This window comes from Camelus dromedarius, chromosome 14, assembly GCF_036321535.1.
Source record: "Camelus dromedarius isolate mCamDro1 chromosome 14, mCamDro1.pat, whole genome shotgun sequence".
NCBI classification, from domain to species: Eukaryota; Metazoa; Chordata; class Mammalia; order Artiodactyla; family Camelidae; genus Camelus; species Camelus dromedarius.
The window spans coordinates 62,894,380-62,965,391 of NC_087449.1; the positions used below are offsets into that span (position 1 = coordinate 62,894,380).

At 50.6% G+C, this 71,012-nt stretch overlaps 1 protein-coding gene and 1 non-coding gene across 2 annotated transcripts; one reads left to right on the forward strand and one right to left on the reverse strand.

Moving 5' to 3' along the window:
• Nucleotides 1–5,342: 5,342 nt before the first annotated feature.
• TNFRSF8 (TNF receptor superfamily member 8) lies at nt 5,343–55,244 on the reverse strand. The gene is made up of 14 exons (XM_031464081.2): nt 55,207–55,244; nt 47,704–47,820; nt 42,521–42,673; nt 38,939–39,032; nt 38,427–38,584; nt 36,186–36,302; nt 33,582–33,734; nt 24,030–24,123; nt 23,374–23,519; nt 21,823–21,924; nt 21,637–21,690; nt 14,434–14,459; nt 12,219–12,426; nt 5,343–8,545 (listed from the first exon to the last, which is right to left on the reverse strand). Exons 3-14 carry the CDS (start codon nt 42,606–42,608, stop codon nt 8,301–8,303), a joined length of 1,485 nt encoding a protein of 494 aa, XP_031319941.2. The 5' UTR covers nt 42,609–42,673; nt 47,704–47,820; nt 55,207–55,244; the 3' UTR covers nt 5,343–8,300.
• TRNAT-UGU (transfer RNA threonine (anticodon UGU)) lies at nt 47,356–47,428 on the forward strand. The gene has a single exon. It is a non-coding gene; the product is annotated as a tRNA-Thr (tRNA).
• Nucleotides 55,245–71,012: the final 15,768 nt, after the last annotated feature.

Sequence of the window (71,012 nt, forward strand, 5' to 3'; positions counted from 1 at the left end):
CACGCTTACCTCCATCACAGCAATGATCACGCCCTCAGCCATGGCCTGACTTCAGGCCCGCCTCCCCACTTGGGCTCTGTGTTCCTTAGCGCAGTTCCTAACACATAGTAGGTGCTTTCTACAGATTTCTTGAGTGCTTGAGTGACTAGAGGAAGGGCTGAGAGAGTGAATGCATGAACAAATTTATCTTTTCATACAGAAATATTTTTTTGTTAAGGGAGGGTATAGCTCAGTGGTAGAGTGCCTGCTTAGCACACATGACGTCCTGGGTTCAATTCCTAGGACCTCCAGCAAGAGATAAATAAATAAACCTAATTACCTCCCCCTTCAAATAAACAAACAAACAAACAAATAAAACAAAAGACTAAATGTTCTATTTTCTTTTAAAAAAATTTAAAAAAACAAAAAGAAATATTTTTTGTGAGGGATCTGGAACTAGGCCTCAACTCGCTTCATAGTCAGAGCTGTGGGAACTTGGAGGACATAGAGGTCCTGGTCCAGGGTAGTCCTGGAAGGCTTCTGGGAGGAGGAGAAAGTTGAGGATAGAGGTTTGGGAGTTGGGGCACTGAGTAGAGATTTCATGGTGGAGATGTGTCCTCATTTGGTGGCTTGAGGGGACACAGTTGGGTTTCAGAGGGGTTTTGGATACAGGGCCTGTGGCAGGTAGCAGGCCATGCCTGGGAGGGCCAGATTGGCTGACTTGAGCCTAAATGAAAGTACTGGGGAACTAGCGAAGTTTCCGTGACAGAATGGCCTGGTCAGAGTTGGACTTTGGAAAAGAGCAGTAAACAGGAACCAGGAGGCAGATTCCATTCCCTGTACATTTACTGAGCCCCGTGGATGCCTGGACAATATTCTGCAGGGCCTGGGACTGCAGCATTGGATCCACGGCACAGTGATGACCCCAGCCTGAACTACAATGGAACAGCATGGCCAAGTGGTTGAGAACTCGGACTCCAGCCAGATAGCTGGGGTTTGAACCCTGGCTGTACCACTGAGCAGCTGTGTGACCTTGGGCAAGAGACTTAACCACTCCGTGTCTTGGTTTTCTCACCTGTAACATAGGACTAATCATACCAACCACTTCCTAGGGCATTGTGAGGTTTAAATGAAATAGCACAAAAAGCCTCTATAATTGACCTCTTATTGTCTTTCTAACTGATGTGTGACTTCCTGGATGGCAGGGATGGAACTGCCTAAATCTCTTTTGTCAGAGCCCAGCTCACAGGGACACTGGGCTCTCGAGGGAACTTCTGATCAATGCACCTGGCCCAGGGGACCCATCTTGAGAGTCTCCCAGTGTTCACCGGGGGTCTTCCACCTGAAGCGAGGAGCCCTCCCTCCCTCAATGCCTGCCAAGATGTGGGTATTTCCTGACTGAAGTGTCATTTCAGTGAAAAACAATGTCCCTGTTACAGCCTCTTGTTGCATAATCTGCCCACAGTTCTCTGTGACTTCCTGACCGGGCTCTGTGAAGCCCTGGCTGGGGGGGCCCCTTCCTGCCCCGAAAGGTGCCAGACCCTGTGCCCCTTCTCAGGGGAGGCCCAATAGGACCTCTCGCAGCCTCAGTTTCCCCGTCTGGAAGTGTAGGGCGTTGGGGCTGAATATTTTCAAAAGCCTTAAATGTCTTTAAATCAGACAGATTCTGGCCTTACCTTATTCTGATTGCATGGATCCCTGAATGTATAGGTCAGCCCCATGGTCCAGAGCTCACAGTCTGGAGACAAACTTGGATTTGGTTATTTAGCTTTCTTGAGCAGCTCTGGGAACAACAGCGGGGAAATTTTAGGGAGGATGAAGGGAGGCATTATGGGAAGTGTTAAGCACATGCCTGGCATATTGTAAGATCTCAAATTCTTTGACACGCCTGTTGAGGGGTGGAGTTTGCGTCCCTCCCCTTGAATCTGGGCTCTCTGACTGCTTGACCAATAGTATGTGACAAAAGTGGTGCTGGGACCATTTCTGGGCCCAGATTTTAAGAGCCTGGCTGTTTTCATTTCCCCAGGAGTTGTTTGCTCTAGGAACCCCACCACCACGCTGTGAGGAAGCCCAAGCTGTTCCAGGAGGGCCTACAGAGAGAAACCCACAGCCAGCACCTGCTCACAGCCGTCTCCAAAGCATGTTCTCCAGTGTCAGGGGTCCTGGGTGAGCCGGGGTGCACTTTCCTGCCGAGCCCAGGCCAGACTGCAGACTTGTGAGCAAAATAAACACCCAGTGCTATTATAAGTGCTGTTTTGACATAGCAAGAGATTCATGACATAGCAAGAGAGAACCAGGATCGTTAAGGTCAGTTACCAACCATTCAGCGTTTTGGAAAAATGGCGAACAACAACCTTGCCTATAATTATGGTCTCCGTGAAGCTGGGTGGCGAGGTATGTAAAGTGCTTTGGCATTGAGTAAATCCCCACAGACCGTTTCCCTGCCGCTCATGCAGGATGAGCTACAGAACTTTTGTGACCCAGAGGAAAATGAAAACGTGGGGCCCCTTGTTCAAAAATGATTATTCATTTTTCAGGCAGCGACAGCAGAGCATTTAACCAAGCACAGGTCCTTCTAAGTATGGAACCCTCTGGGACTGTACAGGCCACGTGCAAAGCTGTTCCCCTACAATATTCTTGTCTGATGATGGGAACTCCTTTGGTTCTTGCAACCTTCCTTACAAATAAGAACTCAACTCTCTTACTGCAGTTACTTTTATTAGAACACCAATTTTTTTAAAGGAAAAAAGAAAAGGAAGAATGAAAATGCACAAGCAATCTGCTCACTTGGACTAAAGAGTGGTTCCCAGCATCCCAGTCCCCACATCTAGCCAGCGCTATCTCCACCCTAGAGCTCCAAGCTGGGACCTTGGGCAGAGGTTTACCACCATGCGGTTGAGTTTTCCCATCTGTAAAATAGGGTGGCTTGTTCTTGATCTGTCTTTCTTCCAGGGATCTTGGGATGGGGCAGAGAGTCAAGTGCAAGGAGTTACTGAGAATGTGGCAGGCAGGACAATTGCACAGCACTCTGGCAGATTCTCTGTCCTGCTGTCCTCCCAGCCCTGTGTCTCCCCAACCTCAGAATCAGAACACCTTTAAGGAAAGCAGCTTCCAGAAATAAGACTGTGACTGGGTTAATTCTGTGTCCTTTCTGCCTGGTCACAGGAGGCAGAAAGCCACTTGATCTCAGGCAGGTTTACCTAGCCTCTTGCATCTGTCCCTGCCTCCCCATAAAAAGAGGAATAAAATTGGCCTCCTTCCTAAAGGAAACTTTGTTCAGAGGACATAATACCAGGCACTAATTCTGATGTAAACAACCCCAACCACAGAGGCAGCACGGCCGGCCAGGAGGGCTCAGTGGGGGAATTCTAAATCACAGAGTTCAACTCCAGCTCTGGTTCTTCCTGGCTGTGTGACAGTGGGTTGATTGCTTTACCTCTCTGAGCCTCAATTCATAAAAGGGAGCGCTGATACTCAGCCTATTTACCTCTCAGTTATTATTATGAAGCCCAAATATGTAAGGAATATAGAAAGGCAATCTTTAAAGCTCATGAAACGCTGCATATAATGTTATCATTTACTGAATAGGAAATATGCCCGTCTCCAGGCCAACCTCTACCTGTCTTACTGCTGAGCCTTACAACCATCTTGGAAGATAATTATTATGTCCATTTTGCAGATTAGGAAACCGAAGGTGAAAGCATTTGAGGGTTTGTCTTGAGGCCGTGTAGCTGAGAACTGCTTTGGGCTGGAGGTTGAACCCTGATGGGCCCATTCCTTCCCCTCCATCAGAAGCTGCAGTAATGAAATGGGATGCAGGCAGGTGCTGGAGGGCTAAGGAGAAAAGGGCAGATCTCGATGCTAAAAGGACGCACTCCCCACACCAAAACACAAACAAACGCCTCCAGCCTCCCCAGGATCTTTTAGTTTGGTTTTTACTCTCCTGGAAGACACCCAATGAAAGGGGAACCTGGACTGACTGCCTCCTCACCCCTGCGGTGACATCAGCCGGGGGCCCAGGGCTGCGATGTTAACCAGGAATATAGTCCTAGCTTTCTGCCCTTTCTGAGAAAACACACCCAATTGCCTCCTGGCTGCCAGCAACTGCTGCCTCTTTCCCTGACTTCCCTCTGAAGTAGGTTAAAACAAACTTCGCTGCCCCTGGGTTGCCTTTCACGCCCATTACTGAAAGAATACCAGGATGTTTATTGTTCTAATAGGAAGAAAATAGAGATAAACGTAGACTGATGTTCTTACAATATTTACAATAAAATCCAAGCGCCTTACAATGGTCCAGCAGGCCCTCCATGTGTAATCTGGCCCCGCTGGCCACCTTACTCACTTCCCTCTCTTGTCCGCCCTGATCACTATGTTTCTACCAGGCAACGAGCTTCCTGAACCTCAGGGCCGGGAGCATTCCCACCTCGGGGTCTTTGCCATTTCCTTGCCTTCTTGGGATGCTCACAGGTCCCCATCTCGCCCACCTGTCAAGTCACTCAGGTGGAGCGCAAAGGACACCTCCTCTAAGAAGCCGTCCCTGACCACCTGGCTAGAGTTGGCCCGCCCTCTGGACTCTGTGCCACAGTCCCCTGACTGGGGCTTCTCATAGCACAGAGCATGATCTGACTCAGGAAGGGCCTTGTTCACGGATCCAGTTAAGCAGTCCTGGGACAGGGGGCAGGAGCCCACGGGGGGCTCGCCAGCTTCTCCTTAGGCCCCTTCAAGGAGCTGCCCTAAAGCTTGTGCTAGTCTCACCCTGGCTTCCAGCCAAGGACATTGACACATTAAAGAGTTATTTCTCGGGCCCTGCCTGTGAATCCCTCCCTCCACCCATCCTGACCCCGGCATCTCCCACCCTGCACTTCTCCAGCTGTTATGCCTTAGAGGACACGGAAAATCAAGGAAGCGGGTGGAAGGAGAGAAGGCACCCAAGAACCTGTGGCCAGAGAGCCGCTTCTCATCTCTGCACAGGTTTTCATTTCTGTTCAGCCCAACAAATCAGGTCCCAGGGACCGTGGGACAGAGACGATGCAGGAGATGCCGTACGGGGTCTTTAGGCTCTCAAGGCTGGGGACGGATGGAGACGGAGAAGGATGCTCTGGAGATTCAGGCTCTTGTTCCATCTTAGGGACTGGCCCTGGCCTTAGAGATTCTAAAAACTAGCGTAGTTTACAATCTACAAGCCTGCCTTGGGAAACAATGGATTTTCTTTGAATGCAATAGCTCCTGTAGTGATACGGGAAAAATGAATGTGGGGCAAGAGGAGGGCTGTGTCCCAGGTCTCGGTTGAGCCCCTGGGACGTGCCCCACCAAGCGTGGGTCCTTGGCTTCGTGCAAGAAAGAATTCAAGAGCGAGCCGCAGCTGAGTAAAGGTAGATTTATTTAGAGAGATACATACTGCATAGAGTGCAGGCTGTTTCAGAAGGCGAGAGAAAGGCCACAAGGTTTGGGGGCTGGGTGCTCAGGTTAAAGTAAAAATAGGTACACATTCCACAGAGTGCGGGCCGTCTCTGAAGACGAGGGAGCCAGTGAGGCCACGAGGCATGGTGTTGCCAGTTTTTATGGGCTCAGTAGCTTCACATGCTAGCAAGTGGGAGGACTATCCCAACTACCCTGGGGAAGGGGCTGGGGTTCCCAGGAATTGGGCCACTGCCCACTCTTTGACCTTTTACGGTCAGCCTTGAAGCTGTCTTGGTGCCTGTGGGAGTGTCATTCACCATGTTAATATATTACAATAAGCGTATAATGAAACTCAAGGTTTACTGGGAGTCAAATCTCCCACTGTCTTGAGCCTCAAGACCTACTAGGGGTTGAATCTTCCACCAGTCTGGTATTAATTGCTGTGTCATTCCTTGAATGGCTGTACCCTGCCCCCTTCCCTCCTGTCTCAGTAGGACACTAGTCACTTACTGTCACTCCCCAACGGCAACTGTTCAGGAAAAGCGGTGTGCACATGTGGGCAGGTTCCTTACAGCCTGGGAACTGCTACCCTGGGCAGCAGGGGCCTTGTCTGTCTGCCCACCTGGACATCAGAACGGCCAGAGGTTAAGGAGAGGTTCCTCATCACTGGTCAGGGCAGGGGAATTTGCCCTGGCTTTCAGATCAATCACATGACAAGCAGTGGCTGGTTCAACAGCCAGGCTGACTAAGAGGTCTGGGCAGGGGCTGGAGTCCTGGGGGTGGGGTGGGTGAGGTCTGACTCTGGCCCTCAGTCTCCTTCCTCCACCCTCCAGGGGAGCCACAGTCAGAGGGGGCCCCAGGCTAGCTGCCTGTGGTGAGGAGCAGGCCCCAACCTGCCTCTGAGTTGTGGCCAGGTAGGCAGGCCGGCTCCTCCCAGCTCTGGCTGGTCGCCTGAGGTTCACATTTACCCCTCAGGCCTCTCCCTGACCTCTAAGGCTGGGGCATGCACGCTGCTACTTTGTGACTCCCTTTCCCCAAGCGGTGGGGCTGCTCCACCCAGCCCAGAGGGAGGAGGCCATGCAGAGACTCGGGATTCCTCCTGCCAATACCCACAGGCAGCCTCAGCACCAAACGCTTTATCCTGAGGACCCTCAAAGGGTGGGCCTGGGACCAGGCAGCAGGAGTTACACAAAGGGAGTGTCTCCATCCGGCAGTGGGATGGGCTGTCCCAGTAGATAGAGGGCTTCTAGTCTCCAGAGGCTGGCAGCCTAGAGGTGAAGGGGGATCCCCTATCCTGGGGGCAGAGCGATTGCTTGGACCCTTCTGTTCAGTGGTTCTCAGATACTCCCAATCTCAGGGAGAATTTCCTGAGCCTTATGATTGGTGTTTAAGGGACCTGATGAATTTTTAAAGGATCAAAGTTCTGTGAAGGTCCCTTGGCCGAAAGAATACTTCATTCCATTAACCACGTGTCAATATCCTCAAGTCACAGAGGACAGCCGAGCCCCTACACTGTCCTTGCCCAGGGCATTTTGGCAAATATGGTCCATCCCACATAAACTTCAGGTGCTGATGTAAACCGGCTCCCAGAGTGTCCAGCCTCTCTCCAACTTTCCCCAAAACATCTGAGTTGTTTCAGAAACTACCCTTGTGATTCCTGACCCAGCCTCAACTTCCTCCCGAGAGCAGTGGGCTGGTGAGGAAATGGCAGCTTTCTGGGGCCTGGCTTCCAGCGGGTAATTCCAGCAGCCTCTGGGCTGCCTGCAACTCCGTGCCCGAGACGTGTCATGGCCACTTATTTCCAAAGCCACTTGTTGACATGAGTCTGAAAGCCGAAGCGCAAAAGTCCTGCAGTCCAAATTGAACTGCTAAAGGCTTTCTTTTCTGGCAGACCGTCCACGTGAAACCATCCACATCCCAGTCATGGGGGCTGAGTGGTTGGAGCCAGAGGCAGGGCCTGGTGCCACCAGGATCTGTGCACATGGCTGACCTAGGGAGATCTTCATTGCCCAAGACAGAGGGCATGGTGCCCACAGGGCAAGCCAGGACCCAAGAAGAGCCCCTGGTTCCCCTTCTCCAAGAGGGCAGGAAGCCCCTAGGCAAAGCAGAGCAGGCCCTTCTCCGGGCAACAGCTGGCCGGGCAGGTCTCCGACCAGAGAGGGGCACCACTGCTGTTGAGGGTCTGCAGATATCTGGGTCCTGAGATGCCTCCTGCGGCAGGGACAGTGACGTGGTCCTCCGCCCTGGGCCCACCATGGAGGCTACAGAGCAGAGAACTGGCAGCCCCAGGAGGGTCCCAGCAGCCCGCGCAGGGCTGGAAGCCAGACTGGGGGCTCACGTCCGCACAAAGCAGTGCTGCAGCTGCGGCCAGGACGCGGCAGACGGACGACACCCCATCTCTTGACTTTCCTTTTGACTCAGGAGAAACAACCGCAGGCGCTGGCTCAGTGCCCACAGGGGCCACATTCACAGTAACTGGGGGCAGCTGGCGGGCATCACTCCTGAGGCCACGGCGACAGGAAGAGACACAGGGGTACGTGCCTCGCAGCCTCCCCTCCGCCCTGTGTGCGTGTGTCTGACACCCACGGTTCCAGGGCATCTCCTTGGCAGCAGCAGAAGGCAGGGGGCCCAGTTCCTGCCAACTGTCTGTTGCCCCGACAACCACTGCCATTCAGACACAGCCCCCTGGGTGTCTCTACTGCGCGGGCCCGGGCTCCCCTGGGGTCTGGGTCAGGGGGCAGCCGGGTGAGGATGCAGGTACAAACCACCAGAACCTCCTGCCTTGACAGGCTGGGCCTACTGCTGGATGCTGGAACCAGTTCAGGCCAGACGGGCCTCTGCCACCAGCTTGGTGCCCCCAGCACCACCCTGGCCTCCCAGAGGCACCCAGCTGCCTTCTCTGCCCCAGCCCAGGCCAAGCCTCATTTCCCAGAGTCGGTCGTGGGCAAGGGGTCTTCCTTTCCTTCCTCCTCCACTGAGAACATGACGTCCCCGCAGCTGCCCAGAGGTGGTTCTGTCTCCTGCTCGGGGTAGTGGGGGGCATAGTCCACTTCCAGACCCTCCTCAAACTCAGACCCCGCCGGCCCCACCAGGCCCTGGCCCTCGGGCACTTCGGTCTTCACCGTCCCCACGATCACGGTGTCAGCCTTCATGATGTAGATGTTTTCTGCAAGGCAGAAGGGTGGGGGAGGTGAGGAGACCAGAGCCCCAGCTGGATGGAAGCAAGGAGGCTGAGGAGGGGCCGAGTCCCAGCACCACCACTCCTGCTGTGTGACCTCAGGCAGATGACACAACCTCTCTGATACACAGTAAGCCTTGCCAACTTCACAGGTGTCCTGAGGCTCAAAGGAGATAAAACAGCTAGGAACTGTGTGCTGAGGAGTTAAGGAGCTGCCCACTTATTGTAATGTTCATGATTCTCTCTACCCTTCTGCAGGGCCGGGGCAGGGACAGAGAGAACAGCATCGGGAGAGAACTCGGGGAATGACACCAACACCAACAGCACCGGGGAGCACTCGGAGTTCAGCCTGTGCTGGACGCCGTTCCAGACACTTCCCACACGTTAGCTCCTGAATCCTCACATCACTTCTGCCAGGTAGATAGTCTGTTCTTATCCCCACTTACCGATAAAGAACCTGAAGCCCAGAGACGTTAAATGACCTGCCCAACGTCACCAGGTAGTTAGCAGAAATCCCCAAAGAAACTCCCACCCCACCCGGCCAGCCTCTCCACTCCTGTCCACGTGCCTAAGGCAGAAACCCGGGGCACACCTTGTCCCGGTGTGCCTGGGATGGTCCCGGTTTTAGTAGTGGAAGCTCCGCATCCCAGGATCTCTTCAGTCCAGGAAAACCCAGACAGTCGGTCACACCCTACAGAAACCACAGCCCTGCCCTGTTAATAGTCACCAGCAGCCGGTGATTTGGACAGGTTGCAGGGGCCAGTATATCTCGGTGTTTACTGCCAGTCTCCTGCCTGTGCCTGCGGGGCATGCAGGAGGACCGTTTGTACGTACTGCTTGGATGAGTACCCAGCCCAGCCCATCAGAGGCCTGATCCCCTGTGGTCCTCTGACACCTGCTGCCAGGCTTGAGGGAGCTAAGTCACCTGCCCAAGAAGCTGGGAAGTGGGGAGCCTGGCCTTCACCTGGGTCAGCTGATTCCAAACACCAGCAGCCCAGCGTCTGATGACCTTGGGCTCAGGGCAGAGTCCCAGCTCCCAGCAGCTCAGCCCTGGGTCTCTCTCCGGAGTCTGAATGGGGAAGCTCAAGAAGGAACTTAAGAACTAGGGTGGGGCAAGGAACTCAGGATCCCTGTACCCTCAACCCCATTGCATAATGCCAGCTCTTCTGTTTTGGTTTTTAATACCTCCAGGAAAGAGAGAAGTGTTCAAAACAGAAGTAAGGACTAGAGAGAGGGCTACCAGCTTGAAACTGTGGGCCGGGTGCCCCCCGACACCAAAAAAGAAAACAGGGACTCAGGCCCCACCACCCCTCCATCAAGGCCTGCAGGGCCCTTGACCAGAGGGTCTGGCAGAAGATGGGAGCCAGAGGTGGTGAGGGAGAGGGGACTCCAGGAGGTGAGAGAGAGCACAGAGGAGGCCAGACAGGGCTACAGGGGATGACAGACAGACAGATGGACAGAAGTAGGGTGTGAGAGAAGCGGAGTGAGTTTGTCCAGGAAGAAGAGGCCAAAGCTGGGGGCCAGACTCTCACCCCCTCAGAGTCCTCGGGTCCTGATTCCTGGGGCTCTGTCCCCCATCACAGGGCTACCTTCTCCCCATTTGGGAGGGGGAGGGCCTTCCAGAAGTTGCTTGGACTTCCTGCCCCATCCAGGGCTCCAGAATCCAAGAAAGTTGTCTTGGTGGGGAGGGGTCATGAAGGTGAGGGGAAGGGGCCCCCCCGCCTGGTGCCCAGGGCTAGGGGGTGAAGCATAACTGGAGTTTGGTCCCCTTGGGAGCTGGACAAAGGGCCGCTCCTCTGGGGAGGTGTCCGGAGGACGAAGGGCTCAGTCTCTTCAGTGTCCCAAGAGAAGCTTCAAGGCCTTCCCTCCCCACCACCTTGCTCACCAGCGAGGCTTAAGTACAGGCCACGCTGCCCAAGCCCGCCCTGGCCCACCTGGGAGCCTGGTGCCTCCCTCCCCCCTCCCCCCCAGACACTCCCAGGGCCACACCCCAGCACTTCCAGGCACTGCACTCAGCATGGACTCAAATGTTCAAATTAGGACTTCTTAGGAAATTGGTAGCAATGCCTTTGGCAGTATTTCCCAAAATACATTCTTTGCAAATAAACTTGCTGAAAGCTACAATTCCAAAAGTCTCAGTTTGATGGGACAGACTCTGCCCTGAAGAGTTCTATCCACCGACACCTACCCCAGAAATGTGGAAGACAAACACAGATGCCTCTCTGGTACTATCTCAGTGATGGTCAGCCCTCCAGAGAAGGCAGAGATGGAGTCACCAAGGCCCTGCCCCCTGGAGCTCACAGCCAGGTGAGGGGGGCGGGGGGAGGGCTACAGACACAATCACACTGCTGGGTCCTGAGGACTCTAGGTGGGAAGACCCGGGGTCTGGGGGAGCACAGAAGCGGGGCATCTCCTAGACAGGAGATGGAGAGGGCAGGGAAGGCTTCCTAGAGGAGGAGGCAAATAAGAAGGGTCCTCAAGACATCAGGAATTAACTAGTTTCAAAGGCGTGGGCTGTTTCAGGTGAGGAAGCAACTCCCACGGAGAAGCTTAGCTGTGAGAGAAGGCTCCGTGAATTAGGAGGCTGCCAGGGAACGGGAGGAGCAGACCTGTAGGGCTGGGAAGCAGGGGAGTCTGGTGGGGAGCAGGCAGCTTGTCACAGCCTTGAATGCCAGCATAAGAAGCCTGGAATTCATCCTGAAAGTAACAGGGACCCCCTGGAAGATTTCAAGCGGGGCTGTAATAGGGACAGGTCTGCATTTTGGGAGAAACACAGACTGTAGCAGGAAGGAGAAAAGTGGGAGAGGAGGCAGGGAGGCCCATGGGTCCCAGTTGGAGAGTGACTGTGGTTCGGGGGCGCGGGCCTCCGGGCCCCACAGCGGGGTGGTGGTGTGGACGAAGCAGGGCTTTCGGAGCCCGTCGACATGGGGGTGAGTCTCTGCTCTGCTACTTGGTAGCTGTAGCTGTATGACTGGGGAAAACCACCTCTCCCCTCTGACCTCTGTTTCCCCAATTGTAAAAAGGAGGGAAGGACGCCATCCTCAGAATGTGTCAAGAGGTGACATGCGCAGCGCCCCAGTGTGTCAGCCAAGCGGCAGCTCTGCTGTCCCTGGCATCTCCCTCCTGTTCCCCTCAGAGGGGCTCTTCATGGGGGCTGGAGTGGGGTTCACTGCCCCTCTAATAACAGCAGGCACCGGGCAGAGGGAGCCCCCAGCCACCAAGACAACTTAAGGTGCGTCACTTCACCAATTCTCACAGCGGCCCTGTGACATCAGAACTATTGCTATTCTAGGCGGAGGGTGTAGCTCAGTGGTAGAGCGCATACTTAGCATGCACGAGGTCCTGGGTTCCATCCCCAGTACCTCCATTAAAAGATACATGAATAAGTAAAATTAATTACCCCCCCTTACAAAAAAAAAACTTCTAAAAAACGACTGCTCTTCTTGTTTTATAGAAACATAAAGGAGGATGAAGATGCGGAGCCATCTGCATGACACCCCTGAGAATGGTTTAACTCCTTCACTAAAAGCATCTCCTACCTGTGGGGGCCGGTGGGGGAACCCACACCTATTCCTCGCTGGGCCTCCAGTCCCCAGGCCTCAGCGTCTATCTCCCCCTGCCCCCCGAGCACCCCCAGGATGCCTCAGACAGGCTGACTCACCGATCCTGTTGTTGGTACACTCCGTGGTCCCCCGGGGCTCAGGAAGGTCGGTGGGGGATGAAGGGCTGCTGGCCGGGCTGGCCTCCAGCAGCCGCAGGCTCTCCAGGCCAGCTGCCCCCACGGTGGGGCACATCTCTGCAGCTTGGGGGCTCAGCAACCCCAGCTCCTCTGTGCCCGGCTCTGCCACCGATATGCTCCTGATCAGCTGCTGTGGGCGCAGAGGAGATGGTGCTGAAGAAAGATGCCCAGCCTCCCCCAGGATCTGAATCGGGGAGCCCCTGTTTCTTCATCTTCATAGACCCCAGTGAGTCTCCCTCTGCTTTCAAGCCATCATATGAATACCCCGGACTTCTCAGTCTTGTAGCCTGATGACCCTGCATGTGGCGACCCCGTGAAGTCGTGTTGCTTTTAACTAGTGCTGAAGGATGGTGGCCAGCATCGCCGACCACATTGACCATGTGTGTGGCCCTTGCTGTACGTTAACCCTTACAACCACCGCCAACCTTACAACCAAGGTGGCTCATATCAGTACCTTCCCCATTCTACAGATCAGGAAACTGAGGCACAGAGGAGTCAAATAATTTGCCCAGGGTTAGTAAGCAAGTGTCCGGGAGCCAAACTCCGGAACGCCGGCATCTCACTCTGGAATTCATGCTCTTTAGCAACAGTCTCTGTGTCGGTGCCAGGCCCACCCCAACTCCCTGGCCCTGACCTCCTGGGACAGCAGTCTTTGATGACAACACTAATGTATTCTTAAAATAGCTATGTCTTCAGGAAAATGTTGGTTGGTTTCGTTTTTGAATTTCATAGGTAAGTGCCAAGGAGGAGTGGCCTCATGAAATGTTCTGATGTAAATACAATTTACCTCCAGCCTTCAAAATGGAATGAGTCTGAGTAATTCATAAAGTCTAGCTGTGTAATCCTGAATATTCTTTTAAAATAATTTGAAGTCCAAAAGACGGCATTTTTAAACCAGTTGCTGTTAATGCATTGGCTCGCGTGGCCACAGATACTTGATTACCGTATAAAACATTAAATACCTTTCTCATGAAATTTCTCGGTATTGTAACAGCAACTTGTGTGACCTAAGCCTCTTTGAATGCGATCTCCCATGATTTGAAACTGAACTCATATTGTGGCTCCATCTATTATGTTTAAAAATAAAGGATGGAAATGTTTCTCATGTGTGAATGTTTGAGTTAAAAGAAAGTAAAGGAAGAATTGATACGTGAAAGTAAAATGAGTGAACCATACACACCTGAGACCGGGAGGCATGGAGTGCTTTGTCCTGCATCCCCCCACCCAGCTGCAGAGGGTGGTGCCCCGGCTACCCGCCCCCACCCCCCCACCCATCCTCACAGCCCCTGGGAGGCTGGCACACACCAGGGCACCAGGAAAAGCCCAGTGAGGACCTGGTATATGCACACCGCCCTGGGTGGTCACAGGATCAGCAAAGCCCCCCAAACCCCCCGCCACCCAGTGCAGCGCCTGCGCACAGCGAGTGCTTCATAAAAGGTCCATGAAGATGCTCTTACTAGGAGGCAGCTCAGGGTAACAGTTCAGAGCACTGGCTTTGGAGTCACACAAACCAGGGCTCAAATCCTAGTTGATCTACTTTCCAACTGTGGGACCACCTTTCCTGTCTGGGCCTCTGTTTCCACTGTAATACAACGGGAAACCAGTACTGAACTCTGTGCATTGTAAGGACTACCCGGGATAACTTCGAGAAAGCACAAAGCCGGGTGCCGAGGGCTCCATTCGTGATAGCTGAAGTTGCAAAAGTTGGTGCTACTGACCTAACATCCCAGCTTTGAGGATGAGATGCCTGGGGGAGGGGAGGAGAAAGGGAAAAATAAACGCAGCCTTTCCCAGACCACACCTGGCACCCAAGCAGCCAGAACCAAGTCCACGGTCTGGCAGGCCCTTCTGGAAGTCCCCGGCGGGCTGAGCCAGGAGCCGAGGCTGCTGTGCGTGCAGATGGGGCTCCCTTTCTCGGACAGGGCCTGGCCAAGGCCCCGCTGTGCTCAGGGCTCCCGCTGTGCTCAGGGCTCCCTCTGTGGGGCAGACTTGCCTGAACTTGAAGGGGGAGCTCGCACCTGGGGCCTGTGGGAGGGGACGGAGCTACCCGGTTGCTCTCAGAACCAGCAGATCTGCTGGGAACGGAGTCAGATTTAGGGGCACAAAGCTGGGGTGGGGGCAAGGGGGTACTACTTACTGCAGGGTTCCTCCCGGGCCTGGAATCTGCAAGAAGAAAAAGAGCCGTGACTTCACCAAGGGGGGTCTGTCAGCTGCCTGGCCTGCCCAGTGCCTCCGCCCCTGGGTGGTAACTGGCGCTTGTCAGGTCCTCAGTCTGGAGAACAGCGGATGGGTTTCAGGGCCAGCGCCCATCCCCCGGACCTAGGGCACAGGCGCTCACTTCCCAGCAGCGTTCAGAGAACTGGGGAACCACCTCTCTCCCAGCCACTAAGCCCATCAGCCCAGGGACCCCCGCCCAGCACACCCACCGCTACCCACACACAGCAGTGGTTCCGAAGGGGCGCTCACCCCAGCTGGAGCCGAAGAGGCTTCCACTGGGTCAGCAGTTGGTCCCTGGCTGCTGCCACCACCTGGTGACTGCCAGGGGCTGGAGAGGCCAGAACTCCCCAGAGCACTGTGTGAAACTCACAGCGAGGACCCCAGGGCAGGGTGATAGAGAGCCGGTGATGGGTCCTGAGGACATTTTCTAAGCCCCGCGTCGGATATGCCTGAACCCACCCCTTCTGGCTCAGACCAATGAGGGTTCAATTTTCTATCATGTGTCCCTGAAAGAGCCCAGGCGACCAGCCTGCTCACTGGTCATCCCAACCCCTGCAATCCTACCCTTTGGAGGGCTCGAGACGCAACGATCCTTAGAGCACAACCGAGATCCTCTCATCCCAAACTCCACCCTCCACTCCAACTTTCCTCTCATATCAAACAGGGCGCCAGGTCATGGCCAAGCGAATGTTGACAGTTAACCACGGCCCGATGGCCACCCAGGAAAGCTGGAGGTGGTGCGCAGGCACCTGTCTATGCCAGGGCAAGCCAGCTCCCAAGCGCTGAGCGTCCTCTGGGTAGGCACAGCCTCTACGGCTCCCCAGGAGCCCACCTGAGGAGACCCGGCTTTCGCTGCTGTTCCGTGCACAGACCTAACCAGAGAAATCCGCTACGAAGAGGCCAGGATGCCAGCTAAGTTGTCCCCGGAACGCAAGAGTGATCTCAGCTGCTCATCCCTGAGTCCTAGCTGAACCACTCACTGGAGGCCAACCAACCATGATGACACAAACAAGCCTGGCCGTCCGAACCTGTTGTGTGGGCACTAGGTCTGGCTGGGGGACACTCTCACCTGTACCTTGTAAACAACCATCAGCAGGTGAAGTGTCTAAAGGGGAAATGGACCAGAATAATGGTCAAAAGAAGCACATGTGTAAAATGACACAATTCTTGACTCTTGATTTAACAAATCTGGTCACTGCTGCTCCCAGCAAAGCAGTCACCTTGGGAGACCGTGGCTCCTCCCACGACGTGGCCACTGTCCACTGCCCAAGCTGCCACTCTGAGAAACAGTCTCTGGCTGGAGGCACATTCTTTTAAATGATGTCAGTGAAGCCAAATCTTCACCCCTTGAGAGTGAATTTTCAGTTTTGCAAACAGCCAACGGTGATTTGGCAGCAAGTCATTGACAGGGAAGGGGCGGGCGTGTATGTGACAAAGTAACAAGTCAGCATAAATAAAAATGATAAAATGCAGGCTTGGAGAGGACTTGGGTAAACAGGAATGCAGCTGTTCGTGCCCTGTGAACCGGTTCCCTCTTTCTCAAGAGCCATCTGGCAGTGGAAGCCTCACACACTTTGACCCAGTAATCCCTCTTCAGGGACACACCCTCAGGAAATAACTGGAAAGAAAGCCATCAGCCTGCCCCAGCGGTGGTTTATAATCACCAACAAAACTGGAAACAAGCCAGAAGCCAAACAATGAAGCAGCTCCCTAGTCCTGCAGCAGGGCCCCCCCCGCATTGAGACCCCCATACGACATGCCTTCACCTTTCCCAGCTTAGTCCTCTCAGGGACAGATCATGCCAACTTTGGAGGGTCTTTATGAAGATTAAATGAGATCTCAAAAGAGAAGTTGCCTCGTGATCAGTCACCTTGAGAGGACACAACCCTGATACGTTGTGATGAAGATGACACTGAACCTGTGTGGTCTTCCTCCCCAAAACCCATGACTCTGATCTAATCAGGAGGAAAATTTCAGGCAAATTCCAACAGAGGGGCTCCTACACCGTAGCTGACCAGTACTCCTCAAAACCTCCAAGGTCATCAAAAGCAAAGAAAGCCAGAAACTGTCACAGGCCAGAGGAGCTTAAGAAGACATGACAGTCAAATGAAATGTGGTGCCTCCAAAGAAGACATCCAGATGGCCAACAGGCACATGAAAAGATGCTCAGTATTGCTAATTATTAGAGAAACACAAATCAAAACTACAGTGAGGTATCAACTCACACCAGTCAGAATGGCCATCATTAAAAAGTCTACAAATAATAAATGCTGGAGAGGGTGTGGAGAAAAAAGGAACCCTCCTACACTGTTGGTGGGAATGTAGTTTGGTGCAGTCATTGTGGAGGACAGTATGGAGGTTCCTTAAGAAACTAAAAATAGAATTACCATATAATCCAGCAATCCCACCCCTAGGCATATATCTGGAGAAAACTGTAATTCCTAGAGATTATCATATTAAGTGAAGTCAGACAGAGAAAGACAAATATCATATGATATCACTTATATGTGGAATCTTAAAAAAAATGATACAAATTCTATTTACAAGCCAAAAACAGACTCACAGACATAGAAAACAAACTATGGTTACCAAAGGGGAAAGGGCGGGGAGGGATAAATAAAGGGTTGGGGATTAACAGACACACGTTACTACATATAAAATAGATAAACAACAAGGACCTACTGTACAGCACAGGGAACTATATCCAATTTCTTGTAATAGTATAATGGAAAACAATCTGAAAAGAAAAAATATATATGCACGTATATGTATAACTCAATCAGTTTGGTGTTAGCTGAAACGAACATTGTAAATCAACTACACTTCAATAAAATTTTTTTAAAAAATAAAATAAAGACTTTTAAAAAAAATGTCATGTGGTGTCCTGGGTGGGCAGTGAAAGGATACTAGGCAAAACTAAGTAAGTCTGAATAGAGTATGGGCTTCAGATGATAGCAATGCATCAACATGGGCTCATTTACTGTGACAAACCTACTGCACTAATGTGAGATGTCCCCAGTAAAGGAAACTGGGTGTGGGCTGTACAGAAACTCTCTGTACTAGCCCCTCAAATTTTCCGTAAGTCTAAAACTTTTCTTAAAAATTGAAGTCTATGTAGATTTTTTAAAATTATTATATAGAAGTTGTAAAACCTCTAACAAAAAGAATATGAAAAGCATTATATATGTATAACTGAATCAGTGTGCTGTACACCAGAAACTAACACAACATTGTAAATCAACTATACTTCAGTTTGAAAAAAAATTAAAATAATTGTTTAAAAATATGCAAAAGGGAAGATGCCCAGGGGCTGCCTAGCACATAGAGGGCTTCCGGATGTCCCTGTGGCTTGACCTTCCATCACATCGAATAGAAGGTCTGCCTTCGATATTGACTCTTGGAAACAAGCAGAAGGAAACATCGAGGTAAAAAGGCAGAATCTGGAAGGTACCGACATCTGCCTGCAGCCGTGCTCCCACCCGCGTGTGGACTTTGATAAAGATGCAGAGTAAATCGTGCCAAGAACAGAGGTCAGATTTCGTAACTGCTCTTCCCCTAAAAATGTTGCTTCAGCCTACTGTCTTCATGTATTGTTTCCCTTGCTTTCTGGAATAATAATGAGCTTCTCATTAACACGTCTAGCAGCCCAGGGCACAAGTCCAGGGACACACTGGGCATCGGTGCCCCTGCCCCCAGAAGGAGTGCCTGGTGTCCCAGGGCTGCTCTGAAGGCCGCTAAAGCCCAGCACGTGGGTTCTGACACCCGAGGTATCCATCCCTTCCATCCCCACTGCTCTCCCCTTTCCATCCCATCCCCTCTCTGGCCCTGGGGTCCAGCTGCTGTGGGAAGCAGAACAGACCCAAGGAAGGGGTCTGACACAAAGGCTCAGCCAGACATGGGCAACAGGCAACACCCCTAGATGCAAAGCCAGGACAGGGCAGGGAAAGTGCGGGCTAAGCTGGGAACATCGTGGAGGAAGAGGTGCTCCAAACACAGAAGGATGGGGACAAAAGGCCACGGGAGCCAGCTTGAAGGGGCCCCCACTGGCCTAAGCTGGGACGATTTGAACATCAAATTAAATAATGATGGCAGTAGAGTAAGAGAGGAATCTGTGGTCCAGACGGATATAAACATGGAAATGAAGAAAAGTTTGACGAGGCTTCAGTTATTCAGAGCCTCAAAGGACCTCCCTTCAAAATACTTCACAATGACCGAGGAGGAAAGAGGGCTTCATGGGGGAGAAGCCTGGCAGACACCACCCTAATCACGTGCTTGCGGTGAACACACGGAGGAAGGGACAAAAGGAGACCTGGTGGGGGGACCCACACGGAGAGCTGGGCGTCACGCCTGGCAACTTCCTGCCAGAGATGCACCACCTGAATCCAGGGGTGAGGAAGACGTCAAGCAAACCAACCCAAGGTCAGGGGCAGCCACCGAATCACTGGCAGAATCTTTCAAAGTGACAAGATCATGACTGTGAAAGAAAAGCCTGCAGAACTGCCCCCGATTAGAGGAGACCGGGGACACTGAGGCCAAAGGCAGCACAAGACCCTGAACGGCATTCTTTTGCATAAAGAATGTTATTGGGATAAACAAAGAAACTTGAGTGGAGTCGGAGAATTCGTTGGTGGCAAAGGCATCAGTGTGAACTCTCCGATTTTGACGATTTTACTACAAGTAGTCGTGTGAAATACACACGTAAGTATTCAGGGATGAGAAGGCATTAAGTCAGTAACTTACTCTCAAATGGTTCAGGCAAAATAAGTTTTTGGTACTGTCCTTGAGACTTTTCCAGACATTTGAAATTGTTTCAAAACAAAGAAAAAAGATTTTTTCCAGCGTAAACCTGTCTGAAGTAACAAATGAAGTCATGATCATAGTGTCCTTTAAAATGAGGGGTTAAAAGAATTTCAGTCAGTGTTTCTCAACCACAAGCGACTTACCCCCATGAGGGGACATTTTGCAATATCTGGAGATATTTTGGGCTGTCACAGATGGGAGGTGCCCCTAGTATCTGGTGGGTCTAGGGACCAGGAAAACTGCCTGGCATCCTGTAACGCATAGGACTGTCTCCACATCAAAGAATTACTTCATCCAGATGTCACTAGTGCTGAGAATGAGAGACCCTTTATGCAAAACTGTCACTACCAACAAAATCCCTGCTAATTAACCAAGTGGCCTTAAACAAATTCCTTCATCTTCCTGTGCCTCTGGTTTCTCATCTGTGAAATGGGGATTCCACAAGGCCGCTGGGAGGAAGATGAGAACACATAGGTGCTTTGGAGACGCCTGCCAAAGAGGACACATGCCACAAAGTCAAATCGATTCAGAGATGGGGGTGAGCATCAGATGGGCACCTGCCCAGATGGCTGATGCGCTGCTCACAGACCCGGCGGTCCCCCAGCGCTGGAGCTCCGGGACTCGGAGGACTGGGATGCACATTTCTGTCCTGCTCGCCTTTAGTCCTTCCAGCAACTGGTGCTGGTCTGAAAGCTCAGCAGGGCAGTTCTTCTACCAGCCCAGCGCTGCTAGGAAGTGCCCAATGGGTACATGAAGGAGTGGACAGATATTAGCGCTCCTGCACGCATCCAGCACCCACTGCAGCCACCCTGCTCTGTCCGTCCACATCCTGCGCCCTGCGCCGCCACCTCCTTCCCTCTCAGGCCTGGGAACCAGACCCCCACCCCACCCCCCACCGGAAGCCAGAGGGCCAGCAATGGCCCCAAATAGGGCGGCCGCCACTGAGCCCTGGGGCTTAGTTCTTGGTAGGTCTGGCTTCTTAAGGGAAGGTGCCTTTTGTCTTTCTTTCCCTCTCTCTCTCTTTTTTTTTTTTTTTTTTTGGTATGACAAAACTGCTATCACGGAGGTTTGAAGAAAAAAAATAAACTGACAGCAATGGAAACTCGAATACTAGAAAAATGTCAAGAAAGCAAACACGGGTTTCAGTGAGACACTAAGCCTGACAGCTCACGGAAAAAGGCTTGAAACTGTCAAAACACAAAAACCCCCCTTGTGAAGGGAACACAAGCACCTGCTTGTGAAACTCATCAAATCCAAAACATGCCTCATGGGCTGTGTCTGGGGGCCCAAGTAGAAGCCAGGCTACGGCAAAGCTCTCCACAGGCCCAGGGGAGACAGGGGTGAGGTCTGAGTTGACCACTGGGCTCCAGGGTGGGCACTGGGTGGTTGACAACCCTTGGAGGGAGGAAGAGATTAGGGATGGGACTGGGCCCCTACAAACAAGACCCACCATCTAAGGACCAGTGCCTGAGTCTGGCGGTGGCACTGACGGGCCATGTGGCCCCGGGTCTTGTCTGTGCCTTACAGACCAAAGAGCATCACCTGCCTCCCCTGAGGCTCCTGGATCTGAAGCCAGAAAGGGAAGCTCAGACCATTTGTGTTTGCTCGCTCCCCTGTGGCCAGGGCCCCATACACAGTAGGTGCTCAATCAATGCTTGTGGCAAGCTGAGGAAGACCCTGCCCTGCCTTGAAAGAAGCCGCACAGGGGAGAGAAGACACTTGGCACAAAATGCTGAGGTGAGAGCTGGAAGAGACCAGTTGCCTGGATGGGTGGGGCATGGAGGGCTGCCTGGAAGAGTCGGCCTGGAGGCTGGGCAGTGATCAGAGAGAGGAGTTCAGAACAACGTAGAACTCAAGGCCTGGGATTCCTGGTGGGGGAAAAGGCCCCAGACATGGGCCGCCTGTCAGCAAACAGCAGCCACCATACACTGAGCACTGACCGGGTGCAGGCACCCCACGCAGCGCTCAGAGGCCCTTTCTCCGTGGATCCACGTGCCCACCCTCTGAATGAGGCCACGCTGTCCCCGTTTTACAAAGGAAGAAACTGAGACACAGAGGAACTAAGTAACTCACCCAAGGTCACGTGGGAGTGGGAGGAAGGGAAGGCATTCAGGAGAGAACAAGGTGGATTTTTCAACCTTCCAGCCAGCATCTGGCCAGCGCTCAAAGGGCATGCCCCGCCGTTTCCACTCACAGGACATTCCCTTCACAGATGAGGTTGTACAGAAGGAAGGAGCAGCTTGTGGGAACCCAGAGAGAGGGATCCCCAAGGAGCTCTGAAACCACGGTCCGGAGCTGCCCCTCTGGCCCTCCGGACACTCACCTGCAGGCTCCAGCTTGGGCTGGAAGGTCTGGACGGAGTAGCACAGGTGGAGCTCTGAAACGACAGCGGGAGGAGGGCTGGGGTGCCAGCTCGGAGAGCCTCAGCGGCCAGGGCAGGAGAGGCCCCCAGCCAGGCTGGCACAGAGCACCCTGCCCTTCCCAGAGCCCAAAGGACACGTGCACTCACTTTGCCGAATCCACTTCCTGCAGGCTTTCCAGTGGCACAGGAGGAAGGAGCCGGAGCTGATGACCACCACCAGCGTCAAGGTCACCCAGAAGAGCACGGGTCCTGGAACACAGAGGCGGCCCTGCCCTCTCGTCCTCACACTCGTGGCCCCCAAGTGTACATCCTGGCGGGGATCTGAGGCCCTCCTGCAACCACACAGGACAGCCCCAGCCCAGACTACTGCCTCCTCCTCCTGGGCACAGACTCCACGGTGGCTGCCAGGACCTGGGCCTTTCCCAAGCCAGGGCAGAAACCCAGACCCTACCCATCTGGCCCAGCCCTTACCCACCTGTCCTTCCTCACCTGGCTCTAGGAAGCTCATCTGGGGGGCTAAATAGTTGAAGAAAAAGCAAACTATTTTGAGAGGGTGAGAAACTGAGAAGTCAAGGAGCCAGAATGAAGAAGGAATAGAGGTCCAAAACAATGACAGCTGGGGACTCAGGGAGAGGGCCTGCGTGGTGCACCTCCCCAGGTAGCTGGCGGGCAGAGCAGCTCGGAGGGTGATGCTGTGAGCCTGGCAACACTCCCAGCCTCCCCTCTAGACTGGAAGCTCCCTGAGGGCAGGCACAGTGTCTACTCTACACACAAGCACACTCAGCAGGTGTTCCCTGAATGGGTGAATCAACAGCCCCACGATAGACAATAGACACCATTACTTTCTCCGTTTTACAAATGAGGGAACCTGAAGTTCACACAGGTTAACACACCCGAGGTCACCCTGAGGATAAGAATCGCAGGTCAGTTCAGCCCAGGCCAGGGGCACCCCAGAGCCCATGCCCTTAGCCGCTACCTGGGTATATTTCTTTACATCTTAGTACTTAACTTGCCTCTTTTTTCCCCCACTTTGTCACTTGTGAAAATCAATACGTATCTATTATTTTTAAAGTCCATTTTCAGACTTTAAAAAGGTAGTAAGTGCCAGGTAAGTGCTTCTCAAACACTCATGCTCATATGACTTTCCTGGAGACAGTGCTAAAATGCAGATTTTGATTCTTCAGGCTCCGATGGGGCCGGTAATTTGCATTTCCAGTAAGTTACTGAGTCTGGCAAGTCCAGGACCACTTTGAGAACTGCTGGCCTGAAACCTACCGCCATCTAGTGTCCAATACTAGATCTGCAAGTCCTAAAACTCAAGGCCCTCAGAGTGAACGTCCAACGGGAGCCGCTGATGAGCTAGCTGCGTCCTACGCTGCCTGTGCCCTGTGTGGTCTGCGCTGTTGCACCTTTACAGGTGAGAAACCAGAGGCTCCAAGGAAGTAAGCCGCTCGTCAAGGTCATAAAGTCATTCACCAAATATTTTCTGAGTAGCAGTTACGGGCTGCGGGGATGAAGCTGTGAATGAAATCCCCGCTCACAAGTGACAGAGCCACAGTCCCAGACCCAGAAGCCGGGCACCGGGGTTCAACTTTGGTTCCCCACACCCCCCACCAAGTGGATACCACTGCCCAGTGAGATGCCAGCCTCCTTGCGGCCCCCTGGGAGGAAGGCCCTGCTTCATGGGACTATCATTACCTGAAACCAGAGTGGGCTTCCCTGTGGAGGAGAAGGAGATGGGCGCACTGGTTGACATGGAGGCGTCCCCCCAGGCGTGGGTTACGCCCCCTCCATGCTCCCTACCCGTCAGGGAGTCCACCAGGGAGATCAGGGAGGGGTCGGTGCTGCAGGGAAAGAAGCCAGAAGTAAGACAGACTATCAATCGATTCATCGAAATTGATTGAGATGGAAAAAAGGCAGTGGGCGTGGGGTGGGGGAGGGTGTAGCTCGTGGTAGACTGGGCGCTTAAGATGCAAAGGTCCTGGGTTCAATCCCCAGGACCTCCGTTAAATAAATAAATAAAAGCTAATTACCTCCCCCACAAAAAAAGAAAAGAAAAAGGAAGAGGGCAGTGTGTGCTTGGAAAGCATTCCCTTTCTATAGGGATTGTGGAGACGAGGCCTGAGTCCCAGTTCCTCTGCCTACTGTCTGTGCCAGGCACTTTGAGGGCAGGGACTGGGTTTCTAGGCCTCCTGGCCTTCCATGGTGCCAGCGCAGAGGCTTACATTCTCCAAAATGACTCATGGGCTAGTCCCAGAGATCCGGCTGAGGCCCCACCTCCATCCCCAGCCGGCTGCCCCCAGGCATCCCCTGGGCACTGGCAGGCCAAATGGAGAGAAGGGGCCGGGAGTCACCTGGCAGGGGCCCCGCTGTCCTCTGGGTTGGAGCTGCAGTCAGGGTAGGTCCCCGGGGGAGGTAGCTCGTAGGTGGTGTCCCCCTCAGCCATACCTGCAGAGAGTGGGTTAGAATCAGTGCCAAGGAGCCCAACCCATGGGGATTGGTGACTTCCAGGAAGGCAGCACGGTGGGGCCTGAAGGACACTGCAGGTTTGTGTCCTGGCTCTGTCTCCCCGCTTCCTCTCTCCCTCCCTCCTCCCTTCCCTCCATGCAACAACTCTTTCCTGAGCACCTACTATGCACCAGACTGTGCTGGGAGCTGGGATAGAGCAGTGAGCAAACAGACAAGATCCCCACCGCCAGAGCTCAGAGGCGCAGGCACGTGGGGCCCCTGTAAGGGTGGGCTTGACCTTGTCGGACCAGAGAAGCTCCTCTGAGGAGGGGGTTGCTGGGACGTAAGTGGCTGTAGGGGTTTCTAAGTAGAGGAAATAGAAGGTGGAGAGGCCCAGAGGTGGGGGAGGGAGGAGGTTGATCATAGCAGCATCCTTCATAGTCGACCCAAATGTCCATCTGCTGGTAAACAGATAAATAAATAAAATGCAGTATCTGCACACTGGAGTATTCTTTGGCAATAAAAGAAATGAAGTCCTGATACAGCTGCGGCATGGACGAACCTCAGAAGTGTTATGCTCAGTGAAAGAAGCCGGACACAGAAGGATGCATATTCTAGAAATGTCCCCAGATGCTAATGTAGAGGAACAGAGAGTGGATTAGTGGTTGTCCATGGGGTTGACTGATACCAGGTTTCTCACATGGTGGTGACAGTCACACAACTTTGTAGATTTCTTTAAAATCATCAAACTATACACTTAAATCTACCAGATTTTAAGGTATGTAAACTATACCTCAACAAGGCTGCTTTTAAACATTGGCTCTTTCTCCCCAAAGTGGTGGTTTTCATTAGCAACGAGATGGGATGGATGCGGCAGACGGCACGTTGGTCCAGACTCCCCATCTTGCCCCATGTCCACGGCCCCATCTATTGCCTGGTGACCCTGCAGCTTCTGCAGGTCGAGGCAGGTGTCTGTGTGTCCCCCCTCCACCCACCCGCATCAGTGCCTGAACTTGGCCGGGTGACTCGTCTGGCCAGTGGAACGAGAGAGAAGCAGGGTGTGCCCATTCCCAGACTGAGCCTTAAAAAGTGTCTGCTCTCCACTGCCCTCTTTCTGCACTCCCGCAGTTACCATAAGCAGACTGTGCGGGGGTTGGGCAGGCAGCTCCCACCAGTCCCAGAATTACGAATGGAGCAAACCCAAACCAAACGTCAGAGCCCAGCAAGACCGCAGAGCCACGCAGCTGACCCACGGAGTGAAAGCTGAAGGCTTACTGTCGAGGGTTTTGTAACACACTATTCCTGCAGCTGTAATTGGCAGACACGATCAGATTTGTGTTTCAAAAGATCAAAGATCTTCATCTCCAGCCAACTGTGATCACACAAGAGGGTGGCCTGGTGACTCCAGACCTTCTGATTTTATGCAAGAGAAACCTGATTAAATCAATATGAACAAATAAATTTAAATATCTCCTGGTATTTAAAAGTAGCCTCAATTTTCAAAGTTCTTTTCTTTTGAAATCAGTTTTATTGAGGCACAATTTACATAGAAGAAAATGTCTCCTAAGTGTATGTACAGTTTGATGAGTTTTGAGGAATGTATACAGTCGGCCCCCCATCTCTGCAGGTCCCTCATCCTCAGACTCCACATCTCTGAATTCAACCAACTGCAGATCGAGTGAATCCATGGCTGTGGAACCTGCAGAGATAAAGGGCCACCTGCACCTTTGCACCTTGCCGTTTTATAGAAGGGACCTGAGCATCCCTGGATTTCGGTATCTGCAGGGCATCCTGAAACCAACCTGACATGGTACTTCTATGTAACTGTGACTCCACTCAAGACCTAGAACATTCTCGCCTCCCCAGAAAGTTCCCTGTCCTTTGGCAGTCAATCCTCCCCTACACCCAGGCAACCACAGATCTGCTTTACGTCACTATAAGCCAGCCAGCCCATTCCAGAACCACATTAGACAGACTCGTGCAGGCGAACTCCCTGGTGTCTGGCTTCTTCCACTCAGCATAATGTTTCTGAGATTCCGTCATGTTCCTGCATCGGTAATTCATCCTTGTATTGCTGAACGGCATTTCATCGTAGAGATGGGCCACCATTTATTTATCTGGTCACCTGCTGATGGACATTCTGCTTGTTTCCAATTTGAAGGTATTGTAAGTAAGGCAGCTATGACTGTTCTCACACAAGTCTTTGTGAAAACATATCATTTTATTTCACTTGGAGTTCCTAGGACTGTTCTCACACAAGTCTTTGTGAAAACATATCATTTTATTTCACTTGGAGTTCCTAGGAGAGGGAAGGCTGTGCCACTATGCTGAACGTCTTTGAGGACCACTTCAGGCACGGTCACCTCTGATCGGGCCCAGCCCACCTCCTTTTGCAGATAGAGAGGACCACAGACCCGGGGCGAGAGCCAGGGAAAGGGCTTCTGAGTCCCAGCCCCGAGCGCTCCCCACTGGACTGCACTGCCTCCTGCCAGAGGACTGAGCATTTTCTTACAAGCTTATGATTAACTGCTTTTCTAGGGCAGGAAAAAATGGCCCACATTTGAAGTAGGTCATGCCCAGCCACTTGCCCTCTCCGCCCCCATGTTCCTGGCGGCGGCACCCCTTCCCTTCTGTGGTACAAGGCAAACCCCCCACCCACACACACCTCCCTTCTAAAAAGCTCTCATGATGCCGCTCAGATTTTTCCTGAAACTCTGTGAAGAGAAAGTGAGGCTAGGATTAATTTTATTCTTGGATCAGTAGGGTCCCGAGGAACCCCTCTGCTTTGGAGTCTCCAAATAGATACTACGTCTTTCCACATGGTCACCAGATTATTACGTGAATTAGTTAAAGCCTGGAGGCCTTAGGCTATAAGAAAGATGATGCAATTTGTTATGATAATTTCTATTTATTTCCAAATTTTTATTTGAATTATATTTGAAATATCAGAGCTGGACAGGCGCATATAGATCAATGAAGTTAGAACACTCCCTCACACCATACACAAAAATCAACTCAAAATGGCTTAAAGACTTAACTGTAAGATACGACACCATAAAACTCCTAGAAGAGAACACAGGCAAAACATTCTCTGACATCAATCAGAGCAAGATTTTCTTAGATCAGCCTCCCAAGGCTATAGAAATAAAAGCAAAACTAAACAAATGTGACCTAATCAAACTTATAAGCTTTTGCACAGCAAAGGAAACCATAAACAAAATGAAAAAAACTTACAGACTGGGAGAAAATGTTTGCAAATGATGCAATCAACAAGGGCTTAATTTCCAAAATATACAAACAGCTCATACAGCTCAATAACAAGGAAGAACAAACAACATAATCAAAAAATGGGCAGAAGACCTACATAGATGTTTCTCCAAAGAAGACATACAGATGGCCAATAGGCATGTGAAAAGGTGTTCAAAATTGCTAATTCTTAGAGAAATGCAAATCAAAACTATAATGAAGTATCACCTCACACCAGTTAGAATGGCCATCATTAAAAAGTCTACAAATGACAAATGCTGGAAAGGGTGTGGAGAAGAGGGAACCCTCCTGGTGGGGATGTAAACTGGTGCAGCCATTATGCAGAACAGTATGGAGGCTTCTTAAAAACTAAAAATAGAGTTGCTATATGATCCAGCAACCCCACTCCTGGGTATGTACCCAAAGAAAACTCTTATTTTGAAAAGATACGTGCATCCCAATGTTCATAGCAGCAGTCTTTACAATAGCCAAGATATGGAAGCAATCTAATTGTCCATCAACAGACGACCGGATAAAAAAGATGTGGCATATATATACACAATGGAATACTACTCCGCCATAAAAAGAATGAAATAATGCCATTTGCAGCAACATGGATGGACCTAGAGATGATCATACTAAGTGAAGTAAGTCAGACAGAGAAAGACAAATACCATATGATATCGCTTATATGTGGAATCTAAAATATGACACAAATGAACTTATTTACAAAACAGAAACAGACTTGCAGACATAGAAAACAAACTTATGGTTACCAAAGGGGAAAGTGTGTGAGGATAAATTAGGAGTTTGGGATTAGCAGATACAAATTACTGTATATAAAATAGATAAACAACAAGGTCCTACTGTATAGTACAGGGAGCTATATTTAATATTCTGTAATAAACCACAATGGAAAAGAATATGAGAAATAATATATATATAAAAAAATGAATCACCTTGCTATACACCAGAAACTAACACAACATTGTAAATCAATGATGCTTCAATTTTTAAAAAATGAAGGAAAGAAAAGAAATATTGGGATTCAGTGAGAGTTAATTTTGAGAGGACTGTCAGAGCCCTTGTGCTCAAGAACACTAACTGTGGCTACAGCCAATTAGCATCCTCCCCATCCCTGGCCTCTCTCTAAGGCAGCTTGGGTCTGAGCTGCCACTGGAACACTGCTGGAATCCAGCAACAGAAATGCTGTCCCTCCTCTAAGCAGAGAAGGGGGTCCCGATGCTCCTTGGGTGCCTCTCATCCCCTCTCTGTGTGTACCATACCTCCCCCGTTACCTTCCTCCCTGGGTTACTGACCCTCCCCTTTTCTTCCTCCTTTGGATCTGAAGGTGAGCAGGAGGTACTGGTTAGCCCCTACTTAGCTCACCTGTGTTCTCTGTTAAGGGCCCATTGGAAGAGGAAGAAAAAAAGAACCTGCCTGCTCTTAGTCCCAATTTAGAAACTAAAAAAAGATATTGTTTGCCAGACTTAAATATTTCTCTTTAAATCCAAATACCTGACCCTTGGGCCATTTAAAGGAGAATAGTCTTAGCATCAAAGTCAAATGGAATCTTCTTTTGTACACCCAGAAATTGTTTAAAATCATATGAAATGTTCATCTTTGTACTTGAACTGTACATTTCTTATCAGCTTTTTATTTTCCCTGGAGTTTTCAATCGCCTTTCTTTTCCTTGCTGGTAAAAGTACTGTGCTTCCACCATATCCTCAAGGGTTTCAACCCTACTACTCTTGAAACTGACTGCAATTCTGCCTTTTATTCCTGCGGACATTTCCCTGGAACCCTTCATTTTCCTGCTCTGGTGGGGCTCAACTAGATGTCGTAATGTCTTTTGCACAGCTGTCATTCTGGGACTTCCCTTCTTTGCTCTCCTGGGATAGAACCCCTGCTTTTCTAGATTTCATGGCTTTGTTGTTGTTGTTGTTGTTTGCCCTTCATTTAACTGGATTACATCTTTAAGTAACTTTCTAAGAAAAGATACAAGTGGGGAAGACAGAATTTCAGCCCTTTTATGTCTGAAAATGTTTTTATTCCACTTTCAAACGTAATTGTATTTTAGCTGAGTAAAAAGATCTCTGTTCAACTAAGAAGGAGCTGGTGTGGCCCAGTGGTGAGTACTCGGCTGTGACTCAGGAGTTTGTGCTCTGGCTCCAGCTATAACACTCTGTACGGTCTCTCCATCAGTATAACGAGGTGGCTGGATCAGATCGCAGGTGGCCAGCTTTGATCTGACTCTCAAAAGACATTCTGTGTGGCTAGCACAGTGACCCAGTCATCCCTCTCCTAGGTATTTACCCATGAATTGAAAATATATGTTCACACAAAGGCTTGTACAAGAACATTTGTAGCTTCTTTATTCCTAATAGCCCTAAACTGGAAACAAGTCAAATGTCCATCGACTGGTGAATGCATAAACAAATGATGGTACATCTACTATGTCTAGATGTGGGTAATCTTTGTTCATCCAGCTTTGCTCCTGGTAGGTCATTTCAATCTGCAGTCTTATATTTTCCAGGTCAGGTACATGGGGAACACTGGGGCACCACTGTGGGAGCACACAGTGACCATGTCAAGAAATGGTGTGCAAAAGACCCAAGGCTGGTGGTGGGGGGAGGCACAGAGGAAGTTATGACGCTCTTGCTGACATGGGTCCTGGAGCATGGAAGGTGGTCACCAGGCCTTACCTGGGCCTATGAGGTTGCCGAGGGACTGCCAACTCTGGAAGCATGACACCAGACGTCCCCACCTACAGGCCCTGGGACAGACTCCGCCCCAGGAGCAAGAAAAAGCAAATGCCTCCAAGAGATGCCTCCTTCCTCCTGTGATGGTCCTCCAACGCCCTCTACTGGCAAATCCTAGCATCATGCTCACAAGGAGAAATCCTTGAAGAGTCCAATCCTCTATTGCAAAGCAGGTACTGAAGAGGGAACTGGGACCTAAGAGGCAGCAAGCACACTCCCTAAAAGCTGTTTCTTGTCCTCTGCTTTCTTACTGTTCCTTCTTCATTGCCTTCCGTTCTCACTTTGTGGATGTAACAACTTCATGAATTTTTCTGTAGAAACTAATTTTTTTCTCTTCTTTTCCTGGGTTCTTCATTGCTTCATCTGTGGTAAGTTTTTCTGTTTGTGTATCTTGTTATTCTCCTTCATACTGCTGTCTTTCCTTCTAAGTCTGAAGGTCTTTACTGCTCATTCATATTTATCAAAAAAAAAAAACCCAAAAAACTATGCTGAATAGTCCAGCAGCTGGTAGGGTTTCTTCTGCTGTGCTGTTGTATGTCCTTTTCACGATGGGACTCATCCCCGAGCAGAGGGTTTGCCTGGGAACTCTGGGCTCAAAGGTTTCACTTCCAGGTGACTGAGCAAGAACAGCCTATTAACATGGGGTACCCCCAAATCCACAAGCAAAGAGGGCTTTGCACCAGAGTGGCCAACAGCAAGCTTTCCCTCAGAGTGGCCAACAGCAAGCTTTCCCTAAATAGTCCTGCAGGATCTTTAGTCAAAAAGTTGATCATTTTCACCTGGGGATAAAAACTCAGGCATCATCTGTTGAGACTGGTCAGTGCCCATGGTACTTAACACATTTTGTTGTTGCTCTTACATGCATTCATTTGTTTTATTTTTAATTTTATTTTTTAACACTTTTTATTAAGTTATAATCATTTTACAATGTTGTGTCAAATTCCAGTGTAGAGCAAAATTTTTCAGTTATACATGAACATATATATATATTCATTGTCACATTTTTTTCTCTGTGAGCTACCATAAGATCTTGTGTATATTTCCCTGTGCTATACAGTATAATCTTCTTTATCTATTATACATTTTGAAATCCCAGTCTGTCCCTTCCCACCCCCTGCCTCAGTGGCAACCACCAGTTTGTATTCTACGTCAATGAATCTGTTTCTGTTTTGTATGTATGTATGTATGTATGTATGTATGTATGTATGTATTTATTTATTTTAGATTCCACATATGAACGATTTCATATGGCATTTTTCTTTCTCTTTCTGGTTTACTTCACTTAGAATGACATTCTCCAGGGACATCCATGTTGCTGCAAATGGTGTTATGTTGTCAGTTTTTATGGCTGAATAGTATTCCATTGTATAAATATATCACATCTTCTTTATCCAGTCATCTGCTGATGGACATTTAGGCTGTTTCCATGTCTTGGCTATTGTAAATAGTGCTGCTATGAACATTGGGGTGCACGTGTCATCCTGAAGTAGGGTTCCTTCTGGATATATGCCCAGGAGCGGGATTCCTGGGTCATATGGTAAGTCTATTCCTAGTCTTTTGAGGAATCTCCATACTGTTTTCCACAGTGGCTGCACCAAACTGCATTCCCACCAGCAGTGTAGGAGGGTTCCCTTTTCTCCACAGCCTCTCCAGGATTTGTCATTTGTGGACTTTTGAATGATGGCCATTCTGGCTGGTGTGAGGTGATACCTCATTGTAGTTTTGATTTGCATTTCTCTGATAATTAGTGATACTGAGTATTTTTCATGTGCCTATTGATCATTTGTACTTCTTCCTTGGAGAACTGCTTGTTTAGGTCTTCTGCCCATTTTTGGATTGGGTTGTTTGTTTTTTCTTATTAAATCGTATGAGCTGCTTATATATTCTGGAGATCAAGCCTTTGTCGGTTTCATTTGCAAAAATGTTCTCCCATTCCGTAGGTTGTCTTTTTGTTTTACTTCTGGTTTCCTTTGCTGTGCAGAAGCTTGTAAGTTTCATTAGGTCGCATTTGTTTATTCTTGCTTTTATTTCTATTGCTTGGGTAGATTGCCCTAGGAGAGCATTTTTGAGATGTGTGTCAGATAATGTTTTGCCTATATTTTCCTCTAGGAGGTTTATTGTATCTTGTCTTATATTTAAGTCTTTGATCCATTTTGAGTTGATTTTTGTGTATGGTGTAAGGGAGTGTTCTAGCTTCATTGATTTACATGCTGCTGTCCAGTTTTCCCAACACCATTTGCTGAAGAGACTGTCTTTATTCCATCGTATATTCTTGCCTCCTTTGTTGAAGATTAGTTGACCACAAGTTTGTAGGTTCATTTCTGGGCTCTCTATTCTGTCCCATTGGTCTATATGTCTGTTTTTTGTACCAGTACCATGCTGTCTTGATGACTGTAGCTCTATAGTATTGTCTGAAGTCTGGGAGAGTTATTCCTCCAGCCTCTTTCTTTCTCTTCAGTAATGCTTTGGCAATTCTAGGTCTTTTGTGGTTCCATATAAATTTTATTATGATTTGCTCTAGTTCTGTGAAGTATGTCCTGGGTAATTGGATAGGGATTGCATTAAATCTGTAGATTGCCTTGGGCAGTGTGACCATTTTAACCATATTGATTCTTCCAATCCAAGAGCATGGGATAGCTTTCCATTTTTTAAAGTCTTCTTTAATTTTCTTCATCAACAGTTTACAAAGTAATAAAGGACCTAGGAATAAATCTAACCAAGGAGGTGAAAGAATTATACACAAAACTGTAAACCACTGATGTTCTACTTTTCAGATTTTGCACTTGTTTTCTTTGGTTGGTTTTGCATTGTTACAAAATTTTAATTTTGATTTTCAAGATGCAGCTCACTGCACTTTCTAATCTTCTATTTCACTCTCATCCTTCATTTTACTTGTCTGCTCGGAACCCAGAGACTCACTTTTCTGCAGCCCTCATGGAGTGAATTCTGGGGTGAGCTCTCCTCCACCTGTTTTCATTTGCTACCAGCCTTCCATCTGTTTTCTACTTTACAGAAATATGTTGAAATCTCATATCTGCTGATGAATTTTGTTTGTTTCTTTTTCCACTGTCAAGCATTTATACTTTTCTGCACTCTGGCGAATGTCCACCACTTGAATCAGAAGCTTCTTCATAAACTTTATATTGATCTATCTTGAGCCAATAAAACAGCCTTGCAAACAAGTCAAGGTTTTACCAGCCCAACGATTTCAAAAAGAATAAAAAATTTTTAACTAAAAATTTAAAAATAATCATCAGAAACTCTTAGCAAAATGCCAGGTTTGAATTGTATCCCACTCACTGGATCTAACTATTCAAAGATAAACCAAAGCCCCAGCCTGACCTAGTTAACAGCTGGGGCTGAAGGTCATTTGTCCAGCTGGGGCTAGGGAGAGGCACAGCTGTAGGGACACAGGACTCGGCCCCTTGGTACGAGGTGTGAACAGCTTACCCTGGAGTTTGGCGACCATCCCTGGTGGGCAGATGGGACGGGCGACGCAGCGGGCACAAGAGTTGGTGGCTGATGTGACACAGAACATGCCAGGTCGACACTCGCAGACACGGGAGGAGTTCCACGTGCAAGGTATCTTCTCCACGAGGTCATCTGAGGGACACAGAGAAAGGTCCTGAGGAAGGATTGCGATGGAGAGGGCAGGGGGTCCAGAGAAGCCCCAGGAGGGCAGAAAAGTATTTGCTCAGGAGCAAAAACTCATCGGATCTGTTAAGCAGATCTTTTGATGCCCAAAATAACTCGGCTAAATAAAAGAAGGTGGACAAAAAAGGAGTATATATTCTATGGTTCCATTTACAGAGAAAAACTAGAAAATTTGAACTATTCCATAAAGACAGAAAGCAGAATGATGGTCTGGGGATGGGAGGGCTGGTAAGGAACACGAGGAAACTTGCGGGTGATGGACAGTTCATTATTTTGACTGTGGTGATGGTTTCACAGCTGCATCCATACGTCAAAACTTTTCTCAAACTGCACACTTCGAACATGTGCATTTTAGTGTCTGTCAACTATATCTCAGTAAAGGTATTAAAAGAAAATAACCCCCTCAAAATAAAATAATGTTAAATGAAGGAAAGAACCCAGAGGACAAGGGTGAGTCAGCACGAGCGAAGATGAACCGAGACTGGCCATGACTTGATCGTTCTTTAAAAGTGAGAGGCCATATCCATAACCTGTCCTGATTCTCTTCACTTCTGAATATGTTTGAAATTTCCAATGATGAAAAGGGTTTTTTTCCCCAAATCAAAAACATAAATTGTATATTTTGCATCCTCTTTTGATGGGTGAAAATAGAATTACTCAGTAGATTAGACAACTGTGACTCACTCAATAAGAACATTTCTCACAGCGTTTACTTTGAGACCTCACGTAAGAAAGATGAGGGCCTGCAGTCTCTTCCCACAACCCCCAGAGAGAGTGGGGGCTGGGGAGGACTCGGAGAATCTGTGCAGGGGGCAAGAGTGAGCTCAGTGGTAAGTGAGAGCTTCTCTATTAATTATAATCTTATGTTAATATAACCGAGTGTGTGCGAGGCAGTGTTCTTGGCGCACCATCCAGACTAACCTAGTTTAACCTATTTAACTCCCAGAACGATTCTCTGAGAGAGTTCTGTTATTATGCCCATTTTATAGATGAGGAAACTGAGGCACTGAGAGGTTAAGAAATTGGCTTGCGTTTATAAGCTCCCAGGCAGTAGAACTGAGACTTGAACCCAGGCACCTGGGCTCTGCTCCACAGCCTGGCAGGGCTTCAGTGATGCTGGGTGAAGGAATTCTTGGGCCCTGAGCCATCTTTTGCTTCTCCATCTGACACAGTGGCTGTGACAGATTATATTTTTCCCAAAACGGCCACAGCGATATCTGTGGCCCCGCCAGCTCTTTCAGGAGCTCTTCCAGCTCTGTTTCCTCTCATGACAAGCGGGGTCTGTGACAACCTCCACAGGCGGAATGTAGCGGAAGTTATGCCATGCGAATTCCGAGGTCAGAAAACAGACGTGGCTTCCGATCCCCACCCACAGCCCAACTCAAACTGGGGATCCAACATACACGACTTGAAGAAGCCCAAAGAAGGCCATGTAGAGGCCCACGCGGAGAGGAAGTGAGGGCCCAGCCCGCAGCCCCACTGACCCCAGACCCGTGAATGAAAAAGCCATCAGATGGTTCCAGCTCCAGCCTTCAAGTTTTCCAGCCGAGATCCCGACATCGTGGAACAGAGACCAGCTGTCCCCGCAGGGCCGGGTCTGAATTCTGACCCACAGATTCCATGAGCACAATGAATGGTTTGCCTTTTGCCACTCAGCTTTGAGAACATTCGCTAGTGGCCTTAGTAACCAGAACTGTGACCCCAGTGACCATGAACTAAGTATCCTTTCCTCCACTTGGCCTCCCCTGACTCTAGTCCACATTGCTGCAGAGACAGAATCACGTCTCCCCACAGTGGTGGTGGCCATGGTGAGTGGGCTGGGATGCCAGCAACTTTGTGGACGTCACAGGGCAGTTGGTGGCCGTGGGGAGCTGTCTGCACACAGCAGTCACCCGCTAAGTGCTTGTCCAAAGGCGATCTAAGAGGCAGCATAGCGGAATGATGAGCCCAGAACCTGCTGGCAGATGCCCAAGTTCAAATCCCGGCTCTGCCACTCCTGAGGGCTTGTGGCCCTTGGAAGTCCCCTGACTTACCAGAGCCCCAGTTTCCTCTTCTGTAAAATGGGGACAATCATGATCCATGTGTCACAGGATAGTTACAAACAATAATGAGACAAGCCTGAAACAGGTCAGTGACTGTTCATTGACAAGTGTTTCCTTGCAGGAAGGACAGTGAACAGAAGCTCTCTGAAAAGGGGTCATGGCCATCAAAACCCACAATCAGGACTGGGAGTCAAGAGAAACTGACAGCTTAAAAACACCAGCGAGGTGAACGAGTCTCCCGAGGTTCTGAGCATTCAAGACCAAACTCAGGGGTCCCAACCCCAGACTCTCGGCCTCTCCTCTAAGACCTGGCCTTACTCTGTGGAAGGGGACCCCAGAGGAAAGACAAGGTCCTTACCTCCTGAACAGCTCACACAGGCCGTGCAGCGGCCATCCCTGTCCAGGTAGTAGTTGGGTTCACATGGCTTCCTGCAGTCGGCGGACCCCTGAGGGCACGGCTGCTGCAGGCTCAGCCCTGGAAAAAGAAGCAGAGAAGCTCCAGGCCAGGCCACCTTGGCAGAGGCCTCACCCCCACCCCACCCCTACTGCTGAAGCCTCCAGCTCCGCAGCCGGCTCCCAACCTCTGCACATGTCACTCAGTCCTTCAGAGGGAGTCCTGAGGCTCAGAGAGGGAAGGTATGTGTCTAAGGCCACACAGGAGAAGAGCGCTAACTGCCTCCTAAGGGCTCCCCACACAATCAGGTATCTCCACTCTGCCAGAGTCCTCTCCCCAGTCTCACTGCTCTGTCACTACCCTGCTCAAAACTTTGGTAGCCACTTTCCCTTTGCGTTCAGCAACAAGGCAGTGGTGCCTATCACAACATCTCTTCAGTTTGGTCCCAGGGATGGTAGGCAATGCAATATGGCAAGAAAAACAAATAAAGGTGGTAAGGTTTAGAAAGGAAGCTATGAAGCTGTTATGGACAGATGATATCACTGAGTGCACAGACCATCTGAAGAGTCTGCAGATACAGTATCAGAACGAATAAATGAGTTGAGCAAGGTAGGTGGATATAATGTTACAACATCAAATCAATTGAATGTCTATATATTTGCATTGAACCACATGAAGTTGCTGTTTTGACCAGTCAGAAACAGTCAAATGTTGGCATTTCACATGTTCAAAATAATACCAACAACAAAGACTTAGAACATAAAATATTGGAAAATATATAATTCACATCATCATCAGAAATACCAAATACTTAGAAATCTAACAAAAAGTTGTAAATATCTCTACACAATAAAACAGTATTGGGAGAATTTAAAGAAGGCCTAAATAGGGGGGAGGGTATAGCTCAAGTGGTAGAGCTCATGCCTGGCATACACAAGGTCCTGGGTTCAATCCCCTGTACTTCCTCCAAAGATAAATAAATAAACTCCCCCCCCAAAAAATTTTTTAAATAAATAATGAAAGAAAGAAGGCCTAAATAAATGTAGGGCTCTGCCATATACTCAATACTGCAAAGACGTGGATTTTCTCCAAACTGGTCTACAGATTCAATGCAATCCCAGTCAAAATGAGCTATTTTGTGAAATTTGAAAGGCTGATTCTAAAATTCATGTGGATATCCAAATTACCCATAATAGCCAATACATTGTTGAAGATCAAAGTCGGAGAAGTTGCTCAAGCATCCATCAAGACTTACTGAAAAACTGTAGTGATTCAGAGAGTATGATACTGACACAGAATACACAACCAGATCAATGGAATAGACTAGAGAGTCCGGAGTCATATCCCTACACATATGGACCCTTGATTTACAAAAAAGATGGCTTGCAAAACAGTGGGGCAAGGACAATTTATTTGGTGAGTGGTGTTTCCATGGGATATCCATGTGGACACTTTAAACAAAGGCAAAACAAAAATAAATGCAGGACGTCACTGAGAGTCCAGTGGAGGAAGAGACTTACAAAGCAGAACACAAAGAGCACGAGTCATAAAGGAAAAGACGGGTCCTTTCAATGACACTGAAGAACATCTCTTCATTAAAAGACACCGGAAAGAGGGTGAGAAGGCGAGCCGCAGGGTGGGAGATCTTTTAAACATGACTATAGGACAAAGGGCTCAAACCCAGAATTATAAGAAGTCTTACAGATCAATATTTTTTAAAAAAGAGAAATGAAAACATACATTCACACAAATGTTTTTCATTCTTCGTTATAGCCGAAAAGTAGAAACAACCCAAACATCCAAAAACTATTTGGATAAACAAACTGAGGTATTCCTAGATAATGGAAGGCTATTCGGTAATAAACAGGAGTGAACCGAGGACCCCAATCCGTCGCCATAGGAACCAGCGGGGCATCAAGATGACACCTACAGAGGCTGGCCAGCTCCGCGGCAAGACCAGCACAGCCTAGCACTTACCTCAGCGTCTGGCTCCGAAGGGGCACTCAAAAAATGAAACAAATGAGTTCTTCCATGATCTACTCTGGTCCTCGAAGCCCTCAGCTCCAGAAGACCTTGAAACCCTCTTCTATCCGTGCCAGGGAAGACCACAGCTCAGTGCCCACCTGTCCAGATCGCCACACAGTCGCCCGCCCATCAGACACTGTTGCCCTGGGAGACAGCCCACAGCTTCTCTGGATAAATTACCTCCATCTGGATTGAGCTTCCCCACGGTGGAGGGAGAGCTGGGAGTCATTTCAGATGCATCTTCTGGGGCGATGGGGGTGCCTCCTCCAAGAAGTGTGGTCCTGGTATCAGAGCTTGCTGGGGAGGTCAATGTGGGCTTGGCCTGGTGGGTGGTGCGGCTGGGAAGGAAGTCAGAGATGGGACTGGCAATTCTCCCAATGGGGCGAGGGGAGTCTCTGCTCAGGGATAACCATTTCTGTAGAGAAGGGGTCCCCGGACCTTCTGCCCACAGCCTCTGGCAGGCCCACCATCAGCTCCTGTATTTTCTAGGCCTTCTGGGTCTCCCATGTGCTCATGTTGGGCACACAGTAGGGCCTCAAAGGACTCGTGAGCTTAGCAGAGAGGCACCCCGGAGTCCTGACCCCCTGGGCTGAACCCCACCCACACCCCCAGCCCAACAGTGCCTCGGACATCCTGTGGGATGGGACAGCCCCACCCTAGGGTCAGCTAGATGGGAGGGGGCCGAGAGTCACCTGACGGGTCCCGGGCAGCCGTGTGGGCTGGTGCTGCAGTCAGGGCTGGCCCCCAGGGAAGGCAGCTCACAGACAGTATCCCTCTGTGCTGTGCCTGTAGGAAGACGACAGTGCCTTCAGACTTGGTACTGAGGAGTCCAGAGACTCCAGGAATAGAACTTTTAGCACCACATCCCAGGAAAACAAAGTGGCCTTCTGGTGTTTGTGCGTGCCCAGCATCCGTTCTGATTTTCCCTGGAGAATTACTGAGGGGAGGGGCTGGGACTTTCTGACCCCCCCACCACCACTTCCACAAGTAGCCACGGGACCAGACTGGACCAATCAATCCATCCCATTCCTCTGGCCGCTATGGACTCATTCAGGGGTGGGCATATGACCCAAACCATGCCTGTGAGAAGCAATTTCAAGGTTTTGTTTTGGTGGTTGAGAATGTTAGAAGGAGAAGCTGTCTTTCCACTGGGGTTGGGTAGCAAGCAAGCCTGGAGCTGCTGGTAGGTATCTTACAGACAAACCAACACATCAGGGAGTAGAGATGAGAGATGGGAAAAGGCAGAGCTCCTAGATCCAGCCATGCCTGAAGCTCCACAAAGCTATCCTCAGACTTTTCAGCCACATGAGCCCAAAATTTTGTAACTCACAAGCCAAAGAGTTCTGAAGAATATTGGGTGGAAGCAAAGTGGAGAAGAAAACACATACAGCTTTTAATCAAGCAGACTTGAGTTTGAAGGTTTTGGTGGAGGTGGATATGAGCAATGCAGACTTACATATCCGCAGTGCGGTGGGGTGCCAAGACCTGGGCATAAGGTTCCAACTCTGGACCGGATATTCTCTGCTCTGTGGTCTTGAGCAATTACCTGCCATCTCTGAACCTCAATTTCCTCACTTGTAAAATGGGGCTAATTCAGTCTTCTGGAGTCTGGAGATTTTCAGGGGAGAAAGCCCATGCGAGGTCTTAGCGTAAGGTTTAGAGATAAGCTTGAGCCAAGGTGAAAACTACTTTCCATTTGACAGCCAGAGAGACTGAGGCCCAGAGAGTTGCCAGGTGGGAGAGCCCACAGAGGAATCTAGAAGTTAATCAGGGTTTGGCAGCCAGAGGTTGAAGCACTCCTAAAAAAGTGCAGTCCAATAAAACATGGTGAGAATCACACATGTCATTTTAAATGTTCTAGTAGCCACATTTTTAAAAGTAAAAAGAAACAAGTGAAATTAATTTAAACAATACATTTCTTTAACCCCATCTATCTAAAATACTAGGCCAGCAGGTAGTCAATATGAAAAATAATTAATGAAAAAAACTAATGAGATGTTTTACATTCTTTTTTTATACTAAATATTTGAAATCCAGTGCATATTCTATACTGACTGCACATCTCAGTGTGACTGGCCACATTTTAAGTGTTTGATGGCCACATGTGGCCAGTGGTACAGCCTTGGGCAGCTGGACGAGAGGCCTCTGGCGCCACCATGTGGCAGATACAGGAACACCTCCGAGAGAGCCTTGCCAGGAGGAGCTGATTCACCAGCTGGAGCAACAGAACTCAAGCCTATCTTTCGTGGAGATGCAAGAGTTCCTGAGCTGGAAAGGCGCCCCCTACAAGGCCTTCCAGTCACACCTCCACATTTTGCAGCTGCAGAGACTGAAAACCGGAGAGGGGTGGGAACATGCCCCACAGATACGAGGCTGCACAAAATCCCAGGTATCGGATGCCCAGTCCAGAGTGTCTTCCACTCCACCACCTGCCCCGGCTTGTGGGTGGTGGGCTTCTGAGTGCCCCTTCGCGGAGCACTCTGCATGGCTAGGGAGAATCTGGCCAGATTTGAAACCCACCCAGCCCCACATCTGATTTCCCTGTCACATCATTCAGCAAACATCAACGAACAGCAGATTGGGCACCTGGCATTTGATCAGGCAGCGGGGAGATAACAGTGAGTACAAGGGGGTGGTCCTGGCCTTCACGGAGCTACAGCCTCGGGAGGGAGGGAGTGAGGGAGCACTGATCACACCAAGACAGACACAAGTGTTCATATTGCAGCTGGAAAGGATGCCCTGGGATAAGGAGATGTGACCCGTGAGAGGTCAGGAGGCATTGTTTGGATGGAAAGCTGAAGGCTGAGTAGAAGTTGACGAAGTGCATGGGGAGGGAAGGGTGTTCCAGAGAGAGGGAACAGCCTGTGCGAAGGCCTGGTAGAGGGACAAGCATGGGGCATCCTTGGAACAGAAAGAAGAGTGGACCAGAGGGGAGACAGAAAGTGAGAGGCTGGTGCTGAAGGCTGGGGCTGGAAGAAGGAGGGGCCACCCACGTAGAGTCATGTCCAGGATCACGTCCTCGAGACTCTGCTTCTGGGAAGATAGAAATGGGTGCCATTTTCCCCATTCCTCCCACCAAGTACAGCTAAAAGCCCTGGATGTGAATGTAAAGCAGAGAAGACTCAGAAAGTTGGAGGGGGAAGGCAGGTCAGTGAGGGGCCTTGGGACCCAGGAATGACATGGTGGGGTGGTGGGTCCCCTGCATCTTCTCCTTGTTTCATATTTCCCGGACCTGGAAGCCCAATGAGCCAGCCACCTAGAAATGCCAAAGGGCACACAGACCAAAAAAAAAAAGGCCCCTAAAAGTCCTGTTCTCTTTTGCCAAAGGATCTGGTCCTTATCATCAGAGTAATGAGAAGATATCAAGTGTTTTAGCTGGTACGTGTGTGAGAGAAAGAAACACACAAACCATCAGACTTGGTTTTGCAAAGGTGGCTCTGAGAGGAGGAATTAGGGGTGGGGAACAGGAAAAAGAATTGGGGGGCAAAATCTATGGGCTGGGGGAGGGGAGGGAGGGAAGGAACGTGATGGTGGGGAGGGCGCGGGGGAGGGGGGCTTTGGAAAAGGATCAGGTTGGGGAGGGGTCACAGGCTCCATGTGGGCACCATTCTCCCCAGCATACACGGCTCCCTCTCATTCCAAGCCCTCTGTGTCGCTGTGGCCCCTCTTCTGGGCTGTGGTCCAAAGCCCACCCATTCCCCATGCCTCCGTTCTAAAAGGCACTCTCTTGATGCCACCCACACAGGATCTGTGGCCCTTATCTCTACTCTGATCACAGGCCTCCTTGTACTGTCAGAACATTAGAAGCCCAGAGAAGGCAAGGAAGTTGCCTGAGGTCACACAGCAAATTGGGAAAGAAACCCATTTCTCAGTCTTAAGCCTGGTGCCCAATCTCTTGGAACCTCTAACTCCAATGACTTGATTGTGAAATGGGGAAAACCAGCCCTAATCTTCCAGGAAACTCTCCCAGGACAGAAACTTGAGGTTTCCTTCTTGTTTATCAGAAAACGTCTGCCCTAAACTTCAAACCAAACCAAGACCTCCTCCAGCCAGGCTGGCGCCTCAGGCCATGGGGGCCTTTCTGAGTCCAGGACACAAGGTGCAGGGGAGAGGCAGCAGGGTCCTCTGGGTGCATCCACGCACCACATCATGGGGATAGGAGGTATGATCTTCAACAGGAAGGAGGGGGTGGGAGGAGTCATTTGGAGGTCTGGGGTGGGGTGGGGCAGCATCAGTGCAGATCGCAGTCCTGGATTGAGGGAGACGATACTCACCCTGGACCTTGACAACCATGCCTGCTGGGCAGACGGAGTGCGGGAAGCAGCGGGCGCAGGAGTTGATGACTAATGTCTCACAGAACATGCCCGCCCGGCACTCGCAGACGCGGGAGGAGTTCCATGAGCACGGCTTCTTCTCCACGAGGTCACCTAAGGGACACGGAGAAGGGTCACCGGGGACAGAGGGAGGGCGAGGGAAGGGACACAGAAAACCCCCAGGGACAGTCCAGCACGTGAGGAAGGATGCTGCTGTGGCCTTCCACTGGGCAGGGCAGGGCAGCTGGCATGCATTCCAACTACTTGCCATTCAGGAAAAGGCAAAATCACAGAGACAGTAAAGCGAACAGTGGTTGCCAGAATTTGGTGGGGGGTGAGGGAGGGGAGGATGACTGGGCCGAGCACAGAGGATTTTTAGGGCAGTGAAAACACATTGTAAGATACTATAATGATGGACACATGTCATTATACATTTGCCAAAACCCACAGAATGTACAACAGCAAGAGTGAACCTTAAAGTAAACTATGAATTTTAGTTTCAACAATAATGTAGCAATATTGGTCACCACCTGTAACAATGTACCACTCTAGTGCAAGATGTTAAAGGGGACTAGTGGAGGAGAGAGGGTGTATGGGAAATCTCTGTACTTTCTGCTCAATTGTTTTATAAATCGAAAACTGCACTAAAAAATGTCCAGGTTTTTTTTTTTTAATGGGCAAAGGATTTGAGAAGACTTTTCTCCAGAGAAGGTATACAAATGGCCAATAAGCACATGAAAAGATGTTCAACATCACCAGTCATCAGATCCATCCATTAGTCATCAAATCCAAACCACAATGACAGACACTCTGTACCCAATAAGATGGATAGAATCAAAAAGCAGACAATGACAAGTGTTGACGAGGAGGCGGAGAAACTGGGATCCTCATAGAATGCTAGTGGGAATATAAAATAGCTCAGAGCTGCAGAAGGCAATGTGGCAGCTCCTCAAACAGTTAAACATAGATTTACTATATGATCCAGCAATGCCACTCCCAGGTCCATACCCAGGACAACTGAAAACATACGTTCACACAAAAACTTGTACACAAATGTTCATACCAGCATTATTCACAATAGCCAAAGAGTAGAAGCAACCCAAATGTCCATCAACTGATAAACGGATAAACAAAATGTGTTATATCCATAGAATGCAATATTATTCAGCCATAAAAAGGAATGAAGTACTGGTACATGCTCTGACACGGATGAACCTTGAAAACACTGTGCAAAGTAAAAGAGGTCAGACACTAAAAGCCACATACTGTATGATTCCATTTATAGGAAATATACAAAGTATGCAAATACGTAGAGACGGAAAGTAGATTAGTGGTTGTCAGGGGATGGCAGGAGAGAAGGATTGGGAGGTAAGAGATTTCTTTTGTTTTTTTTATTGAGGTATAGTTGACGTACAGTATTATATAAGTTTCAGGTGTGCAACGTAGTGATTCATAATTATTAAAGTTTACATTCCATTCATAGTTATTATAAGGGGCTTCTTTGGGGGAAGGCAGAAATGTTCTGGAATTAGATAGCGGTCGTGGTTGCACCCAAAAGAATTAAGAGCAAGGGCTTAAACAGATATTTGTACAACTGTGTCCACAGCAACAATAGTCAGAATAGCAAAAAGGTGGAAACAACCCCAGTGTCCATGGACATGAATAGATAAACAAAGTGTGGCAGATCCGGGAGAGGGTGTAGCTCAGTGGCAGAGTGTATGTTTAGCACGCACAGGGTCCTGGGTTCAATCCCCAGTACCTCCGTTAAGATAAACAAACAAACAAACAAACAAACCTAATTACCTGCCCCCTCAAAAATGTGGTCGATCCAACCAATGGAATATTACACAGACTTAAGAAGTGGGGGTGGTGGGGGTACAGCTCAAGTGGTAGAGCGTGTGCCTAAGCACGAGGTCCTGGGTTCACTCCCAGTACCTCCTCTAAAAATAAATAGATAAATAAATAACCACCCCCCCAAAAAAACAAATAAATAAGATTTAAAAAGAAAAAGAAGGAAGGAAATTTTGACACAAGCTACAACATGGATGCACCTTGAAGATGTTATGGTAAGTGAGGTTAAGTCACGAAAGAATAAATATTGCATGATTCCACTTCTATGAACTTCCCAGGGTAGTCAAACTCATAGAGACAGAGAGTAGCCTGGTAGTTGTCAAAGGCTTGGGATGGAGGGTGGGGGGTGATGGAGAGCTGGTGTTTAATGGGGACAGAGTTTCCACTGGGGAAAACAAAAAAGTTCTGGAACTGGATGATGGTGATGGTTGCCCCAAATATGAGGGCACTTCATGCCGCTGAACAGTACATTTTTAAATGGTTAAAATAATAAATTCTATGTTATATATGGTTTATTACTTTTTTTTTTAAAGTAACACTCTCCAGCTAAAGCTCTGGCTAAGCTTGAACAAGAATTAAAAACAGACCAAGGCAAGTGTGCCAACACACCATAGCAGGAAAGATGGAAGGGTGGCAGGAGGGGAGACAAGAAAAACAGAAAGATCTAGAAAAGGTAGGAATAGAGTTTGCAACAACAAAAACCCAACCTACAGCAAACGAGCAATCCCAGGCGTGCCTCACACTATGCTCAAGTGGTAGAGCGTGTGCCTAAGCACGAGGGACCTAATAAGATGATAAATTCAATAAAGGAAGAGCTCAAAGATGGTTTTTTAAAAGGATGAGCTAAGAAGGAAGACTGCAGAGCAAAAGGAAAAAATAAAAAAACTGAGATTCACAGCCTCATCATTAGAAATCCAGAAAGTCAACTACTGGGGCCTGGGGCCCTGCCACCCCTGAGTCACAAGATACAGAAGACTCTAGACAGAAAACTGAGTGAATGGCACGGAGAAAAGATTGAGAAGATACCCCATGAGTGCAAGATAGCAATGCAGTTAATGGAAATGGTAGACCAGGAGGACAGGCAGACACAGTCAAGCATAAGGATAATTGGAGTCCATCAAGTTGCTATTGACATGTATCTGTTTAGCAGAGATAAAAGCCCACGTGAATTCCCCTGAAATGAAGGAGGAAATAACCCTGCAGATAGAAAAGACATACCAGGTACCGGGAGGAATTGTTTTCAAACAGTGAATATCAAGGCATGTGCTGGCTAAGTTTCTGATCTTTACGGATAAAGAGAGAGTGATTCTTGCAGACACTTACCAAGGAGGAGAGAGAGGCTGACTGCAGACCCCTCTGCAGCCGTGTTCATCCCAAGAGGACAGTGTGCCTATGCCTACTGAGTCCTAAAGAAAATATGTCCCAGGAATAATATTACGGCTGCCCAAGCTGTCATTCCAATAATCTCAAACACGAAAGAAGGCAAGGAAGGTATGAAGAGGAGTCCTTCCTGAAAAGTCCACGCGACAGTGAGACTTAACCAACAAAGTGGGCCATCAAAATGAAAAACTGGGGAACAAAGAAGCTGTGGGAAATGGACCCGTAGTGCACGACGAGCACACTTAAATAGCAAAGCAGAGCTGACCCGCCGGGGGATGTAGGGCTCCAGAAAAGGACAGAAGCATCCTAGGCTGTGATGAAGGGAGAATGTAAGCAAGAAAATTCAGGAAGAAGCCAGGGAGGCCGGCAAGGCGAGCACTTCATTTTTCCTTCTGGGGTGTCAGTCTGCCCTCTATCACCCCAAAATTGAAACAGGGAGAATGAGTTTTAGACACAAGAGACAGTCATTCCTTCAATGATTCCTAACTGCCTATTGGTTTTCATAACCTCTTTTCTTAATTTTAGAGGCGTTTTTTCTAGGAACGACTGTCTCGTGATAGTTTGATTTCCTCACTGTGATTTCTTCTTCCTCCGATACAGTTGAATGAAATTAAATGTAATTGTTTTAATGCCATAAATAATATGCTCCCATTCTCTTAAAGATTCCTTCTTTCTACGTGCGTACAGTCCGCCTGGCTACTAACCTACCTACTCTTCTCTCTGTGTAAAGGGACAGAGAAGTGTCCGTCATCACTGATGGGGAAGGGGCAGGGCTGGCTTTCCTCCTCACACTTCCGTATTGCTGGAATTTTTGTGCTGGACGCATAGAACTTTCATTTAATAAAATGCAATCGTTAGTTTTAAAAATTTAAAGAGATACCAGAGAAATGCTAACATAAACAAAGAAGAATGGCAACATTAATACCAAACAAAAATGGAATTAAGGCAAACATAAGGAACAAGGAGGTACACTTCATGTTGAGAAAAGGTCCAACTCTCCACAATAACACAATACTCACAAACATGGTACCTAATAACAGGGTTTTGACATATATAGAGCAAAAATAGTTTGAACACAAAGAAAACCTGCTGAAAAACAAGTGTATTGGGAGGTCATTTTTAACCCATCCATCTCAAAAACCTGCCTTTGTGAAGGTGACCAAAATAAACAAGGATGCATATTATTTAAATTAATTAACTTGATCTCACAAGCACAGATGGAATTTTGTATGTGACAAACAGAACACATTTTTTCCCCAAACATACTAAACATGCTAAAAAGTATGAACATTTATTAGATCACAAGGAATCCCAACAAATTTTCCCACCCCACCCCCAAAAAACCCAACAAACATGAGACACACACAAACCTCACTCACTACCCATAATAAGAAACTGACAATTAAAACTCTCATTGAAAGCGTTCTTCTGGAAGCACTGTGGTCTGTGGGAAAGAACACAGGTCTCGGTGTCCAACCAGCTGCTCAAACTCCAGGGCTGCCACTTACCAGAATGTCATAACTTTGGAAAAGCCCTTAACCTCCCTAAGAGTCAGGGGGTGGGGGGTGGAGTATAGCTCAGTGGCAGAGTGTGTGCTTTGTATGCGCAAGGACCTGGGTTCAATCCCTAGTACTTACATTAACAACAACAACAAAAGAATAAAATTATTTAAAAATAAATGAAGAAATAAACAAAAGTTGAGTCCCTCCCTTGAGGAAAACTGTCTCCCTAAAAATTATGGATGTGAAAGATCATGGCTGATACCAATTCACAAATCCAGAAGGGTAAACCAAGGCACCCGGGGGCTGATTCAGAGTACAGAGCACAGGCACTGATGCTCCCCACTTTCCGGAGTCACTGCCTCCCCGCCACCTCCCTCCCCCACCCCCCAGGAGGAGAGGCATGGCCCTTACCTCCCGCACAGCTCACGCAGGCCGTGCAGCGGCAGTTCTGGTCCAGGTAGTAGTCGGACTCACACTGCTTCCAGCATTTGGAGGATCCTTGAGGGCATCGCTGCTTCGGGGAAACCCCTGGGGAAAGAAACAGAGAAGCTGCAGACCAGGCCACCTTGGCAAAGACCTCGCCTCCAGCCACCCCAACAACTCTCATCCCTGAAGCCCTTCCCAGCCTCCCTCCTAAACCCCCAAACAGGCCGGTCCAACTCTTGTGTTGTGATGGAGGTGCTGATGCCCAAGAGGGCAGGCCTTGCCTGAGGCCACCTGGCGGGCAGGAGGAGCAGCAGAGTCTGGGAGCAGAGCAGGACCTGGGATTCCAGGGCTGCCACTCGCCATCTGCGTGGCCTTGGGCAAGCTACAGTAGCCTCATGGAGTAACAATAATTTTAAAAACCCACCAATAATTGTATAAGCAGATAGGGTAGGAGGTCCCTGGGAAAAGAGAACCAGGCTTGGCTTTCTTGACATAGAGAAGTCACTTTAGCCTAAACCATTTTGTGATCTAAGCCTGGCCACAATGTTTGCCCTTGAACAGCTCTCAGTAATAATGATCTTAAGGGAACAAAAGAACAAACTGGGGCTCTCAGGCAAGAGAAGTAACAATAGCAAAGAAAATGCATCCGCTGTAAACTCCCAGTTCTGTTTCAATGGTAGAGATTAGCCTGAAGCGCTCACCCGCCAGCTGCCCTAAGGGATGACAGCGTTGACGTCTTCTGACACTTCAGTCACCTGCAAGGCTCTGTCTGTCTTGGCCCCAACTCTGTGCGGAATGCACCTCTGCTCAAGCTCCTTCATGAATACGCACGCATCCTTAGCGTAAACCTTCCCCAGTTTGCTGTTCAGGGAGACACTGCTTTGGGAGGGATCCCTGGAGCTCTCCTTCTTTGCTGCACGTGATAAATCCTTTCTTCTCCCTGTCTTTGGCTTGCCTGTGTCTTTTGGCTCAACACCCACCGAGAGGCGAATCCAGTTTTTTGGGTAACAAATGGATAAATATTAAGTTAATAATAAGATTCACCTCCTAGGGTTGTTGAAAGGATGAAAGGGATTGTAAATATGTACAAAGTGTGGCAGGAACCCCAGGGCAAACAGCATGCGCTGGCTGGGCACTGGGTATCACTCCTGGCAGGAGTCCTGTTTTCACTGCAAGAACAGGGGAGACATGAGTCCCTTGACCATAAGGCACCTAATCCAGCCTGACTGAGAGGCACACGAATCACCCAGCAGTCCCTCACCCCCACTGTACAGGGACAGGAGACGCCTGACGTTGACACTGACTGCATGGGGCAAAAGGGGAGGGGGTGTCCTGGATGTCCCCAAGGATGTGCCCCTGCCCCACTCCATTCCATCCCGCGATGTTTAGCCCCACACCTCCCAGAGCTTGCTTCCAGGATATGCACGTCACCCAGACAGGCCAATCAGAATACCCCATTCCTCCCGCCAATATAATTGATTCAGGACAGGCACGTGACCCATGCTAGCCAGTGAGCCCCATCTCCGAGGGGTCCACAAGAGCTACCAGGAAAGAGACCCTCTCTTTACTCTTGGATTCCAGGGTTGAAAGGCAGTTTAAGCCCAAGGCTGCTGGGGCATGGGCAGGGTCTGCCTCATAAGGAGTCAACACAGAGGTGAGGAGAGTCCACGGACAGAGAGAAATGGATTCCTGAGGTCATCATTCAAACCTGGATTTATGGATCCATGGACTGCTCTGTTACGGAGCCAAATAATTCTCTTTTGCCTTGTTGGGGCCTGAGTGAGTTAGGCTGCTGTTCGTTACAACCAAAAGAATCTAGACCAGAGCTTTTCAACATTTCTTGTGCCCCCTAGTCATTCTGGGGAAGCCTGTGGACCCTGCTCAGAAACATGTTTTTAGGTGCATAAAATAAAACACATTGGATTATGAAGGGGCCCAGCTATGTTGGAATACAGTTATCAAAGCTTTCAACAAAATAATTTTAGATATAGTAGTACAGGTGATTCTTTGTAAACTCATTAAATAAGATCTAACAGCTACCGGAGTTTCAAAGTAGTGACGAGCGCCAACAACATCTTATGGTACCTGAAGCAGTTGTAACATAAGAGATCCGATTTCTACTGACAGAAAAGCTGCAGGTGCTACTATTACGACTGTGCTTTGTTGTCTTCATAATGGAAGGGACTCATAAAGGGAAATTTTGTTAGAGGCTAATGAAGATAAGTGAATGCAGTCAGGTTCACAGCTCCCCTGAAATCTACTCATGGACCCTTGGGAGTCAGTGGATCCCCAGGTAAGAGCTCCTGCTCTAGAATAACATGCAAGTACCTCTCAAAAGTACTAGCTTGATGGCTGGCACCCTCTAGCTCAGTAAATTCCAGTAGCTCCCCAGTGGGCTTTCAGAGGTAAGTCTGTGGCCCATCACTCCTTGCCTAAAACTTTCAAAGACTTCTCATGGCTCTCACCATAGAGGCCTAGGTCCTTGCCATGGTTAATGAGGTCCTTCCCACCCATATCCCCCTTGCCCTCTAATGTCTAGCCATGCTGGAGTCTCCCTATCCCCCAAAGAAGCTGTGCTCCCTTCTGCCCCAGGGCCTTTGCACAAGCTATTCTTCTGCCAGGACTGGTCTCCTCCCCTTTCCCCTAGTAAACTCCCACTCACCCCTGTTATAAATTGGAAAAGACCCACGTACCTTGCCCTCTTACGCCTAACTCTGTTGTCATTTTATATTTATTTCAGAGATGAATTGTCGTAGGGTCCAGACTTCCTACTGGAGTGTCAGCTCCTCAAGGACAGAGCTTTTCCTTTCTGCTTACTAATCATTCCTGTATCACAGGGCCTGGTGCATATTTGATCAAGACATGTTCTGACACATGCAAACAATGTCCATCAACAGACAACTGGATAAAGAAGTTGTGGTATATTTATACAATGGAATACTACTCAGCCATAAAAAAGAATAAAATAAAGGCATTTGCAGCAACATGGATGGACTTGGAAATCATCATTCTAAGTGAAGTAAGCCAGAAAGAGAAAGGAAAATACCATATGATATCACTCATATGTGGAATGTAAAAAAAAAAAAGACACAAATGAACTTATTTACAAAACAGAAACAGACTCACAGATATAGAAAACAAACTTACAGTTACCAGGGGGAAAGGGGGTGGGACGTGATAAACTGGGAGTTCGAGATTTGCAGATACTAACTACTATAGATAAAATAGATGTACAGGTTTCTTCTGTAGAGCACAGGGAACTATATTCAATATCTGGTAGTAACCTATAATAAAAAAGGATATGAAAATGAACATACGTATTTGTATGTATGACTGAAACATTATGCTGTACACCAGAAACTGACACATTGTAACTGACTATACTTCAGTTAAAAAAAAAAAAAAGACACGTTCTGACAACAGAATCAATGCAGACTCCTCAGCCAGGCACTCCCAGGCCTCGCTCTGCAGACTCCTGGTCTGGCGTTACGGTACATCACTCACTTCGTGTACTCCGTGCTCCAGCCAAGCCGGGCCTCTCCGTCTTTTCTCTAGCACTCCTCGGATGTCCTGCAGTGTTGTTATAGGTTAAATTATCTGCAACCCCCCCCCAAAAAAGGATGTGCTGCAGTCCTAACCCCCAGTATCTCAGAATGTGACCTTCTTGGAAGACAGAGTCTTTACAGAGGTAATCAAGTTAAAATGAAGTTGTTAGGGTGGGACCTCATCCAGCAGGACTGGTGTCCTTAGTAAAAGGGGGGAAATTTGGAAACAGAGACAGGCATGCACACAGGGAGGTGCAGTCCTGTGGCCACAAGCCAAGGAACCACCAGAAGCTGGGAGAGAGGCCAGAACCTTCCCTGGAGCCTCCAGGGGGGTCTGTGGTACTTTGTTAACCTCAGCCCAGGAAATGAATACAGATGTTGTCAGCGCAGGCTGAGATGCCCCTTCCATCCCCTTTCCACCCACTGGGAACCCTTCGTGCCCAGCCAGGTCAGGCTGAAATACCTCGTGGAACTTTCCCGATCATGTGACCCCATCCAGATCTCCTCTCTGGGTCCCTTAACAACCACCTCTCAGCACCAGGGGCTGTTCTGGGGTGAACTTTAGAGGCCCTCTGCTGCAGAAATCACATTCACCGGTTCAGAGTGACTCACTTGAGGCTGGGGTCCTTTTTTCATTCAACTCCCCCTTTACTGACCACCACCTTCATGCCTGCCACTGATTTAGAGACTGAAGGTGAGGTCCCTGCTCCCATGAAGCTGACATCCTAGACTGGGGAAGAGAGATGGCGAGGAAAGAAAGAAATTAGCAAATGGGTTTCCAGTGATGGGGTTGGGGAGAGCATTGCAGGCAGAGGGAACTGCCATGAAAAGGCCCTGAGGGAGGAATGGGTGTGGCTTGTGCAGAGAACAGAAAGGTCATGATCACGGGCACTGGAGCAGAGGGAGCAAAAGAATTATGCATGTTTATTCATTGCTATTTTCTTCTTTTCCCATTTTCCGCATCAGTCTTCTCTCCTGAGCATCACTTTCAGAATTAGAAGACAAATGCTTACGAAAGCCTCGGGTGTTGTGATTCCTAGAATTGGTTCCCAAGGGTCCCTCTGTCCTGCTCCTCCCAGTCTCTGATCAGTGCCTTTCTGACTCCAGATGTTCCCAAAGTTTGTCCTAACATTCCTGTTACCGCCCCTCACCTCTGGCTCAGCCCCGGGCCACCAGGCCCCAGCTGCTTTGGCCCAAGAAACTCCCACACAGAGAACTGCTCCTCGCTGTCTGGGCCACCAGCCCTCCATCCTCCCCTGTCCCCCTGCCCTTCTTCACGCCCTGAGCTTCTGCCAAATGAAGCCCCTCCCTGTTCCTGAAGGCCCATCCTTGCCCATTCTAGGCCTTGGCATATCCTGTGTCCGCTGGCGAGAGTACACCCTCTCCTGACCCCGGCCTGGTCAACTCCTGCTCATCCTCAGGACTCCCCCAGGAGGCCATCCCCTCTAGGAAGTCCCCCCTGAGTGTTCCAACAAGGTCAGGTCCCCCAGGAGCATGTTCCCACGGCTCCCAGCAGCACCCTCCCTGATGCCAAACTGCCTGTCACAGCAGACGTATTTCTGAAGGGCTTTTCATCCCGCTGGCAGTGCTTCTTGGAGAACTGCCCCCTCACCCCTCCCTGCTAGCAGTGGTCTAGCGCAGTCCTCGCCTTGGGGAACCAGAGTAGAGGTGGACGTCCGGACTCATCTGAGCCATCAGATGCTGTCTTCTTGTGCTTTGGAATTGGGGCTGAATGATGTTGGCCAAGGGTTCTCGCTGTTGCCCTGACACAGAAGTGCAGGTGGGGAGGGAACTGGGGGCCAGCCAAGCTTGGCCAGAGTGAGGAGGGCTGGGAAGGCCCCCTCCTACCCTTTCCTGCTCACAGCCCTTGGGAAACCCTCAGTTCCCAGATGAGGGACACTCGCCTGGCCCCAAATAAACCATGCTCTCCACCTAACACCAGACCTGGCTCCACATTGTCGCCCCCATGCCTGCACGGGAGACCCCTCCTACGGGGAGTGAGTCTGGGTGAGCCAGGAAGCAAGGTGCAGGAGAGGAAGGGGGTTGTAACCCCCTCAGGGGCTCTTCACTGATAGATTCTGGTTCTGCTGCCTCCCCAAACGCAATGCTAGGGGGTGGTACCAAATAAGAAGGACGGCTCAGGATTCTGAGTTAGACAGCCGTGCCTGAGCTGCGCCTGAGCCGCATACTAGCCTGTGACCAAGGGCAAATCCCTGAACCCTGCCATGTCCAAGTTTCCTCTTTTAGTTCCTTATCAGGGATCAAACAGTAGGACGGGTACAGGCTGGTGAGGTATGTGCTGCCCCAGTGATAATCGTTGCTACTGTTAAGCAGTGAGCCCCCCATCACTGGGGGTGTGTAAGCAGAGAGCTGGGGATCCGTTGTCGAGGATGCTAGAAAGGGCGTTACAGGCCTGGTGGGAGGAGGGATTCGATGACATAGAAATTTCTCAGTTTCAAAGGTCTCCCAGTTTCCTCCCTCCGCCAACCTGCCCCCCTGCAAACCCTGCCACACAGCTGAGTGCTGATGGCAGGAAAATGTCAGAAATTTCCCCGAGAGACCGAGGAAGGGGTTTTTGTGGGTTTTTGGTTTTTCCTCTCTTGCATGCCCGGAAGCACAGTGTCAATAAAACTCCAGCAAAATGCCCCGCCCACCACATCAGCCTGAGGTGCTCAGCCACCCCCGGTCACCTGGCCTTGGAAAGGGAACGTGGGGGGAGGGAGCCCCCTCTTCCCAAGTCACCGCATCTGAGTGGAAGGACTGGGCTGTCTCTCTCTCTCTCTCTCTCCCCAGCCACTCCCCATCAAAGCCCCACAGGCTGGTGTCAGGGAGGCCAGGGGACACGGGAAGGAAGCGTCTGTCTTCCTCCCTGCGGCTGGGATTGTGGGTGCTATGGAAAATCACAGGGCCCTGCGGGCCACACCACTTGGAAACCCTGACAGCTGCTGGCCTGCGGAGATGCGGTGTGCGGCCAGCCACACAGCCCTGCGCTGGTGAGGGAAGACTGCGTGGAGGAAGGGGTGTCAGGATTACAGCAGGATTGGAGATGGTGGAGGAGGGCATCCCAGGTGCGGACAGGCACGTGAAAAGGCCCAGAGCATGACAGCATGACTAGGCTCAGAGGACACCAAGCATAGCAGTTCCTGCAGAAAGGCCCAGGGAGAAAAAGCTGGAAAGGTGGCAAGTGACCTCACTATAAGAACAAGCAATGAACACTTATTGGATGGATGTGGGTGGCAGAGTGGAGGAAAGGGGGTTGGGAGGGGTGGGGAGATGGATGAGTGGCAGAAAGAATGGGAAGGGGGATGGGAGGGGCAGGCAGAGGAGGGAGGAGGAGCCGGGAGGGGAGAGTGCAGTTAGCTGTACATCCATCTGCCCAGTGGGGAGAGCAAGGCTCATCCCTGTTCCAGGGCCTCCTGACGGTGTCCTGCATCTAGTCAGGTGCCGGTGGTGGGCGAGCCTTCCAGGAGGTGAGCTCTGGGCAGGGAGACTGGTCCCTGAGAGCGCGATCATCCAGACAGCTCAAACAGGGCAGGAAATGAGGGGTGGTCGGGGTGCCGTTAGCCCAGGCTCTGGGGTCATGGAACCCTGGGCTCCGGCCCCAGCTGGCTCCACCATTTCCCAGTCCGGTGACCCTGGGCAAGTTGGTTAGCCCTGCAGCTCCCTTGGGAGCCTTATCTGCAAAACGGCAATGAGGAGGGGTCACCGGGAGGACCCGAGATGGCGCAATGCCCGTGAAGGCCGCGGACCAGTGTCTATACAGTGTGCTCCCTAAGAGGCAGCTTGTCATCAATTAAACCTCACAAAGGGATGGCCTTCAGAAACCTGTAGCCAGGGACAACGGAGACCTTGGCTCTGGTGCTTCCCACTCCCCAGTCTCCCGGGAGCGTTGTACCTTGACAAAAATCCCTCCTCATCCCCCCCACCCCCGTCCCCCACTCACCCTCAGGGCAGCGGTCACAGCACTTCCCGGCTGCCTTGTCATCACAGCAGTCGTCCCCGGGGGCTCGTCCCTGGAGGGTGGGAGACACTGGTGAGGCCAGGCAGGCCCAAGACACCCACCCTCCCTCCTGCCCCTCCGGTCCCAGGAGGCCTGAGCTCTTAGTTTTGTTTTGTTTTTCCTTTTAATGGAGGTACTGGGGATTGAACCCAGGACCTCATGCTTGCTAAGCACGTGCTCTACCACTGAGCTGTTCTCTCCCTGCTAGAGTTCTTACTTTTAATGAAATACAGTTTCTCAGTCATTTGTAGTTAATGTCCTGTCTGAGAAAGATCTGCCCGCCTGATGCACTTAGGTGCCCTCCCACCTTGTCTTCTGGATGGTTTTACTTAACCTTTCCTATTTAGATTTCATTTGGGTGCATGGTCTGAACTAGAGGGGCAAGGCTCACTTTTTTTCAGGAATGGGTTCTCTTAACAAGCTTCCCCACGTTTCCAGGGCTCTTTGGATGCTAAGCCATTTTGTTAGAGGGGGCTCACAGAGGAGAGTCCCTGCTGGGATGGGGAGGAACTTTGTCCCTCGCAGTGAATGAGAGGGGAGACCCACAACAAGGAGCTCCAGGAAGGGAGGGGCGAGGGGGACAGGACAGGAGAGAGCTGCGTCCCACCGCTGTATCTTCAGCATCCGAGGGGATGCCCGGCAGACAGAAGGTGGCCACTTGTGGGATGAATGAGGTGGGGGCTTTCTTGGTTTGGAGGAAGAAAGCAGAAGCCATTTACCCACCAGGGAGAAGCCCAGCCGGCCCAAGGGGATTCCCTGCTCTTCCCTCCACCCAAGGAAAGAGAGGAAATATAACGAACACTTCCGCTGTCGTCAGAGCAGCGAGGAGCCCAGTGTGGCTGGCAGGTGGACCCTGCGAAATGTCTATTACATTCTGCTTTTTTCCTGTGTTTGTACACCTAAAGTGTCATTTTATAAATTTGAAATAATAAACATAACCTGACATTTGCAAACACACAGCACTTTGTGGATTTCATCTAACCCAGAGCCCAGGGCCTTGAGGGCACTCTGTTCGCCCACCTGCTCCCAGCCTCCCCCTCCAGGGGGATCTCACTCTTATCAAGTAAACCAGGAGCTCGGAGGAGCCTCTCTAGGGGCAGAGACCTGCCAGGGCTGCCCGAGTTTCTTTCTGAGCCACAGCATCTCACTGTGTGAGCTCAGGAGCCAATGGCTGGGGGTACGAGGGTTCAGCCCCATTAGGCCTGCTGAGTGTGGGGAAAATTCTGGGTCCTCGGCCTGGGTTTTCCCCTCCTGGCCTGCCTGCTCCTCTCACCTGAGCTATATAGACTGTGAGCAGGGAGTGGCCCTACTCACTCTCCCGGAGCCTGGGAGGAGGCTGAGGGGAGTCCGGATGCTTAACCCTGCATCTCCCGCCACCTCACCCTGGGTCAGCGGAGAGGTGGGAGGTGCAGAGAAGAGGGAACCCAGGGTATTGTGTATCACTCCCCCAAACCAGTCACACATCGCTTCCTTTCGGCCACCCTCAGCCCTTTGTGGCCAGATCACCACCCCACATTACAGATGAGGAAACTTCAGCTCAGAGAGGTGCAGTCACCTGCCCAAAGTCACACAGCAGCTAAGCCCTTAGAGGAGATTTCGAGCTTCACGGGCCACAGGCTGCCCATCTTGAAAACAAAAAAGGTCCACTGTGCTGAGAAAAACAGTCCCTCCCATCTGTGGTCTTCCTACCAAAAGTCCACATGTGAATCAAATCATGAGGAAACACCAGGTAAATCCAAACTGAGGGAAGTTCCACAAAACAACTGGTCTGGGTTCTTTAAAAATCCCAATGCACGGAAGACAAGGAAGATCTGTGGAGACTAAAGAGACATGATGACTGAATGCCCTGTCTGGATTGGATCCTGAATGGGGGCGGGAAGGGGGATATTGCTGTAAAGGAGACTACTGAGATAACTGGTGAAACTTGAATATGGGCTTTATATTTGATTACGTTCGACCAATGTTCCATGCCTGAAAACTTGGTTTATGCAAGAGATGTCCTTGTTGTAGAAAAAACATGCTGAAATATTTGGGGGTGAAGGATCAAACGGCTTGCAACTAACTAGCAAACAGTTCAGCAACAGATAATAGTAATAATCCGTGTATACACAGAGAGAGGGGAGAGAAAGAATTGTACGAAACCACACCTGCAAATAATAGCACCTCCAGGATTCCAAGCGCGCTCTGGAAGGAGGGCAGCCCTTATCAACAATGAATCTGGGTAAAGCCACAGCTTGCCACGAGGGGGCGCTGTCTGCTCACCGTCCGCAGGGGCGGTGGGCTTCCAGGCAGGATGTCCCTCGCAAACCCATCAGAGACCCGTGAAGGGAGACGTAGAGGACTTGGGGGCCTCCGTTCCCATGTGGGGCTAATGCGGGAAGGGGCTCTTCCCCACCAACCCCGTGGAGGGGCTGACCCCAGCGCCCCCCAGCCATTGCCAGAGATGTAGGTGGGGCCCAGGCTGCGGCACAGCTCAGCCCCATCCCGCAGTGTTCACCCCAGATGCCCCCAGGCCCCTATGGCTGGCCTTCACTGGGGACTTTTTTTGCCTATGATGTCATGGCTTCACAAGCACCCGGAAAATGGGTCACTATGACACACACGTGTTGTTGTAGAAGTAACAACAGCAGTTATGAACCTGACGGCCCGTGAGACCCTATTACCACAGAAATCGGTCTGGGAGAGGTGAAGACCCAGCCAAGAGCACATCTTGTGCCGGGCTCAGGATCTGAATCCAGGTCAGCTGACTTGGCCACTGCAGGGCTGCATCAAGCACCTACTGTGTGCCAAAAAGCTGGCCAGGAGCAGAAGGCCCTCCAGGGCTGGCACTCCAGCGGAAGAGACAACCCCATCTTCCCAGGGTGTTTCCAGCCTGTCAACTAGTCAGGGGTAGAATCAGGGCCTTGAGCTTTGCCCTTGCAGTGCAGTCTGTTGTCCCCAAAAGCTGGCCCAGTCTCACGCCCCAGGCCCAGCCCTCACCCCCAGCCCATTCATTCATTGCCCTCCCTCTGCCTGGCAGTCCCCCACCCTCTGTGGTCCCCCTCTCCCTGCTCGCATGGGCCCTTCACCCACACCAGCTCCTGATAGAGGAGACAGTAACCTTGGCACCTGCGGCAGCCTCTGAATTGTGAGGGCCCTGCCAGGCCCCACTGGCCATGGGCCCAGACCCGGGGCGGGCCTCCAGCTCCTACTGTCCCTGGGGAACAGGGAGGGACAGCTGGGCTGCGCTCTGACCCCAGCCTGAGGGGGAAGGGGGGTCAGAAAGGGGAGAGTGGGAGGGGGAAGCCCAAGGCCCAGGAGGGGAGCTTTTGGGTGGGGTTCCCCGACAGGTCTGAGGCGGAGTAAGGTGTCCACAGCGTGGTGAGCTGGGGAACCAGCGGCCTGTGGTCCAGCCTTAGTGGCATCAAGATAATGTGAGAGAGTGGCCTGAAGCCTTCCCATTTCTAGGCCTGTCTAGTTTCAAGTTGGTTTGGTTTTCTCTGCAAAACTTGGTAAGCTTCACTTTCAAAAAGCCCCACCTGGTCGCAGCTGCAGGGACAAGCAGGAGCTGGGCCACACCTGTAGGAGCAGAGTCTAGAGCTGGGGGAGCAGGGAGAGGTTGGGTTGGAGGAGTCAGATCAGATGCAAAATACCCAAAGGGGCCAGAGCTGGGCAGAGCTGGGAAGGGTACCCCGTCCCTACCTCAGGGGTTCTGCATCTCCCTTACTCAAGGTGAGTGCCTGAGCCAGCAGCGCTGACGCCACCTGGGGACTCACTCAAAATGCAGAATCCCAGGCCACACTCTCCACCTACTGTCTATCCCATTTTATAGATGAGGAAACTGAAGCACAGCGAGGTTAAGACACTTGCCTAAAGTCAAACAGCAAGGCAGTGTTAGAGCCAGAATTTGGCCTGAGCCATCTTGCACAGGCTCTTATCCACCAGGCTGTGCAAACCTAGTCCTGTTTAAGCTCCAATTCTACCCTCAGACCCACCAGCCTCCCTGCCACTTGGACTTGAGAATGGTCATCCAAGGTCTCCTCACATCCACCCTGTCCCCTATACCCCACTCCCAGTGCAGACACCAGGGGAGTCTTTGCAAAACACAGATCTGGTCTCCTCCCCTCCACCCTACTGAAGGCACTTAGATGGCTTCCAACTAAACTATGGATAAAGCCCAAAGCCCTGACAGTGGCCCAAGAGACCTTGCCAGGCCAGCCCTGGCCCATCTGGCCTGTGCAACCTCAGGTGCCCTTTGCCACCAGCCATCTTCCCACCTGACTCGCACCCCCTCCCTCCCTTCCTCCCTCCAGCAGCCTTGCACACGCTGGTCTCCTGGCCACCCCATTCCCCTGGTCCAGTGCACCCCAGCTCATCCTTCGGACCTCACTCATGCATGCCAATTCCTCAGGGTCCCCTCCCTGATCACCCTCGTCTAAGTCAGGTCTCAGCAGGAGAAAATCAAGGTGTGGCAGGGCTGCATCCTTGCTGGAGGCTTTAGAGGAGAATCCATTTCCTTATGGTTAAGACTGAGGTCTCATCTCTTTGCTGACTGTCAACAAAGGTTGTTCCCAACTGCCGCCTTCCTTGGTCCACAGCCCCCTTCCTCCATCTGCAAAGCACACAACAGTGGGTCGAGCCCTTCTCCTGTCACATCTCTCTCTTCTTCTGTATCACCTCTAACACAGCCAGGAGAGTTTCTCCACCTTTTAGGACTTGTGTGAGGACCTGAATAATCCAGTCTAATCTCCCCATTTCAAGGTCTGTGCCCTTTGCCATGTACGGTGACATACTCACAGGTTCCAGGGATGAGGACGTGGACATTTTAAGGGACCATTATTCCAGTGACCACAGCCCTGCTCCTAAGTAAGCCTTAGGCTATACTGCCAACTGGCTGGGCTTTGTCATCTCCTAGTCCTGGGGGAACTGAACCTCTCTCTCCACCCTGAGGGTTCACCTGAGCTCCAGACCAAGAGATTACCTGAAATTGAAATCATCCTCTTCCCTGATCTTAAACACAACCACGGGCATATGGTCTGTCCCTGCCCCGGCCCTGGCTGCATCCCTCACCTGTGTCTCCGGGGAACTGAGGGAGAGTGTATATGGCTCCATGCAGCCTGGCCCCACAGCTGGAGATAAAACCCATAGGCAGTAGACACAGAAGGAGGCACAGGAAGGAGCCTGGAGCTCCCGGCAGGAGGAACAGATGAACACCTTCTCTGAGATGAAGTTTAAGAGAATCATGTCATCCTCAGTGAGCATCTCCACGTGGGACGGAAGAAGATGAGAAGGGGTCCGGCGTCAGCAGAAGAGTCCCCCTCCAAAGACCTAATCCCCAGAACCTATGAATGTGTCACCGTACAAGGCAACAGGGAATTATGGTGGTAGGTGGAATTAAGGCTGCTAATCAGGGACCTTCATGTGGGGAGATGATCCTGATTTATCCAGGGAGGTGGGCACAATGTAATTAAAAGGGTCCTTAAAAAATGCAAGAGGGAAGAAGAGTCAAAGTCAGAAAGAGATGAGACAGTGACAGAAGCAGGGTCAGGGAGATGTGAAGCTGCTGGCGTGAAACAGAGGAAGGGGCCACAAGCCAAGGGCTGCAGGTGGCCTCCAGCAGCTGGAAAGGCAAGGGAACGGATTTTCCCTTGGAACCTCCAGAAAGAAACACAGCCCTGCCCACGCCTTGATTCTAGCCCAGGGACAAACATTTTGGAACCTCTGAACTACAGAACTGAAAGAAAATCATCTGTATTGTTTTAAGCCACTGATTGTGTGGGAATGACAGTCACAGTAAGAAATGAAAACAGTGGGGGAGGGTATAGCTCAGCGGTAGAGCACAGGCCTAGCACGCACAAGGTCCTGGGTTCAATCCCCAGCACCTCCATCAAAAAAATTAGTACATAAGCCTAAATAACTTCCCCCCAACAAAATTAAAAAAAAAAAAAAGACATGAAAACAGGGCCCCTCCTGAGTCCCTTCCACCACGAAGGCCCGCTGACACTGGATGAGGCGCTGGCGGGAAGGGACACAGAGGCCAACTCTAGACAGTCGGGTTTCGTGCAGACAGCCCCCAGAACAGGCGCGCGGGAGGCAGTCCGTGCAATGAATGAGGGAAGGGGACCCCTGCAGGTGAGATCAGGAAAATACACGGATCACTATCGCAAAGCAGAAAAACATAAATATTGCGAGATAAGCGGAGTAAGAACTAACTTGGGGGCCTCTTGGAGGAGAAGAAGTTCCATTTTGATGATTTTTTTTTTTTGAAGGATTTTGAAGGGAGGGCATCCCAGGCAGAAGGCTCCGCAGAAGCAAAGGTGCAGAGGCAGGAAAGAGCAGAGCCGTGGGACAGTCAGGGATCTGATGGGCTGGAAAGCGCGGACAGGAGAGGAGGCCCAGGACTCAGGGCCAGACAGTCTGCACTGAATTCTCGTTTCCCACATAGCGTTCCAGCAAATGCTGGTTCTGCAGGACGTCAGCAGGTGGCAAGCAAAACAAAAAAAGCAAGACACAAAGAATTACTGGATTTCATTTGTGAGGTTTCCATTTTAAATCATAGGGCCTCTCAGAGTCTTTTATCTGCTTACTTTCTCCCTGATTCTTCAAGGAAAGGGGGACAGGGGGGACGGCTCAGAGAGACAAACTGTTCCCCAAGCTTAGCTGGCTATAGAAGCCTTTCCTCATGGAACAACTTCCCTGGAAGTGACTTTGGGAAATGTTGCCCTTGGCAATAGGGAGCCACTAAGGGTTGTAGAGCAGCTAATATAAGAGGAGATGGATGAGGGAGGCAAGGAATGTTACCAAGGTCTGGCCTTGGGTCCAAATTCTGCAGCTGCTTACTCCCCACTTCCCACTGATGCCCCTCCTGCCCCAGAGAAACCCCAGGCTGGCTGCAGGAGCCAGTTGTTCAGATTGGTGTTCCTGAAAGTTCTGGGGCTGCAGCAAGTGTCCAAGCGCACGCTTAACTATACCTCAGATGTGCTGAAATCCCCCCAGCGCTGGACTAACAGTCCCCAGCCGCACCAGCCACCGAGGGACGCCAGCAGCAGGTCCGCCTCACAGTGGTGCTTGGAGGTGCCCAGGATGCTGCCCACAGCATCAGCCCAGCTGCCGGCTTGTTGCCATGAGCACCTCTGTGCTCCCAGCCTGCACGTGGCAGAGGCCAGGGCCCGGTCCCCCAGACTGTTTGGACAGAGGAAACTCTCAGCCCCCCTTCTCCTGACTCAGTAGCAGAGAAAGCATGTGTCCTGGGTGGGAAGGTGAAGATCGGCTTTGGGGGTTTCACGGTCCTAGAGCGCTGGACCCATTTCAGGAGACCATGCACTTCCCGAGGGCAGGAACCCCACCATGGGCGATGAAACAGAGCAGTGCCGATGCCTCCGGGAGTTAGCCCCCAGGAAGCCCAGATGAAGCCTGCTGACAGAGCTTCAGGAGCAAGTCCCAAGCCCGCCCCAAACGCCCTTGCTGGTGCGCCCTTTGACCCAGATGTCGGTGAGGACTTTGGCACCATCCTCGGTGCAGGACCTGCGGTCCCAAACTCTGCAGCCTGGCTGCCTCCTCCCTCCCTTCCTCCCCAGAGCCCCCACACACACACTGACCCAGGCCAAGGTGAGGACGGGGCCCTGTGGGCTCCAGCAGGCCTGGACAACTCTCCACACAGCACTGTCACACTGGCCTGCGTCCCTCGTCCCGTGCTGCCTCCCCCGAGGGCACAAACTGTAACTGGCTCACCTTCATCCTGTAGCCACATGCCTAGCATACAACAGACACTAAATAACAGCTTACCTTTACACAGCCCTCACCACAGGCCAGGAGCTATTCTTTGCACTTTTCATCTATTTTATCCCGTATAGTCCCTCCAGCAGCCCTACAAGGTGGCTACTATTATCACGCCCATTCTATAGATGGGGAAACCAAGGCCCAGAGAAGTGATTTAACCTGCCCAAGAACGCCTTAGGGTAAGTGTCAGAAGCAGGGAAGAAACCTGGCGGGCTGATCTTAACTCTACTGTCTCCCCAAAGAGACTTGACCTGGTGGGAGGTGGGGTGAGATAGATGAAGGGGACTGAGGTATAAACTTCCAGTTATAAAAGAAATAAGTCACGTGGATGTCACGTACATCATAGGAAATATAGCCCATAATATTGTAATAACTTTGTGTGGGGACAGATGGTTAGTGACTTAGTGTGATGATCAATTCACTATGTATGTAAATGTCAAATCACTATGTTGTGTACCTGAAACTGATGTAATATTGTAAGTCAACTATAGTTCAATTAAGGAATTTTTTTTTAAATGACGACAAAGATAATGAGTCAGCTGGACAAGATGAAGTGTGTGGTAAGTGGAACGATGATCCCAAAAATGTCCAGGTCCCAATCCCTGGACCTGGCGGATGGGGCTATGCTGACGTGATTAAGTTTAGGATCTTGAGCTGGGGAGATTATTCTGAATCATCGTGTGGGCCCCTGTGCTTACATAGGGGCCCTTAAAAGAGGCAGGCAGGAGGGGCAGAGTCAGAGGAGGAGACGTGACAATGAAAGCAGAGGCCAGCGTGATTGGGGGCCGTGAGCCAAGGAGGGCGGATAGCCTCCGGAAGCTGGAAAAGACAATGAAACATATTTCCCCCTAGCGCCTCCAGAAGTGCAGCCTTGCTGACCTATTTTATTACGACTTTTGACCTCCAGAGCTGTATGATAATAAATTTGTCTTGCTGGAAGCCACCAAGCTGGGTGATAATTTGTTACAGCAGCAAGAGAAAACTAATATAAAATGTAACCTGGGTGAATGGGAGATCCCACATTTAGGTTGGAAGGAATCCACACGATAATGTGCTGGCCTGCAAAAATATGGGGTCTTGGCCCACATCGGTAGAAGCAGGTGGTTCCAGGGAGGGAGGGGCGATCCTCCTCTGCCCTGGTCCAGGGGGCACTGGGAATTCCACAGTCTCCTCTGGTACCAGAGCCCCACATCAGGGGCCCGAGCTCAGAGAGTCCCTTCTCTGACACACAAACCCACAATGGACCCTCAGACAAGAGCAAAACAGAATCTGTACCTTTCTCCAAAGCACCTCTCTGTCTGATGCCCAGTTTTCTCACCTCCATAAAGGACACCACCATTCAACCAGGTGTAGAGCCCCCAGATCTGGACAGGACCCCCCATTTCCACTTTGCCCTCTGCCCCCACTCCCAATCCATCTGCAGGTCCTATTGATTCGAGCTCCAAAGCACATCCCCGTCTGCACATCTCCACTCACTCCTCCCCGGGACCACAGCAACAGCCTGGCCTCCTGCTCTCCCCCTGCACCCATGCTCCAGTGGACTGACCGAAGGACCATTCAAATGGATGTGATGTCACTCCCCCTGGCGAAACCCTCCAGCCCCCGCAGTCCGCATAGGTCTGTGTTATCCCCGACTTCCCTGCTGCACCCGCACCACTCCCGCCTCACTGGCCTCCTTCCTGTTCCTCCAGCTTCCACTCCTGTGTATGTCACCACCTCTCAGCGGAGAGGCCGCTCAGCTTTTCCCACTGAGGGCAGCCGCCCGTCTCTCACACTAGCAGGTTATCATCCTCTCCATGGCAAGGAGTACCATCCACTGACTGTCAGTCTGGCAGGATGTCAGTCCAGGAGGCAGAGACCTGACAGAACACCCCCTGGCACACAGTGGGTGCACGATAAAGATCTGTGGAATGGATGAATTGCTGAGACAGGATTGGAGCCCCTGCCCTGAGAGGAATAAATGCTGGAAGCCCTGAGACCTGAGGGGCCCAAGGTGCTTCCTTCACATCGCTGGGAGTCATTTCTGAGGAAGTGGAGACATCTTGCTTACACAGCCCCAGCTTCCAAAACCGGGGCCAGTGCATAGAGGCTTGGCGGAGGCAGATTTCAGCACATCATAAAGACCTTCTAGACGTCAGAGTAGCCCAGGGTGCTGTGAGCTGCCCTGGGAGGGAGGGAGCGGGGGAGGGAGCCTGGTCCCCGGAGGCCTACGGGCAGAGGCTGAGTGGTCACCCGCAACAGCCTGGGACAAAAGCCATGCCTGGCACAGAGCAACTGCCCCTTTAAGATTTTTGTGAATGAGTGAACGAATGAATGAATGGATACTTGGATGAGTGGACCCCAAGTGTTAGACACTCGGTGAGTAATTGGACTGATCGGCATATTAAAAGTCCCTCTCCTGCAGCAAGGCCACTGAGAATACCCAGTGGTTTTCTATCCTGAGCAGCAAAGATTCCGGAATGAAGTCTTCCTACCCCCACCCCAACAACCTCTGGCGGGAGGTGGAAGAGAGAGCGAAGCTGAGAACCAGCTTTGCCGGGAGCTGCCTTTCTGGACAGTCTGTCCATCGGGTCTGGGGCTCAGGTCCTGCTCTGCCCCAGACCAGTCCTGGGGCTGTGAGCAAGGCCCTCCCCCACCTCTGAACCTCTGCATCCTCATCGGGCAAATGGGGACCATGATCCCAGATAAGCCACCCCAAGGTCAGTGCGCCACAGGTCTGACAAGGCCACACGTGGCCCAGGCTGGACACAATTAACCGACTGTGCCAAGGACCCCCAAGCCTCCCAAGGCTCCTCAGACCCCAGCCCAGGCCCAGAAGTCCCTCAGCCCCATTTTCCTTCTAATGATGCTCCTTGAGATGCAGGGAGGGTTAAGGAAGGTGCATATGAGCCAAAGGATGAATCACAATCAACTCAAGAAACAAGTCTAGGTCAGATATGAGTGGGAGCAGAAGCAGAAACTTACAGTAAACGCTGCCCTTCTCCCAGCACTGACAGCTCTCAAGCTGAGTAACGCTCCCGCCACCATCTCCTGGACTCTGGGCCTCTCTGTGGGGAAGGGGAGGCCTTGTTTAAGACCAGACCCAGGGTGGGGGAAGGTACAGCTCAGTGGTAGAGCGCGTGCTCAGCATGCACGAGGTCCTGGGTTTAACCCCCAGTACCTCCATCAAATAAATTACCTCCCCCCCCTATACACACACACACAAAGACAGCAAGAGGCCAGCCTGCACCTCCTTCCATCTGCTCACATCAGGACCCTCTCTCCCGCTCCCCTCTTTCAGGGACAGAGTGGATTGGGGCAGGATTGGGGCAGCCTCTCCCCTCTCCCTCCTGCGAGCACCTAAAATCCCATGGTCAGCCGTCCCCTGAGGGCTGGAAAGCCCAGAGGGAGGACTGCCACATTCCTCAACAAGATAGCTAGCTCAGGGCGGAGGTCCACATCTGGCTGGAGGAAATGGAGCCGGAATGGCGGTGAGGGTGGGGGAGGGGGGCTTGTTGGAGACTTAGCGCTGGCCTGGAGGGTGATGACTGAGGGTTTTGTGTTCATGGAGAGGCCTTGGGCCCCAATAAAAGGATGGAAAAGTCGGGGAGGAGGTGGAGCAATGAATTTTTTCTCAGGATTTGCACCCGAGTAATCCTGGGCCACATTACAAAACCACTCTTGGGGAGACTGTAGGATGAGGTGTCAGAGGGTAAGTCTCTTTCTCAGAAGGTGACACACAACAAGAAAGCATTTGTGCCTCAGGGGCCCGACCACAAAATGATGGAGTCTCCAGATGGCGAAGAAAAAAGGATTTAAAATTCAAGCCCTGGTTTGGGTTTTTTTGTGTGTTTTGTTTTTTCTTTTTAATCATGAACTTCCCAAACTTTTCCTGGGACAAGAGAAGTGGGAGCAGTCTTGAAGGGTCAGTCAGGGTGGGTATGAGGCCGGGTACTGAGCTGGGGAGGCAGCACCTCCCTGACAGGTGCCCCAATTCCTGTCCAGAAATGACCCACGTCTGAGCCCACAAGGGACGCGGGATGCTCAGCCTCTCCAGTAGGCGGGAAATGCAAATGAACACGAGGATATGGCCCTCTTCATCCGTCACATTGACAAAAATGAAAAGTCTGATAAGATCAAAAGTCGGTTGGGATGTGGGGAAGTTGCTACTCTACTCTCGCGCCCCGCCGATGGGAGGGCAAACTGTCCAGTCACCCTGGGAGGCAATTCGGTGGCATCTTTTAACTTGAAGACATTTCACCCTACACCTCCGTATACTCCTCTCAGCTCCTTCTCTGGGAAAGAAGCCCACACATTCCCAAAAGCATCCAGACAGGACCACACAGTTGCCGGAGCAAGAAAGCAGAAAACAATGGGAAGAAACTTACCACCCCACAGTCAGGGACACAGATGCATCAACTATGGATCCCCTTGTTTGGTAAAATACTAGAGAGCATTTTAAACATGGAGGAATCTGTAAGTATCCACGGGGAAAACCCCCCAAGACACACTGCCAACATTGTAAAAACCAAGTGGAGACACAGCTGGGTGTTCCACAGAATGTAGCACATGGAAAAGTCTTATTTTTATAGAATCGATATAAATATGGACATGCAGGCGTAAAGGTCTGCAAAGGAAAAGCCAAACCAATCATGGTGGTTCTGTCTTCCAAGGGATCAGGCTAGGGAGATGCCCTGAAATCGAGCTTTACCTGCAGGGTGTCCACTTTTTGCATTGAGGATACATTCATTTATTCCATGTGTAATTAAATGCATGCTAGTTTCTAATTTAAAGAGGGGTTTCACTTTATAGAAAGGAAGCACATGAGCTCCAGCCATCAGAGCCTAGCAAAACCCCCCAAAGCCTCTCCCACAGTCCTTCCTTCCCTCCATTCCCCACAAGACCTTGGCACCCCAAACTCTCACCCCTCCCAGGTCATCAGCAGAGGGCTTGGAAGGCTGGGAGGGGGCTCTCTAGCCAGGGTCTCTGTCCTGTGCACTGACAGCTGCCTCCTCTGCCCTCTTTTGTGTGTATATGGGTTGGGGGGGTCTCACATTGTCCCATTGAAGATGGAAGAGGGGGCACTACTTTTCTACCTGTAATCTCCCTCCTTCTGCCGGATTCCCACTCCACGTCCCCCCCCACCCCCGCCCTAAGGTTGGATGAATAGGACTGAACTCCACAGTGTGGGCCCTCTTTTTCCTGTAGGATTAAAGGGGGGATCTTGCCCCTCCCCCAACAGACTGTCGTTGTTCCCCCTTTGCCCTCTATACAGATATGCACCAGGCACTGGCCAGCACCTACTGTGTTCCACGTGGGGGTCCACCAGGGCCTCTCTCTCCTCTTCAGATCCTGCCTTCAGCACTTAGGCAGTAGACCACGGCTGATGAATCTGAGTTGGCCCCCGCCCCATGCCTAGCTCAGTGCTGGGCACTGGTAAGTGCTCAGTTTTCCTGAAGCAGTCCCCAAACTCGGGTTCCGGGGCTTCCCACAACAGATGACAGCCCCCCTGCTGACTGTTTTCCAGGGGTGGATGCCCACCACATGCTCCAGAGCAAGGAATCCACATGTGGGGGAAGCTAATCTGGCTGGTCCAGCACCCTCACCCTTGCTTCTCACCCGCAACCAACTCTCCCTCCCTTCCTAGACCCTGGGAGAGGCTGAATATCAACCCATCTGTACTGCCCAGACCCCCACCGGCCTCCCCTGATCTGCGCAGGACCCCCACCTACAAACAGCCCATCCCCTGCAGGTAGTCCACTCCACCCTTAGAATGTTGAATGGATGAATCATCCCACCCAGGCGCCCCAACTAGCCTCTCAGCCAACCTCCCACCAGCGAATACTTGCCTATTCCGGACCCGTGGCTTGTCACCTACGCCCCCTCACCCCAGCTGGGCAGGGAACGAGGTGTGGAGCGTCCCTGTCCTGCCCTTCCCTGCTCAGGCTCAGGGCAGTGGTGGCAAGAAAGGGGGTCCATTGGCGCCTCCCCAGGCTCCTGTCACCCCCTTACCTGCGGGAAGGCTCGGAGCACCCCCAGGAGCAACAGTCCCAGCACCGCGCGGAGGGCGAGCATCCTGAGCCCAGGGCAGGAGGGCTGGGCTGGGCAGCCCGCGCCCACCTGGGCAGCCTGGGAAGCCCGCTGCGCCCACGCGCGGCGCCCGCGGCCAGGAACCACGCAACAGCAGGCAGACCCCAGGCGCCGGCGGACCTCCCGCGGCGCACTTCGCTGGCACCCAGCCGCACGCTGTGAAGTCACTTCCAGAGTAGATGCTCCTTCCCCAAAGGTTCAGCCTTAACCCTTCCCTTCCACCACCACCCGAGGCGCACTAGGTACCCCAGACAGCTTCCAGGAAGGCAGCTATTAGTGGTCAAGACAAAAGGGGAGTGAACACGTGCAGAGATGACTCAGGAAAGCCACACTTCCCTTTTGCTGTTTGAATGACCCACCCAGGATTTGATAGAACCGATTGTCTCCTGCTGGGGTGGAGGTAGGGGGTGTTGCCCAGCCCAGCTGGGCTGAGGGGCAGGATGAGAAGCTCCCGCCCCTGGAAGGGGAGGGGTGCTCACCGGAGGTTGGGAGGCTCCAGTGGGTCTCAACAGTCCCACCTCACCTCAAGGAAGGGCGAGGCCGGTGTAGGTTCGTGCTCCTGACTCGCTGATCAAGCTCCACCTTCTCTCCTGACCTGGAGATTCTTTGGAAGGAACTGCTGGAGTCAGGAGACTGCAGAGAAAGCCAGCATCAACCATTCACTCCCATTCTTAACTAACTGCTATGAAATGAATCAGTAGATGGATGATAGATGGATGGGTGGGTGGTGGGTGGGTGGATGGGCAGGTGGGTGGAGAGGTGGATCGACTGACTGTTGGAGGGCTGATGGAGAGAAAGAAGAACAGACATTTGGGTATCAATCCACAGGTGTTTCCCTGCCCCATCAGAGGTTTCTGCCTGGAGGAGCAGCCTAGCACTCTAACTTCCAAGAAAGAAAATATACAAGCTTCACTGAATTAAGTTCTCATTTCCAGCAGACGATTTTCCCCTCCAGCGTTCCTCCATCCCATGAGCTCTCTACTCCTTTCATTCTACATTCCACACATGTTGCTTTTTCACCCGCTGGGCAGGCGGCAGGTCAAGGGTTCATATGCTTGTCTTGTGTTTGGTTTTTTTCAGATGTGGAAACTAAGGCTTAGAAACAGGCAGCCAGTCCTAGGCGCTCTAATTAAAGATGGTCAGTTGTCTTCCCTGAGCACAAATGGCCCAAGGACCCTCAAGATTCTGCACCTCGGTCTGTCCTGCAAGGGGTAAGGCCCCCATCTTCCAGAAATACCTTCATCTCCTTGGCACCTGCAGCAGTCGTCTCCCTCCAGGACCCTCCCAACACAGCCTCCACATCCCTCCTTGAACTCCTGCGTTTCACTTGGGAGGACGCCCGTATTGTACGCCCTCCCTGGAGACCCACTTCTGGGCACTCCCCAGATGCTCCAGGCCCAGTGTCCTGGGATGTCTGAGCTGGGACTGTGTCAAACCATTAAGTAAGTGATTATGGAAGTGACCACATGACATTCAACAGAACCAGGCAGGGGCAAGAGTGACCCAGGACACCGGCTTCCCAGTCCAGAGCTTTCTGCTATAGAAGAGCTGGTGCTCTGAAGAAATATACCTGTTAAACACACACATACACAACTAAACAACAAAACCAAAACAGCTGACACAAGGGGAAATACAAATTAACATTGATTACAAGCTTGAAAATTCCACCTTTCTAGCAATCGAAGAGATGCAAATTAAAGCAAACTTTGATAACTTTTTAGACTTAAGTCATCAGGGTTTTTCTTTTTTTTTTTTTTTCCTTTATAAAAACAACTTTGGTAAAATCCAGCCTCAAAGTTGTGGTGAAATCAGAATACGCATTCATACTCTGCTGGTAAATGTTTCAACCCTTTTCAGAAAGCAATATGGCAATTCTTAACAAAAGCCCCTCGCAAAAAAATGTTTACGACTTGTGGCTTAGC

Excerpts from the sequence above, each read along its gene's own strand:
- TNFRSF8 (XM_031464081.2), bottom strand. The coding sequence starts at position 42,608 with ATGTTCTGTGAGACATTAGTCATCAACTCCTGCGCCCGCTGCTTCCCG. Across the intron at positions 38,585-38,938 it reads GGCTGCCCGGGACCCGTCAG|CCGCACCACCCACCAGGCCA; the intron begins GTGACTCTCGGC and ends CTTCCTTCCCAG. Across the intron at positions 12,427-14,433 it reads GGCCCGGGAGGAACCCTGCA|CAGCTGATCAGGAGCATATC; the intron begins GTAAGTAGTACC and ends CTGCGCCCACAG.